The sequence below is a fragment of the Lissotriton vulgaris genome, chromosome 3_2 (genome assembly GCF_964263255.1).
Source record: "Lissotriton vulgaris chromosome 3_2, aLisVul1.2, whole genome shotgun sequence".
NCBI lineage: Eukaryota > Metazoa > Chordata > Amphibia > Caudata > Salamandridae > Lissotriton > Lissotriton vulgaris.
Genome location: NC_141690.1, coordinates 184,631,830 through 184,703,918, shown reverse-complemented (window position 1 = coordinate 184,703,918; position 72,089 = coordinate 184,631,830). Strand labels below are relative to the sequence as shown.

Here is a 72,089-nt window from a genome sequence, read left to right as displayed (position 1 = left end):
AGACGATAAAATTATCGCCATTTTAGCGGCAGAAAACTGCAGCTAAAACAGCAAAAATGGGCTTGATAATATGTGCTATGGAATTCCAATTTAAGCCCATGTTAGATGTCCTTCACATCTAACATGGGCTTCAATTGGAATTCCACAGAGCATATTATCAAGCCCATTATCACCGTTCTAGCGGTAGTTTTTTGCCACTAAAACGGCGATCATTTTATCGCCTGTCTTGATAATATGCTCCTATATTTTCTAAAAGTCGGAGAAGGTAACTCCACTGGTACAGTCGCGTTTGTTTCGACCAAGCTGTAGCACTAATGAGGTTTTTTTTTTCCCCCAAAGGCTCTTTCCCAGCAGGTGCGTTGGTCACCGGAGTTCGTAAATACAAGGCTCTCGGGGCCCAGGCAGGCGATTTGTACGTTATGGATAAATGTTAATACACATTGTATATTGTAAATAAACAAGCATATATTAGCCCATTGGCTGCGGCGGTAATTCTGCCGCAGCGCTAGGGGGGCGGGGACCAAGCGGCGCCGCCATGCTCGTGACGGAACCACTCCGTTACGAGCATCGGACGCACTGTGCTTGTGACGGAGTGGTTCCGTCACGGCCCCGCCCGCTCAATAGAACGCTCAGCGCAGGAGCAAAATCGCTGCCGTGCAGGCGTGGCGGCCGGGCCGCGACGGAACCACTCCGTCATTAGCACAGCCTGTCCGTGGCTGGTGACGGAGTGGTTCCGTCACCAGCACCCAAAGGGTTAAATAGTGCATAGCCAAAAGACACTCTCCCTTAATTGAGGGCAGGTATGTAAACCATCTCAAGGGGGCTAATTCTGGCTGTTATTCCTCGAAAACTTTGATAACAAAACGCTCGCCACTTTAACGTCTTGTTACCAATCGACTTTAGAAATGTCCCCACACAACCTTCCTTTTGCATTCAGAGGTTGAAGGAGGGTGCGCCTGCGCCAATGGGGGAGGGTACACACCCTCGAGGCTGTCCCTGGGGAGAGGGGATGTAAGGAAGGCTATGGACTGGTTTTAGCCCAGGGAGGGCCATTACAGGCTGGGCAGATGGGGCAAAGTAAAGCAATCTAGAAGTGTGTTGTTCTTAACAGAACTGAGAACTGTAACATGGGCATGGAATGCCAACCTTGGTAGTGCCAGGCTCATTCTTGCCTGGTGGCGCTGCGCCTACTTTTAAAAGAGAGTTTAGAAACGGGCTGAAGAAAGTACCTTGGCAGCAGCATGCACGTGAGATGTGCAAACAATGCAACTTTCACCCCAGTGCAAGACCCTTGCAGGCAGGAGACGCACCAGAGCACCTTCCATGGCCGAGAAACTAGATTCAGGAGACACAGACGTTCTTCATACCGAGTAACCTCCTGCGGGGTGGTAACCTTCCTCTTGCACCACAGCATTTAAGTGCACGTGAGGGCACTTGTGCAAGGCACATGGGAGCCTCCTGAGTTAATCTTTGGTGCGACATCTTGGTGCACGCCGAGGGGCCTCCTGTAGGGAGCCAGCCTTTCTACAGGAGAGAAGCCTCTTGCACCTGGGCACCTCAGTGCAAGGGAGGTCATTCATTCAAGGCACCTCGTGCACGCAGAGGACCCTCCTGCAGGGAGCTAGCCTTCCTACGGGATGAGCCTTTTGGGATGTGGACCCTCCAGGGAGCACCTTGTTGCCCCCCCCTTTTGCGGTGCTCATCCCCGCGCCAGGGAGCACTCTTGCCTGTATCAGTATCAGTATCAGTTCCGTTGCCTGTGCATACAGGCTGCGTGTAAAACCCCCTTATTTATTTATTTATTTTTTAGATTTGAAAAGCGCGAACGAATGCCCTTGGGCGTCTCGGCGCTAAAAACTCGACTCGTGACTCTTCTGATGTGATTCTTGAGGTGTTACTGGCTGAACAGCCAGGTCTTTAAACCTTTGCGGAAGGAATAGAGGGAGTGACTTAATCTAATTGGCAGCGGAAGTGAATTCCAGAGTCTGGCTGCCGTGACTGGGAAGCGTCTGTCATCCCAGGAGACTGTTTTTGTGCGGGGAACAGTTAATTGATGCAAGGTCACCGATCTCAGTTGCCTTGAAGGATGATATGGTAATAACTGGTTCCTAAGAAACTGCGGACCTAAATTGTGCAGTGCTTTGAATACCAAGCAGAATGTTTTGAATTTTATTCGATTTTTAATCGATAGCCAGTGAAAATTCCGAATTGTTTGGGCAATAGGTTTGAATTTGGGAGTTCTGTAAAGCAATCTTGCCGCAGCGTTTTGTACTGATTGCATTTTGTTAACAACCCGAACTTGAGCATTGGCGAACAGGCCGTTGCAGTAGTCGAGTGATGAGAGTACAAGTGTGCTGACCAGTGTTTTGCCTGCACTGTCAGGTAGGAACGGCATGATTTTTTTAATGAGTTTTAGCTTATGAAAAGCTGTTGCCGCAGTCTGATTAGCATGTGCGGAAAAGTTAAGATGTTCATCAAAAACAACTCCCAAATTCCTGACCTTCGGGACAGGGTTGGGCAGGGTTCCAAACGATGAAGGCCACCAGATGGATGACCAGCGTGGGGAGAGTTTCCCAAAGATGACAACCTCGGTCTTCTCGGAGTTAAGTTTGAGGCAGCTAGAGGACATCCAGTCTCCAATTGCCTGCATACCTTCCTGGAAGCGCTCCGCCACCTCTTCACCGTCGTTGTTAATAGCGAGGACTAACTGGGTGTCATCCGCGTAGGAGGTAAGGCCCATCCCATATTGTTTGATGACTCTTGCTAGGTCTGACACATAGATGTTAAACAGTGTCGGACTAAGGGATGAGCCTTGGGGAACCCCACATGGTAGAGACAGCTCGGCTGATTGAAATGGCCATAGTGTAATTGCCTGAGTCCTGACGGACAGAAAAGAGGCCAGTAAGTTCTTAGCGTCCAGTTGGATGCCCATCCTTCCGACACGGTCGATCAAGATGGAATGATCGACCGTGTCGAAGGCCGCAGAGAGGTCCAGCAGTACAAGTACTGCAGTTCCACCTTGATCTCTGATGACTCTGATGTTATCGGCGGCTTTAATGAGGGCAGTTTCCATGCCGTGACATTTACGGAACCCAAACTGGGTATTGTCTAGCAAGTGATGTTCCTCAGACAGCTGTTGGTTCATAGCTTTCTCTACCACCTTGGCCAAAAAAGGAAGACTAGCTATTGGTCTGAAGTTTTTTGGTTCGTCTTTGGCCAGATGCTGTTTTTTTAGGAGTGGCTTTAAGAGGGTATTTTTCAAGACATTGGGGTAGATCCCTGACTTAAAGATGACATTACATAATTGCGCGATTACCGGGGTTAATAGATCCATAACAGGAGGAAAGATTTTAGGTGGACATGGGTCTAGAGCCGATCCTGTTTTTATAGTTTTAATGATGTCCATAGTTTGTTGCTCTGTTATTTCTTTAAATTGAGAGAGAGAACCGGCAGAGGGGATGATACAAGTAGGGTGTGTGATAGGATTATCTTTGGAAGAAAAGGCTAAATAAATGTCATTGACCTTAGTATAAAAGAAATTGGCCAACGCATCGCAAAATGATTGAGAGGGGGGAGGGGCGAGGTCGGGAGTGTTCCCCACTAGTTGCTTCACTACCTCGTAGAGTTGTTTGTTTGAGTTCTTTGCGTTATCTATTTGGTCGCTAAAATACTTTCTTTTTGCCTCAATAATCATTTTTTTATAGTTGGCAAGTGTTTCCTTATAGCGGGATTTGCTTTCTACGTCGTAGGATCTACGCCAAATCCTCTCACGATTCCTGCATATTTGTTTTTTGTGTTCTAAGTTCTTCCGAGAACCATGGGGCGGAGGGGGCTGTCCTGTTTCTAGATATGGTTTTATGTGGTACCAGTGTTTTTATGGCATTACCTAACCACTCAGAGTATTGACTCATGGCTATATTAGGGTCCTCTGTAATAGTGGGGCAGGTGCTATCCAATAGTTCTCTAAAGTCTGCATTGTTTTGGTCGTTCCATGCTTTGAAAGGGATACGACAAGGACTGGTCGGTCTACCTAATGGGGCATCATTGATGGAAATCTCACAAAGAAAGGCATGATGGTCGGACCAAGGGAGCGGAAGGGTGTCTTGTAAGTGGATCCCCTTAAAGTTAGAAAAAATGCCATCCAGAGTGTGACCGGCCTCGTGTGTAGATGAGGTGACCAGTTGGGACAGTCCTAGGATTTCCATGTCGGACAATAATTTGTGTGTTTCATTATTGTCGTGTTTTTCTAGGTGGAAATTAAAATCACCTAAGACCGTGAAGCAGTCCTCAGTTGCTAGTAATTCGAGCAGTAGGTTCAAATTGGTGAGAAATTGTGTACGAACTCCTGGAGGTCTATACAAGAGAACTCCTTTGAAGTTATGCGAGGGTGTCAGCATAATGGAAAAATTGATTGCTTCACAAGATGGTGAGAGTATAGGAGATAGCGTCACCATGAAAGTGTTGCGGGCAATAATTTCCAAACCACCTCCCTTCTTTCTTTGTCTATCATATCGATAGATTTTATATCCAGGTGGAACAGCAACCACTAGATTGAGATCTGAAGCGTTGTCCATCCAGGTTTTTGTGACGAATAGTATGTCTATTTTCCTGTCCAGGATAAGGTCTGCTATGTCCTGTCTGTGTCTGCCTAGCAATCGAGCATTGATGAGTGCTGTGGATATATTTAAGTTTGTTTTGACACTCTGTTTACTGATGGTTGTGATATTCGTGAGAAAGGGTAGCAAGATTTTACAGTGAGGGCAGCTGCTATTATTTGTTAGAGGGATAGACTCCGGATCATGCTTAGGGCATTTGTTGGCTGGGTCTGGTCGGTATTGCAATAACATGGTTTTGGAATAAGGGGTCCGTGTCAGCGTTCGACCAGGGGGCATGGCCCTGGGCCAGGTCCCGGCGCGGATGGGCGCAGACGGGCTTGCCTTTGGCGCGCCCGCTGCACCTGCCCGCTGCGCGGACGGGAAGTCATGTCCTTATATCCGGTCGTGAGGAGGGTGGGAGGCGGCCAACAGCTGGACCGCAACCCTTTCCTCCGCTCAAGATGGCGGCTACAACCCTTTCTCCCTGAGCGTCACTACCTAATCGAGTGCGCCGGGATTCGGAGTTCGAATGAGGCTCAAGAGTGTGCAGGTGATTTAAAAACAAATAATATTCAGTGCGCAAAAAGACAACAAAAAAGTTAAGTTTTAAAGCAGTGATGGCAGACTAAGCCCCCGGCTTCCGCCTCAGGGGAGAGACACGAGTAGAGTCAGCGCGCTGCCCTGTCAGGCTGTTTAAGTATCCTGGGAGGGCGGGAGGCGGCCAACAGCTGGATCGCAACCCTTTCCCTTGCATCCCGCAGTCCTCCTTCCTGCAATATACGTCTCCTGTTGGCCACTTTGTGTGGTTTGTGCTGTTCCTAGGACGAGAAGCATCATAAGGAGGCACACTCCTACCTCCCAGAAGCCTCACTTACGGCACCTTCCCTCCAGTCATGTTCTAGGCTCATTGAAGGCACCTTCCTGGGGCCAAGAAGATAGATTCTAGGCACGTTGAAGGAGCTGGGGGGAGTTGGGGGGGCAGGGGGTTGGGGTGGTGTACCTAATGAAGGCACACTGAAGGTACCATCCCGAGTGAGAAGGCCTATTACTCTAGGCACATTCACTGTACCTTCCCGGCCGCAAGAAGACCTATTGGAGGCGCATCACAGCTGGCGACGAGGCACATTCACGGTACCTTCCTGGCGGCTAGAAGTCGAACAATTCACATGCTCGCCATGACATAGGCTTTTCTCTTTTTGTGCCGTCCCACTTAGACGGCCTCGGCCTGCTTTCCTTCTGAAGTAAAAGGTTTATTATCTTTATGGGGCCATGTGTTTGGCCCCATAAAGATAAGAAACCTTTTAATTCAGAAGGAAAGCAGTTCAGGCCGTCCAAGTGGGATGGCAGAAAAAGAGAAACGTGTACGTCAGCAAAAGCTCTTTCCCAATGGCTGGCCACCGTTTAGCATAAACGGTGACGCCGGCCAATGGGAAAGAGGGGCGGGGCTTAAAGCCCTTTACTGAAAGCTCCTCTAAATCATAAAATCTCGCCCGCAGGGGTCGTCCTCGCAGCACGTATTGTGAAATCAAGCAATAGGCCGCTGGAGGTCAAGGGTCAGGAGAAGAGGAAAGCTGGACTTGGGATATGACGAGCTGACCTCGGTGTAATGTAGATTACCAGTAAGCAATGAAGACATTATGAAACAGTGAAAGTACAGAATTGAAGGGAGAAGGGGACAGGAAGATAAACAACAATTCAGCCAATAAGAAAATCGTTGAAATGTGAAGGAAGCCTCCTGATCGGTAAGGGTCTCTGATGGGCTTGAGCCCCGTGCAGATTCTGAAATGCATCACTTGAGTTGGTTGCCCTTTGATCATTGCCCAAATTGTCCCCTCCAGGGCCTGGTGCCCTAGTCTCTGTACCTGTGCGGGCACCGTGAAGCAATTGGCGATCCTGAGCTAGCATGTACCCTGAGCAAGTATCTTTGGTGATCGCATTTCTATTAAGGGTTTCAGGAGAGTGGTCTCCCGAGCTGTACTTTGCTACTCTGCGCAAGTTCCATTTATCTCTATTCTCCAATACCACATAGAAGGGATGCACTTCTTTCACCTTGAATGGTCCTTGAAACTTACGCATGCCTCTGACCCAACGTCCAGACCGGACTTTTACGCAATCACCAACCAAAATTTTAGGCCAGGTTTTTCCTATTCCTTGAACCTTCCTGGGACCATGCACGGGAATTCTCACATCACACTCACCGCCATTCTTCCCTTCCACCAATTCTCGGATCCACGGAGGCACCAGTTTGGAGGTAGGTTTCCTGCCCCGCATGGCTACAAAAGGGACCACACCGGTGGTGGAATTTTCTGTCGTGCGATAAGCCCACACTAACTCGTTAAGAGTTTTTTCAATGTCTAGATTGTTAGCGAGTGCCAGACTTATGGCGCCCTTGATCATACGATTTGCTCTCTCTACAATCCCGTTGGATTGTGGGTTGTACAAAGTGGTGAACACATGTTTTATTCCACATTCACTCAGGAATCCCCTCATCTCATTTGAGGATAATTGAGTCCCATTGTCCGTGATAAGGATTGTGGGATACCCTTCCTTCTTAAAAATCGTGCGCAAAACTTTGATAATAACGCGAGTAGTTATTTCTGGAAGGAGATAAGCAATGAGCCATCGAGTATGAACATCCATAACTACTAGACCAAATCTCTTGCTGGGGTGAACACCAGGCACAGGTCCAATAAAGTCAAGCCATATACTATGCCACACCGCACCCGGATCCTGGATGGAACTAGGGGTGGATTGGGGTCCCACTTTAAGCCGTTTTTCAGATTCACAGCATTCACTGCACCTCTCCACCCACCTGACCACATCACCATCCATTCCAGGCCACCAGAACTCGTTTTGTAGCCTTTTCTTTGTTATGGTTTGTCCTAGATGCCCCTCATGAGCCAAGTCGAAGAGTTTTCTCCGAACATCAACAGGGGGAACTAACTTATCTTCACACATGATGATCTGATCACCAATAATAGATAGCTCATCAATGACTGTGTTATAGGACCGGACACTGACTGGCAAGGTACTTTCCCTGCGCCTGCCTTTATAGATGAGATTCCTGACATTCTTCAAAACCTCATCATGCGACATGGCCTCTGCCCACTCTTCCTTGCTTACTGCGCCACAACTCCACAGACCTATGTCATTCACACACGAGATAGATCCTTCGCACTCCTTCTTAGCCACTCCTGTTTTGTCCACCTCCTCCCATTTCAAAGACAAACGTGACATGCAATCAGCCTGGACATTGCGCCAGCCCGAAATGAATTACAGATCAAAGTTGTACTCCTGTAATCTTGAGGCTAACCTGGCTAGCCTGGCTGACCCCTTTCCTGTTCCACCTGGAGAGAGTATCTTCAACAAAGGCTTGTGGTCAGTGCGAAGTTTAAACCTGCGCCCCCACACATACATTCTGAAATACTCCACACCCCAAGCAGCTGCCAAGGTCTCTTTTTCTATTACGGAATAGCATCGTTCAGTAGTAGTCAAGGTGCGAGTTGCAAACGCTACTGTTTTCTCGCTATTTCCATCACTTTGTGACAATACAGCTCCTAAGCCAGTGTCACTCGCATCAACTGTGATGATGGTCTTCTCCTGTACAGCAAACGGAACTAGAATGCCAGCATTGCATATCTCGAATTTGATTTCTTTAAAACATTTCTCTTGTTCATCCCCCCAACTGAATTTGGCACCTTTCCTCAAGAGCACCTTGAGTGGTTCAGTTTTGCTTGCAAAGTTCTTCACGAACTTCGAGTAGTACTCAATTAGCCCAATAAATGAGCGTACCTGGTCCTTATTTATTGGGACAGGAGCCAACTTTATGGAAGCCAGCAGATCTCTCTTCGGTTTGACACCCTCTGACGAGATGGAATGCCCTAGATACTCCACCTCTGTTGCTAAAAATGAACATTTCTCCCTGCGCAATGTCAAACGAGATTCTAGAATTCTCGCAAGAGCATTCTTTAAGGCAGGATTGTGGTCACTCACACTCTCACCAAATACTAAAATGTCATCCTGAAAATAGATTACATTCTTTACGCCTTTGAAAACCTCTGTGACCATCCTCTGGAATACACTTGCAGCTGAACATAACCCGAAGGGCATCCTCGTGAATTGAAATATGCCTTCGTTGGTGATGAAAGCTGTAAAGCGTTTGGAAGATTCGTGTAAACGTGTTTGGTGGTAGGCGTGACGAAGATCAAGTTTACAAAAGTACTTCGCCCCTTTTAGTAAAACCATCATTTTGTTTATGTTTGGCAGGGGAAACGTGTCAGGAATCACATTCTGGTTCAAGCTTCTGAGGTCCACACAGAATGTTTGTTTCTTTTGCAAACCTCAGTTCTAACCTTTTCCTCACCTCCTCATAAACATCTGTAATAGGTTGACCTCTCTGATCGTTAGCTACGGGCAAATATTTAAAGATGTGTTGGCCTTCTTTCCCAAGATTAGTAAGCAAAATTACTTTCTTTCTACTACTAGCGTAATCCTGGCATCTAGGGCCTCTAGGTAATTGTCGAACATTTCTATCCACTCATCCCATTCTATACTTGGATTCCCTGGCTGGTTTAGGAAATGAGGGGGTGTGGACACAGCAGAGAGATCAAGCGCATTGACATCCATATTTTACTGTGACGTTTACCCCAAATTGCCAGTCTATAATGTCTTAGTGCTCCACTCTCACTTTACTACTATGTAGTGTGAAACCACAACAAAGTGCTGAAATAGGACGCAGCTGTCACAAAAATCAAAACAGCCCTACTTTGTACATATGCTTCTATGGCACCTCCAGAGATAAGCATGTGCTACTCTGCCCCATTAATTGACGACATCACTACACGAATGAGAGTACCATTCCTACGTCAGGGTTTCTGCTAGGGATAATGCGTTGACTCTGCTCCTCAAATAACAGATCTAAATGTTCCACATGTGTTTTTGCATTACATCAGAATGCCCGTATGTACCACTTTTTTGCCCTTAGGTGGCAGCGTAACATCAAGAACCTCATCACTTCCCTTAATAGTTCAAGTTTACACTAATCTCTAATGATAACAATTACAGTCTGAAGGTGACTGGTTCATTCTCGAATACTGATGGTTCTTCGTTTCAAGTTCATGACACAATGATGCTCTTCACAGTCAGCTATATTCTGCAGAGAGTCTCTCACAGAGGCACAAATTGCTCCTCACATTCGCCTGCTAACCCACGTTCCTTGCTCAAATTCTGACAGGATCGCGCCTTTGCTGACAGGGTTGGTAGCCGCAGTAAATACACTTTTAACCAAACAGGGTTTACGCATTGCCTCTTGCCGCTAGTATCCTTGTCACCACGTCGAGCCTCTTAACAACTCTGTTTCACTCTTGAACATTACCCAGCTGGCATTCTTCTCCTCAGCTGTTATCCGGCTTCTCACAGTGCCGCTCAAGCGTCTTAATGGCTCCGTAACCACGCTTTATCCCGCTTGCATTCTTCCCATCAGCTATCACTCAGCTCTCTTTTATTGCGCTGCTCAATCACTTCAGAAGCAGCTGTCACCCGGCTTTCCTCTTCAGCGCCGCTCGCATGCTTCAGAAGCACTGCAAATGGATTACTTCATTCAGTCTGCTGTCATCAGCTGTGATCGAGCATCTCTCCTCTGCGCTGTTTTTCTTTTCTCTTTTAGTGAATGCGCGCGTCCTCCTCAAACATCAACAAGCAGAGTCACTCATTCTTACTTGTACACAATATAGTGTGTGGGAGGTTTTTACCGCTGCGCTTCCTCAACGTTTCCAAATCTTCGTTTCGCTTAGCTTCTTACTTCTTCAATTCCATCGCTGTGTGTTGTGCTCCCCGCTGTCCGAAGACCGTCCTCGTCGCCAATTTATGTTGTAGGCTTCAAATACCAGTCAGAGACACTGTGGGGTTCATACAAGTTTATTCGTTTACAGCATAACACCAGCGCGCCCGTTCTCTTCCGCCAGCGAAGCCTCACTGACAGAGAACCGGCGGCTCTCACATTAGAATGTTCGGTATCGGGAGATTCCACTGTGGCGCGGAGGTGCGACCACAGTGAAGTCACAACACATAGCTGCCAAGTTTTCAGATTGCTTGTGTGTGACATTTCAGTTTTTTTGGTATAGTGTGTGTATGAGTGACATTCTACCGCCAAATGTGTGACACTTTGAGTGACACCTCCTTGCAAGTAAATCAAATCAGTAACTAGGAACTGAGTGCCTCTCCGCTAGTTTTCTACTGTTGTCTTTAGACAAGAACATTTTCAGTCGAAGCAAAGGCACAGAAAGTTATAAAACCCCTGACCTTTCTGCAGATACCAGCAGAACAATATATGGGTGCTCATGAAAATTAGAATACACCAGGGAAACGAAAAAGGAGGCTAGGGCACAGAATCACTCTATTCATCTTCAGAAATGTCTAAAGGATCAATGGCCAATGATTCATAGGGAGGCTCCAGAAGATGCTAAAGCACTAGAGACTAAACCCCAGGAGGCACTGGGGAATGAAATACTGAGTAAAATAAAGTAAACATGTGAAGTTGTCAGAAGCCCAATTCCTCTACTTAGGAGAGACACTACCAGAGTTCAGAACACACCCAATAGTCCCAAAAAACATTAGAAGATCTGGGGACCATGGTTGCAACATTTTGGCTTTTAAAAGGCCTAATCCTGCTAGGGTGGAGGGAAGAGGCCATTACCTACATTGAAATGCAATAAAGAAGTGTTTTTAAAAAAACAGAAAATGGCTGAATGGCATCCCAGTGGGCTCATAAAGATGATTTAGGTATGCCCAGGAAGAAACGACCCCTTAAATAAACAGAGGACTGTAAGTGATTCTCACTGGAGTGGTGTGGGCCTTCTAAATGGGTTATAACTCTCAGGATAGTTATTTCAAGTACACAAGGCATAGTCTTGGAGGTTGATGTAGGTTTAAAAGCTCAGGTACAATATTACACAATAAATGTGATGTATAAATCCTACAATACAATAAATGAAATGTAAGTAAGTATATGCTTTTAGAAAATGAAAATTGGTTGACAAAATATGATAGATCATAGTTGTGTTAGGCTGGCAAAGAAAAGGCCTCTGTGCATGCCAGCTACATACAGCTATGAGTCACTGAAAGGACAATGAAAAGTGATGATTTTCCAATACTCTGTAGTGTTCACAGTGAGAACTGGGTGATATGGACCGTATGGCCTCTCCCACTTGGCAATGATTGCATTGCTTATGTTTCATAAAGACTTCCACATTTTCTCAACGTATTTTTCCTTTTCTAAACGTATATGCATCCTGGATATTGTACCTGAGCTTCTAAACCTATATCAACCTCCAAGACTATGCCTTGTCTACTTGATATAACTATCCTGAATGTTTTTCAGTCTCACTTTTTCCGACTGTTTAGCGCCCCCGGAGAGTTTTAAGTATGACCATGGGGGCAGTCCCACTGTTAGGCACCGGAAGCTCCCTGTCTGTGCATGGGACATATGTGGACACAAGCAGATCAGTTGTGTCAGTTCTCCATGATGTGACAGAGGGGCATGTCTGCTCTGCTGGGACAACCCGAGGAACTCACAGCCGGAGCAACACCCAAACCCGAAGAATCCACTACTGAAAGAACAGCACTAGCTCGTCGATAGTGCCTCTTAGTGCTGTAGATTCTTGCTGGAGAAACGAGTGTCGATTTAGTCTCTGGGCCGTGAATGTTGGCCGTATGAATTTTGCAGTTTGGCTTCTCACCTGGGAAGGTGTGGGGCAACCTTCATAGACCCAAAATTAAAGTGACAAAAGCCCAGCATGGGTGACATTTGCAAATCCTATGCTTAAAAGGTTTGCTGTAAAAATGGCAAATCTCTTTGCCAGTTTCTAGCTTGGCGTGGATGGCATTGTGCTGATCCTATGCTAGCAAAAGAAACATTTGAGGTGAGCAGATCTGGAGTGTCTGTTGTGTTGCAGAATATTCCATATAAATGTGTGGCTTTCCACCAGAGACTTGGGAACTAAAGAGGGTTCCCTGCACTTTTCTGCATAATGTATGCAGCACTCTAAACCAGAAAGGGAATTGTTTTGACTTATAGTGGTTGCTCTTTAGTGTCTGGCCAAAGCTATACCACTCTGACGAGTTCTATTAAGAGTGAAGCACGTGGGGGGGAGGAGCCAAGCTCGCGACCGTGATGGCCCCACTGTAGCTCGGCTCCGTCAACCTTCCTGCCTGAAACGCATATCCTGTACCTCATCCTGCCCCGAGGAGACACATTCGACAAAATATGGGAAGGTGAAACACTGCTCGCACTCACCGTTTGTCCCGGGGGCTCCTGGGTGCCGCGGATCTTGAGCTGTGCCCTTGTTTGTTCCGGAGCCTCCGTGGCGTGCAGGCCGGGGACTCGCCTGCGATGGTCGGCGGAGCAGGGTGTCGACGCCGGCCCCCGGCGGAGGAGAGGAGTCGGCTGAAGAGGCCATTGTGCGGTTGTACCGGTGGCGACTGACCGGGCCCGGTCTGGTGGCCCGGGGGCTCTGTTGCGGGGCGCGGCCCGCCTCGGACGGGGGTAGACCGTACAGGAGGCTTGTCCCCCCTTTGTTGTCCTGTCCGGCCATCTTGAAGCCCTTTGCCCGGAATCGGCGGGCGGCGCCCGTGAGACGGTGGCGCCAGCGACCCCTTATTTTTTGGCGGCCCATCTTTCTGCACCAAGATTGCCATTAGCGGGGCTCGACGGGACTCCGCTGGGCCTTGTTCGACGGCCCGGTCCGGGGTTGAGGAACGGAGCGTCCTTGTTGCATTGACAAAATGGCGGCCGGCGCCCTGGGTCTCGGACCTGTTTGGGGCGGCGAATCTGGTCTGTCGAAATGCACGATGGCTGAAGATTGTGGGAGTGAGCCCACGATTGGCGATGTCTTCGCTGCCCTATGTTCTTGGCGCGTGACCATGGCCTTTGACGCAGTTGTGCAAGATAGCGGTTCTGCCGCCAGGCCTGTTGGGCCGTCCCCCATGAATGCGGCCCGACTGAGGGAGTGTGCTGACTTGCCTCTCCCGGCTGTTGCAGGGAGTGCTGCCGCCGTTCATCTGGGAGACCATATGTCTGCTGCTTTGAGTCTCCAGGAGGTTTTGATTGTGGCGGACGTGGGTGAGGGCCCCATGCCGGGGCCCGTCCAGGTCAGTCTGGCTGGGGAGCTCGGCGGCTGTTTGACTCGAACTGCTTTGGTGGGGTCCCACGGCTGTCCCGTGGGGGATACCTCGCCCCTTTGGTCGGCGGGAACGCACCCACACTGTTTGCTGCTCCTGATGTTGCTCTTTGACAGTTTGGTCTGCTGCCGCCATTGTTTGCATTGCTGCTCGAGAATGGGATCCCCTGTTTTGCACCCTTGGCCTGCCTTGTTCCGATCCTATGTACACTCCATGCCGAACTGCTTGCTGTATTCTACTTTATTATGTACTAAAGTTATGATTATTATTATTATTAAATCGGTTTTGTACAGCGCCCGGTTACCCTAGAGCATCCCAGCCCTTTGCCACCAGAGAGTGTCAGAAATAGCGAGGACAGAAAAGATTAGCAGAAGAGGAGAGTTTTAAGTTGTTTCCGAAAGCGCAGAAGACATGGTTCCGCGCGTAAATATAGGGGGAGGGCATTCCAGAGGGTGGCAACGTTGACTGAGAATCTCCTTCCTCCTGATCGGGCCTTTTTTACCCTAGGGACAACAGTCAGGTGTTGCTGGTTTGAGCGTAAAGTTCTGCTGGCTTTATACAGGATCACCTTCTTCTGAAGGACGGGGGGGCCTTTGCCTTGCAAGATTTTGTGTGCAAGGCATAGGGATTTAAATTTCACTCTTTCCCGTATTGGCAGCCAGTGTAGTGCCCTCAGTGCTGGTTTAGCGGAACGAGACATGGGGATGTTGTAAAGCATTCGTGCTGCCGCATTCTGAACTTGTTGGAGTCTGTTCAGAGTGCTCTCAGGGACACCGAGGTAGATCGCATTGCTGAAGTCTAACCTAGACATAATCAGACCCTGGATTAGGAGCTTTCTAGATAGAAAAGGGATGAGTGGTAGTACCTTACGTACCAATCCGAGGAGACCAAAACAGACACCTGCTAGTTTGGAGGCCTGGGTTCTGAGGGAGAGATCACGTTCCATCCAAATGATCAGGAGAGGACAGGGGTGAGACAGAATTGCCTCGGTGGACTGCTAATTAATGTATGGAGATGAGGACTGCTCGCAGCTGTAGCAATATGACCGATTCCTCTTCAAGGTCATGATATTTGAGTTTGTGTCGACCTCGTTTCGATGTGGGTTTTAGCTGTGTTAAGGCGGGGGTGGGAGCTGAATGTTCGATTGCAGATCTCTTCTCCTTTTTGTCTGTAGTGTTCTTTTCTTACTTTCTGATTCTTCTATATTTCGGGTTCTACTTAGGGCGACAGGCACGCTGCTGGGGGGGTAGGCCGTAGCCTTCTGCAAGGGTGCAGGGTGGTGTGGGTGGGATGGGGTCTGTATATTGTTCGTTTTTTTCTTAGTTCTATGGCTCTTTTGTATCCCTTTACCGGGACGCTGTGTCTGCGCGCTTTCTCCATGGGATGTTAGCCGGCTGGGTAGGATATGATTTCCTCACGTCAATGATAATGATAGCACATTTACCATGTCTTACTTGCCTCGACCCCGATTGTGGGTCTCTAGTACTATGTGCTTTACTCGCCATGGGGCGCGTACTGCGGCGCTGCGTTCTTTCTTTCCTGTTTTTAATATTCCTTTCTCTATCCTTCCCCTCTTTTTCTCTTTATTTGGGTTAGTATAGTGGATGGCTATCTTTGCGTTGCTGTTCTGACTCCTTTGATTTGTACCAGCACACATTCAGGTGGTGGGGGGTGGATGGTGGGCAGCGGTGGGAACTGATTTGAAACGGGGCGACTATACGTTGACTTTGCCAATTGCTGCTATTACTTCCGCTTCTCACTGCTCCTTTGTATTGATGCTTTACCAACTGCCCGCCATAGGAATTCAGATATCAATAGTTGCAACTGATCCTGCTATACTTCCTATTATATCATAAAATTAACCTTCTTTTATCCTGCTCCTAGCGGTTATACCGGGCCTTTTAATGTTGACTGATTGTTTATATACTGCTGAGAAACTGCTGGAGAATTTCAATGCTGATTTCGTGCGCTCATAATGTGTCGTGGCAGGCCCGTATTTGTACGCTTCTGCTTGCACAATAAAGGTTTAAAAAAAAAAAAGAGTGAAGCACGTGTATGGGGTTGTTTTATCCATTCTAGGTTAGCTTGAATGGTATTGTACCAATCCAAAGCTGTAATACTGGTACAGGAATAGTAAAATGCTTTTGTCAATTTTCAGCTCGGCGTGGAAGGCACTTGTATTGTATTGTATTGTAATTGCATGTATATAGAGCTTACTACCCCTGACGAGGCTTCAAAGCGCGTTTTCGGCAAGTAGCATGCTACACCGGGACCCATAGAGGATTAGTGTTGAATTAGTATAGTGAAACATGCAAGTACATTTTAAGTGGTGGATAGGTTAGTCAGTTATTTGGATTTGGAATGATAGCAGAAGGATAGAGGAGGACAAAGGTTTGTACTTATATAGCGCTTGATGACACACACTATTCAGGAAGCCTACAAAGGATTAGCGGTGAATTAATATGGTGAAATATGAAGTAATTTCAGTGGTGGATATTAGTCAGTTACTTGGAGTGAGAAGGATAGCGGAGGGATAAAAGGGGAAGAACGATTTGCATTCATATAGCACCTGTTACCCCTGATGGGTGTTGAATCGCTTTTCTGGCGAGTAGCACGCCACTCCGGAACCCATAAAGGACTGCTGTTGAAAATTAGTGCCGCTCGTGAAGCGTGTTCTAGAGCTTCACTGTGCCGTTTCTGGTGTGCCTGCTGTTGGGGGGTCAGCGGAGCCTGCAGCACAGCCACAACATTCGGGGCAAACGCGAGGACTCCAGGGACCAGGAGCCTCGCGGTGAGAGCCAGCTGACACGGACCTAGTGGACACGCCTCCTCTACCTTAAAACGCCTCACGGCCCCCGCTCCGTGGGTGCCGCTCGTGAAGCGTGTTCTGGAGCTTCCCTGTGCCGTTTCTGGTGTGCCTGCTGTTGGGGGGTCAGCGGAGCCTGTAGCACAGCCACAACAACACTCGGGGCAAACGTGAGGACTCCAGGGACCAGGAGCCTCGCAGTGAGAGCCAGCTGACACGGACCTAGTGGACACGCCTCCTCCACTATTTCAACATTCAACGTTCCCAATACGCGGGATGCGAGCGGGCGCCGGGCGAAGCCCGGGCAATGGGCCGGCCCTCTGTGGCCCTCAGGGGCCGGAAGAGGCTGGGCTGGGCCACGGACTTTGGCCCTGCATCAAAGGACCTATATACCCAAGTGAGACCTCTAAATCTGTTATCAGGGTAAAGTGCTTTTGAAGTTTGTTTTGTTTTCCCATCCAGTACCTAAGTGCAAAAGCAAGTTTGGACGATGTCTAAATCCAAAACTGATACTGCATCTGGGTTGGGCACCATGGACAATTATTTGGTAAAAATGGTGAATCAAATTAATAACGATCGAAGGGCCTCGCTAGGTCGAGGGACTAATCCTGTTTTACACGAAGACATGCCTACCCCACTGCCTACCCTACTGGTGGATTCAGCTGTGGTTGATATTCTTGATGTGAGTAATAGGGCTGTCATAACGGCTGAAGCGCAGGTTCATGCCGAGTTGAATGAAGATTTACCTGATATACCTATTGAGCCAATAGAGCAGCCACCGCCTGCCCCTAGACCAGTGAGAACTTGCAGAAAATTACAAATCAAACGCGGGGGGAAGTACCGTAAAAAAAGAATAGAAACAGTCCAATTAGTTCCAAATGGCTCTGCTATTGGAACTGATTTACATGAAGGTAAAAGTGTAGCTGGTACAAACATAAATCCGGAGCAATTTGCCCTATTGATTCGCACTATAGAAGCTAAGATAGAGGCAAAGATAGAAGAGCTGATGAAACCCTTGACATCTAAATTAGATACTGTGGCCCTAGAAGTTAACAGATTAGGTGGATTGATAGCAACACACTTGGCCTCAGCCGTGGCCGAAAGATCTAAGGCTGTGGACAAGGGTCCTGCTGGAGAGGGGCAGGGAACTGGTAGAGTGAACTCACAGCATACTAGCCAGCAAATAACTGTAATCAAAACTGCCTCACCTGATCTCACACTACCAATCGGCCAGAATAAACAGGCTACAGTAGATCCAGAGGGTAACTCGTATACTAGACAAGTAAAGAAATGTCGCTAATTCAACCTTCCTCCTGAATGTGCACCTTATGTGGCTGCTCTAACAAATGTCCCGCCTATTGATTGTAACTCTGCTCAGTCCTATGAGGAATCCCATGATTCATTAAAAAATAAAACAGTATCATGGTTGAATAAAAGATGTGGCTTTCCAACCACATACTCTGATCAAATATTGTCAACAAGAAGGGTGAACTGGATTGGCCCGTCCAGAAAGACAACTAGTTGGGATTGTATTATTGTTAATTTCAAGCATCCCCAACACGTTGCGACAGTTTTATTGAGAGGGCATCCTTAGTTTACAATGTGAACAGTGTATGTGTACGCCCACTTGGTTATTTTTACACCCATCTAATTAAAGCCCCTCCTAATCCTAGGAAAATTAGGCCATTTATTCCTATTCAGCCTCCGGCCCCTCAAGTGACATATCTGTATAATGTTTATAACCATTGTATGAATGGGTTCAATGTTGCAACTCAGAATAGATTTGATTTACTCTCGGGTCTGGAAGCGTGCGATTGACGTGAGGAATCCGAGAGACAGGGGAAGGAGAGATTGGCTGAAGTGGGATGTACAGAGATCACACGCGTAAAAATGAGTCAAAAGAATGTAATTTCCTGGAACATTGCGGGATTGGGTGCTAAAATGGAAGACTGCAATTGGATTAGGTATATTAAGCAGTATCAGATTATCTGTTTGCAGGAGACTTGGTCAGTTGAATGTGACCATTTCCTTGAAGGGTATAAGGCATTCTATGTCCCTGCAATAGCAACAATCAGGGGAAGACCTAAGGGGGTATTGGTCACGTTCATTTCTGTTGCACTATCTTGTAAAGTACGCAGAGTCTTAACAAGCAATTCTGGAATCATTGGTTTAATTCTAACTGGAGAGAACTGTATAGCCGGTTTGGTCAATTTTTATAATGCTGTCAATCCATGCTCAGTTTCTAGTCAGATATTAGCACTGAATGTCTTTATTAGTATTTCAATGAAGGTTTGCCTCCACAATCTCATGATCATGGGTGATTTTAATGTTCACCCTTGTGGTGACCCCCTTTTGAAAAGTATTTTGGATTTGCATTGTGCACGATCCGAGGGTTTGCATTTGGAATACACGACTGAGAGGGAACTCTTTAATGATCTATTGAATGATCTGGATTTGACGCTGACCATGGCACTGATGGATCCTATCAAGTGTTTTGAGACCCCGACTTTTAAGGGGCATGGGAGGGGAACTTAAATTGATTATGTATTACTTACATCTCCAATGCAGTCCTTTGTGGATTCTTTTACTATCGAAGACAGTGAATTTAGTGATCATAACCCGCTCACTGTTCACCTGAGGGGTCCATGGATAGCTAAAGAAGGACCGAATCCTATCACTGGTAGGGTGAGCACAACTGATGGGAGACGCCGACTAAGATGGTCTAAGATCACCCCATATCTGCTGTACAAAGACATTAAAGCCATTTGTGCAGATGAAATCATGGCTTGTACTCAAGAAGGGTCACAGCCGAGTAAGGTCCTTAGTGCCTTCCAAAGTCTATCGGACAAGGTTTGCCAGCTGCTGTCGGCCCCAGCAAAGAATTTAGAGAATGCGGGACCACAATGGTTTAACCATGATTGCTCTGAAGCGGCAAGAAATCTAAGGTTGGCACTGGTAGCTAAACCAAGAATAAAGGTGACAGTTCAACTGTGCCAGAAAGAATACAAATCTACCATTGCCAAACATAAGGAATCCCTAAGAGAAGAGGCATGGAGTGAGATTCTTGATCCCACTACTTTGCGGTGTAGCTCCAGGTTCTAGGCGGTAATGAAGAAACCTTTCCTGGTCCAGGAGCCGGGTGACGGTTTGGAATGCTACATACCAAAGGAGGAGTGGGAAGCACACTTCAAGCAACTATATTGCTGCTCGATGGATGAAATTTCCAACCCTGCCCCTTGTAATAATGGTGAAGTAATTAGTTTTGATAGAAGTGAGGTTACTGGGGGTATTGTGGGACTAACTGCAGGGAAAGCTCCCGGTCCCGATGGGATTCCTCCAGACTTATTTAAGTCTGAGCCAAAATTTTGGGCACCCATATTAGAGTCTGTCTTTAATGCTGCTGTGAAAAATGGTTGTCCACAATCATGGGGGGTTTCTACGATTGTCCCGGTTTTCAAGAAGGGGGACAAAGGTAGCCCACATTGTTACAGACCTATTTCATTAATAGACTCTATGGTTAAGATAGTAGGAAGAATCCTACTGCAGAGACTTTCATACTGGGCGATGGAAAACAACATCATGTCCATCTCCCAGTATGGTTTCTGCAGTGGCCGCTTAACAGTAACTCAGTGCCTTAACCTCTTTTTAATATTAAGTAAGTACACTGTTGCTCAAAGGGGTACCATCCACCTCGCCTTCATGGACTTGTCTTCAGCTTCGACTGTGTAAACAGAGGAAAGTTATGGCAGTCTATGAGGGTGAAGGGTGTAGATAGTGGAATTGTTGATTTCCTTGTTAATCTACATAGCAATACTAGAGCAAATGTGAGATATTCTCAAGATCTGAGTACAACAAATAATTTTGACATCAGAAAGGGTGTCCGCCAATGATGTATCTTGGCCCCCTTCCTTTTTAATTTTTATATTAATGAGCTAGAGAGCGTGTTGCAGAACGTACTGGCTGACTGCCCCAGAGTCGGCAGGCGGGGAATTCCTGTACTTTTATACGCAGATGATGCGGTTTTAATTTCCAGAAGTGAGAGGGGTCTTCAAGCTCTATTAAATGCTTTTAAACTGTTCATGACGGAAAGAGACCTTTTGGTCAACAATTCGAAATCATTTGTCATGCAAGTAAGCCAACAACCAAGAAGGAACTTTTCATTTAAAATTGATGAAGTAGTAATCCCCATATCAAATACGTTCTCGTACCTTGGGGTTCTTTTTGATACTAAACTTAACTGGGGTCCTCATCTTGCAAAAAAGAAAGGGGAATTGGTGAGGGTTAATGCTTCCATTTTTAATTTTGCATCGAAACTGGGGAAAAAACCTACCAGTGCCATGTTGAAACTTTATAATGCAAAATCAGTGGCAACTGCTATATATGGTAGTGAAATTTGGGGGTATGTTGCCGGTGAGCAGCTGCAGATTGCTGAAAACTTCTTCATGAAGCGTCTCCTGTGTGTCCCTGCAGGTACGTCAAATCTTGCAGTACACGAAGAGCTAGGGACGCAATATCTAAGTGACACTTTTTCCTTACGCCCGTTGACCTGTTGGTTAAAACTCTGGTTGAATCAGGATATACCACCAACACATTTGTGAGGGATTATTTGATCCAGGACAAGGCGATGGGCACCCCATGGATAAAATACCTGAAATCCAGCTTTGCTAGGCTTGGCCATCTGGATCTGTTTGAACACCCAAGTCAGATTGTAAAGGGGGATCTGGAGTTAACTAAACGGGCCTTCCTTATCGACAGGAAGACCCAGAGGGAAGGAGTGGAGCTCCAGAAACAAAGTGTGAGAAAATTTGTCATGCTGAAAACGTGTGAAACTACAGAGCCGTATTTGTTGGGCTCACTGACCTTTCATGAAAAGTTCCTGCTAACAAGGTTTAGGTTAAATCTTTTTCATCATCTGCTGATTAGGCCAAAAACTGACATTTTTAATAAATTTGCAGCACCCTGCGGCTGCGACGGAAAGTCTCCGCAGGATATGCTGCATTTTATATTTTTATGGAGGTTTTATGAATACCCACGCAAGCGCTATCTGGTAACCCTTTTAAAAAAACGTAAATTTACCCAGATCAGACCGGCATTAATGTATTTACAACTTTTGCATAGTGACAGTATTCTCCAAATTACTGAATTTTTAAAATTGACTGTGAAGCTGAGAAATTGTATGGACCGGTAATGGACCTCTGTGATGAATTATTTTTTTCCTGATTCCATTGTACGGAAGATAGTACATTCCTGCACCTTTGGCACTTTATCTGATATGTGTTTACAATTAATGTGTTTTAAATTGTTTTATTACTGTATGTGTACTTTTACTATTACTGTATAAAGTCTTTTATTGATTGATTGATTGATTACTGTTGAAAATTAGTATAGTAAAAAAATATGACGTAATTTGAGTAGTGGATATGTTATTCCATTATTTGGGTAGTATATTATTATTATTATTATTATTATATGAAACTTGTAACGCGCTCAGCTTACCCGGGGGCATCCCGGCGCGACAGACCAAAGAAGGAGAAACTCGATTACTCACTACTGTGGAAACAAGTAGGTTTTAAGGAGTTTCCTGAATAATAGGATCTTGGGCTCTGAGCGAATCTTAAGGGGCAGAGAGTTCCACAGAGATGCCACCTGTACCGAGAAACGCCTGCCCCCAGTCCGAGCTCTCCTAACTCTCGCAGATTGCAAAAGATGTTGCTGGTCCGAGCGCAGAAGGCGTGGAGGTTTATAAGGACGGGCCATATTAAAAAGGATGGGGGGGCCCTTGCCATGTAGAATTTTATGGGCCGTACACAGCGCCTTGAATTTCACCCGCTCCTTAACAGGGAGCCAGTGAAGCGCATTCAGGGCCGGGGCAGCGGACTGCCTTCTAGGGATCTCCATCAAAACTCTGGCAGCTGCGTTTTGTACCTGTTGGAGGGTTTTAAAGGTCGCTTCAGAGGCACCAAGAAACAGGGCATTACCAAAGTCGAGCCTTGAAAGGATTAAACCACGCATCAAAAGCTTCTTAGCTGGATCCGGAAGCAGTGGTAGCACCTTTCGGGCTGACTTCAGTAGACCGAAGCAAACCCCCGCGGTCTTTCTGGCGTGGGTCCTAAAGGACAGATTTTCCTCCAACCATACTCCCAAGGACTTGATCTCCTTCTTGGGAGATGGTGGATCGCCAAGAGACCGGGGCCAACAGCTGGCAATAATGGAGGGACTGGAGTTGCCCAAGAGCATCAACTCAGTTTTTCCTCCATTGAGCTTTAGAGCCGAGTTGGACATCCATTGGTAGACATTGGCCAGGCAGTCATGTAACAAGTTGGGTTGTTCCGCCAGCTGAGTGAGGCCCACCACCAGCTGAGTATCATCAGCATAGCTGATGATCTTCAACCCCGAAGGGGCTACCACTCTTTCAAGTGGAGTCATGTATGCATTGAACAAAGTAGGGCTCAACGATGAGCCCTGTGGGACTCCACATTGAAGAGGGAATAGGGAAGACTGCTCTGCCCCTTCCCAGACTTGGTAGAAACGGTTGGAGAGGAAGGATCCCAACCATTTCAGGGCCGTCCCTGAGACACCTACCTCTGACAGGCGTTGGAGGAGCACCTGATGACTCACGGTGTCAAAGGCAGCACTCAAGTCCAGGAGGATCACTGCCACTGATCCTCCAGTATCAAGAGTGCTCCTTGCTTCCTCCACTACCGCCAGCAGGGCTGTGTCCGTTCCCTGGCCGGGACGGAAACCAGTCTGGGAGTCTCCCAACAGGTGGTTGGACTCAAGATAGTAAGAAAGCTGACGGTTAACCAGCTTCTCGGTGATTTTAGAAAACCCCGGCAGAAGCGAGATTGGCCTGAAGTTGGTCAAATTGGCGGGATCCAAGCCTGGTTTTTTCAGTAAGGCTTTTACTACTGCCCTTTTCCATCTCTGAGGGACTATGCCATGAGAGAGAGAGAGGTTGATAAGGTCGGTCAGCGGAGCTGACAGAGTGTTAGCCACAAGTTTAAGATGTTTCATAGGCACTGGATCACTCGGAGATCCACTCTTCATCTCCAACAAGACCTTTGTAACCTCCTCTTCCGAGAAGGGGCCAAAGGAGACAAGTTCGGTCGGACAGCTTATTGGACCAGCAGCCGGCTCAGAGATTTGAGGCATAGCGGGCAGAGAGGATAGGATTGTATCTATTTTTGAATGGAAGAAACTAGCCAGTTCTTCACATTTATCTTTAGGATTAACATGCACGACTGGCGGGACCGGGGCTTTCAAGAGTTCTTTAAAAATTTTAAACGATTCTCTTGGAGAATTACTTGCCCTCTCAATCCTATCACTAAAGAAATTCTTTTTGACATCCTTCAGTGCACTTTTGTATTTTCTCATCTCTCTTTTATAATTAGCCCGGCTTTCTTCCGTCTGCTCTCTCCTCCAGGCACGTTCAAGCCTTTTGCAAGAAGTTCTGCAACTCCTAAGTTCCAGAGTGTACCAGGGGGCAGAGGCAATTCTTCTCTCCCTGATAAGCCTCCTTTTTTTAGGAATCAAAAGATCAAGAGAGTTAGTGAGCCAATTAGCCAGGTGTTGATCAGCAATATTGGGGTCATCTACAGGGTCAGGGCGAGTTATAGCTAGCTCTTCAACCCAACTGTCAACCGGCAGCTTCGACCAGAGTCGTTCCACAGTATATTGTCTAGGCACGGGATCTCCCCGGTTCTTCAACAACCAGCTGAAAGGAATAAGGTGGTGATCCGTCCAGGGAAGGGCCAACATCTGGAGGGCTTGCAGGTTGGCAGTATTAGCAAAAACAGCATCAAGCTGATGACCTCTGTTGTGAGTAGCTCCCAGATGAGCGAGGTGAAGATCGAGAGCACCAAATGAGCTCAATAAATCTCTTGCTACTACATCATTGGGGTCATCAAAGTGAAGATTAAAATCCCCAAGAAGTACAAAGTTGCATGAGGCAGCGGCTAATGGAATGATGGCCTCAATGAGAGAGTCCACAAAATTCCCCAGCGTAGCAGGAGGCCGATACAAAAGGAGGCCGGAGATGGAAACGGAAGAAGATATGCCAAGGGAGAAATGACAGCTTTCAGTGTTGGTAATACCGCAGTCTACAGCTTTGCACACGAGTGCATCTCTATACACGATGGCCACTCCACCCCCTCTCCCATCCGGCCTATCAAGATGGAAAATGAGGTATCCTGGCGGGAGAGCATTGACAATATCGGGACCAGAACACGCGGTCAACCACGTTTCCGTCAGGAATAACACATCCAGACAGTGGTCCAAAAGGAGGGAGTGTATTTCCATCGCGTGACAAGGCAGTGATCTGCAATTAAGCAGAGCCATAGTGAGTGAATTTAAAGTCACACAGCTATTAGACAAACGACACCCAAGACAGTGTTTAAAGGCAGTACCCTCAACCCAGTAGTAACGGCAACTAGGCAGTTTAGGCGCGCGAAGCGAGAGCAGTGAGTCCCGTGAATACCTGTGGGGGGGGGGGGCAGAAGTCTAGGTGGATTGAGCAGAGTGGTATGCCCTGAGCCCGTCTGGGCCCGGACGGGCACAGACGGGCTTGACTCTGGCGAAACTCCGGCGATATTAGTATAGTTTAGTATAGAATTTGAGAAGTGAACATCTTAGTCTGTTAATTTCGATTGAAAAGGATAGTGGAGGGATAAAAGAGTTTTGTTTTAGGGGATCGGTATAGTAAAAGAGGTGTCAGATGATGCAAGGAGGGGTAGAGTAGGAGAGAGTCTAGAAAGGGTTATTTTGGCAATCATAGTAGTGGTATGGGGTTTGGGATAAATGAGAGAGTGGATGTAGAGGATATATTGATAGATGTATAGGAGGAGAGATAGGGTAGTGCATTGGAAGGAGTGGTAGAAGAAGTTTGAGCTTAGTCAGAAGGTTGAGCTAGAAGATATATTGAGTGAAGTATAGGCTGAGAAATAGGGTAATGCATTGGAAATGCTAAATTAGAAGAAAGTGATAAATATATAGATCCATAAGTACATTGAAAGTATATAGTGTTGCAGGGTGTTCCATATAAATGAACTGCTCTCCACATGAAACTTGGGAAGCATCCAGGGTTCCCTGCTTTTTTTGCATAATTTATTTGTCACTTTAAGCCTGAAAGCGCATTGTTTTGACATATATTGGTTGCTACCTTGTGTCTTAACAAAGCTGTACCTTTAAAGCGAGCTCCAATAAGAGCAAAACACGTCCCAGAGGCTGCTTTTATTCATTCCAGGTTGATGTGGATGGTATTTTACCAATACTGTGTCTGATGTGGTAATGGTTTTTGTCCTATTTCAGCACGACGTGGATGACACTTTCTAATCCTGTGCATAAAGATGTGTAAACATGCATGAAGGCTTTGCCACTTACTAGCTCAGCATGGATCGTACTGTGCTAATTCTATGCTTAAAAACTGTGCTAGAAAAACAAACATTTGAGGTGTGCCGATTTGGAGTGTCATTGGTGTTGTAGAGTATTCCATATAAAGGTGCTGCTCTCCACCTGAAACTTGGGAACTACCCAGGTTTCCCTGAGCTTTTTTTGCATAATTCATGCAGCACTCTTAGACTGAAAGAGTGGTGTTTTGACTTATACTGGTCGTTTCCTTGTGTCTGGACAAAGCTAAACCTTCTGAAGAGCTCTAATAAGAGTGAAACACATGTGTCAGGTATTATTCATTCCTGGTTGACTTGGATGGTATTTTACCAATCCAAAGCTGTAATACTGTTCCTGGAGTGATAAAAGGCTTTTGTCATTTTTCAGCTCATGTGAATGGCACTTGCTAATCCTATGCTTAAAGACTTTGCTGTAAAAATGTCAAAAAGCGTTGTCACTTTCTAGTTTGGCATGGATGACTCTGTGCTAATCCTAGGCTTAAAAACTCTGCTAGCGAGACATTTGAGGTGAGCAGATTTAGAGTGTCAGTGGTGTTGTAGAGTGTTCCATATAAAGAAGCAGTTCTCCACCTGAAACTTGGGAACTATCCAGAAAAGCTCTTATAAAAGCAAAACACGTGTCAAGGGTTGTTTTTATTAATTCCAGGTTGGCTTGGATGGTATTTTACTGTCATACATCCAAAGGGTATTTCAAGTCACGCTAGAATTCCATGACCTTGGTGACTTGCAATATCCTTATAATGTACTGCGGGGTACTTTATCTCATATATATTGTTAAAATACATATAGCGGGAATCAAGAATAGTAAACTATACTTACCTATATATACTTGCCTTGTTGAAATTTTGACCATCTATATTTCTGCTGTATTATTTTTCATATTCGTTTAGTACAATATTTAAAACTTGATTTAAAACTCGATTGTCCAGTACCCTACCCCTGGAAATTGGCAATCATTGCCCTGCTATCGGTTGACATGTACCCAATGGAGTGTTTACATCTTTTGTTGTGCTGCAACAGCTAAACAGTCTTTGGAGTACTTTGTAAACGGTTGCATTATATACCTACTCTAATAGTGATTTATAAACAATTCAGAGTCACCTTCAAAGACGTATATGTTAATTGGAGAAAGTGCTGATTTATTTTGTTTTCCAATGCTTGCTTTTCTCAGAATTCTCTTGGATATGCAAGCTGAAGTCTGGTGAGTTGTGTTGTTTCATTTGAATACAATCTGTTAGTGTCACAGGAGCTGCAAGGGCTTGCAAGAAATTGGCAGCAACATTTTCCACATTTACACTCCATATTAAAAAAGATGGCTGTTATCATGCATATCATGTAGCCCTTGGTGGACTGAGGTGCCTAGTCTACTCCTGTATGATGCAGCCACAGACTAGTTTATATACTAGTAGCGAGTTCTCTTTCCTATGTGTGCCCGCCATGAATGCCACTGAACCTGCTGGTCCAGTGTAGAAAGAAATTTCTTTTGGTTTCTTTGATTACGTGGTTGACTAAAGGAGAGAGGTGTTGCAACCAGTGCTTAATTTGTAGAAAACGTTAGTGCTGGGCCCTCGTCAGGAGGCCACTGCAGTTTGCACCACACATTGCCCCTGCCATGCTGCCAAGATAGTAGCAACACAAATACTAACCATCACACTCCTACAAGTGTGACATTTGGCCCCCAAAATGTTTTTTGCGGCAGGTAATAGTCATTTTAATGTAAATTGGACTAATAGTTAGCTGTTGTTGTGGTCATCTCTAAATTAGTCAGACAGCGCCACCTTGTGGCAGACTGTCACAAGCGCCGGTACTGTTAATTAAGTGTCTGTGCCTAGCACCAGAAACCACCGGCACAAAATGAGCACTGGCTACAACGAAGAAAGTGCGTGTAAAATGGGTAAGGTGTGGTGATCACATGTAGTGAAGCAGCCATAACCAGAGCCTCAAGGCTCTTAATAGCTTCTGGGGAAACGATACTGTATGGAGATGCCCTCCCAACACCTCCTTCAATATCCCACTGCTTACTGCAATAAAACTCTGCACAGGTCTCAGCTCACAAGAGCAAATCTACTTCTGTTACACTGATTGGGCCCAACTTTTCTGAGGCCTTGCACCAGAGCAAATTAGCACAAAGTGGCATATCCTTGAAGCAGGTGCAAACAAGGAGAAATGTTTTCATTTCGCAATTTTTTTTTTACATTTTCCATGTGTGCTAAAGTGCCTTGTGTGTCGTATTCTTCTATGTTTGTCTAGAATTAGGAATTTGTGCATCACACAAGCCAGTTTTTTAGAGAACCAGATCAAGAAATGACAGCAGCAGCAGACCACTCTTAGTAAATATGACTCTGCATGGTGTTTCTCAACACTCGCTGGTTGAGTGAAACATCTGATCTGGTTTAACATTATACTCAAACCTTGTCTTTCAGCCCTTAAACTCCTGAATAAAGCATCCAAGTATGTTATTTAAAATAGTGCCAAAGCTTGACCATACCTTTACCTAACTCTTGATTCGTTTTTAATGTTCATGTCATTACACCCACCATGAGATATTGGAATCTAATCATTTAAACCTAATGAGATAAACCAGAAAGATTTATTTTTTCACAAAAGACCTCTAATAGTACATAGAGTTAAACAACGCATTCCTGCGAGATAGCATCAACTACTGTACTTAACTCTCAAAATCTGTCATCACAATCATCTCACTGTGCTATTAAACTAAAACAGTGCTAGTGACTTTGAAACACCAAGTACGACACAGCCGTTATCAGTAATTTTGGGGTTTATTTCCCAAGTTTTTTTGTCTCTGTTGTGCCACGCAAGGGGGCTCAAGGGTGAAGTAAAACCTATATGAGATTTATCAAGCCATGCAAGGCCACCTTGTGTAGCTCTGTGGGACTAAATAAACCTAGAGTAATTTAAGGCAGTGCAAATCTCTGTATTGTGTTATTCTGCGGCGGTGAGCCGTTCCGTGTGTGGAGCGTGAGTGTTCCCACGCATCCACCATGGATTCTGACATTGCTAGATTTACCAACACTGGTAGACCTGGGAATGCATCAGAATCTTACACCCTCCCCCCCAGAGGTGCTACGAGGAAAAATATCTTCATTTCTCCCCATAGTTTCCTCTTTCTAAGTGTGCTGCATTCTGCAGCACTCACTGAAAGAGTAAAATGTGCCTAAGGATTGTTTTTGTGCAGGAAGGTACAATTCTCCCTTCAACGTAGGCACCCACTGCAAAATGAGGCAAGGGTGTCTGCGTTAGGTGCTAGGCAGCCAAAAGTGCAACCAGTGCTAGGAAAGGACAGGAATGTGCCATATATTAGTAAATAAGGCACACTCCTGCCCCTTCTCTTTCACGCAGCGCAGCAAGGTGGCTTACTGAGTTGCGTGAATATTTGATAAACTTGGGCTTAATTAATACAATAGTTGTCTTGGGTCATGTCACTGATCCTTTGAGCATTATGACTGACCCAGGCCTTGACTCTTTCTCCATGGGACTCAGTACTCACACTTAATTTGATGGCTATACCAGGATGTGGGGTTGCTATGATACACAAATCCACCTTGGGCTCCATCATCATAAACATTTCAACATTTACTGCATTGCATACACGGAGCCCCGAGTTAGTATTGAACACTATCTAACCATACCTTACCATTCCTAGCTTCAGAATATCCCACCTGAATTTGGATTGCCTTGAGTTGTTGCCCATCTTCAATGTAGCCGTTAATAACCTTATATAGAACAGCATTAACACTGAGTTAAGAATACCTATCAGGCTTCAGCATATAGTGCTGAACTAAACATCCCTTTCCTGTCCTTGAATTCAAATACCCAAATTAACTTAAACGGTCAAACAATTAATTGTTTTTCAAACCTGTATACAATAACCATCCCGAATCAAGAGTTTACCAGTGAGACGGGCCGGATAGCATTCTTAGAGTTCGAAATCCACGATGAGAAACGCAACATGGATGCATCTGATCAGGACAGAACCAAGGAAAAATTCATCTCCCTGCCGAAAAATTCCCAATCACCACTCTTATCTAACAGTGCCAACAGTACAGGCTTTTCGCTACCTAAGTAACATCTATAAAAGCAGAGGTGAACATGCATGATTCACTAACAAAATGAATAAAAATGCAAAAGCAATACCTAACATAGGTATGACATTATGGGCCAGATGTAGGTGGCCCAATACTGGTCGGTAACGGCCGAAATTACTGAATTTCAGCCGTTACCGACCGGTATTGGGCATTTGGGATGGAGGTGGCCTAAATTGCAAATTCAGTAATTTACCGATTCGGTATTTTAAGGAATCGGTAAATTACCGATTCCTTAAAATACCGAATCGGTAAATTACCGAATTTGCAATGTAGGGAGCACTCAAATGAGTGCTTTTCCCATTTTAGGATTCGTTATTTACCACCAACTATAAGTTGGTGGTAAATAAGGAATACCTTTGAAAATGCAAATCTGTGCATTTTCAACTGTGCCATGTGGCAGACTGTGCCACATCTGCACACAAGCACAATTCAGGGGTGCAACAGGGTGTCAAAGTAACACCCTGGCACCCTTGAATGTTTCCCCCATTTTACCGAATCAGTATTTACCAATTCGGTAATTGCCATTCATTCCTATAGGCCTCCAGGCCCATAGGAAAGAATAGCAATTACAGAATCGGTAAATACTGATTCGGTAAATACCGAATCTTACCGAATCGGTAATTTTTACCGAAAATGTATCTACATCCCTTTTACCTATTCTTAAATACCGAATCTATAAAATCAACAAAGGGCCAGCATCACCTGCTTTTTTGTATACAGTAATAAACTCAAACATAAGTCCTTTAAAACAATATCTTTATAAACCCATGCCAAAAGTAATACACTTCAGCTTGAGATCCTCTTCCTCTCTCATTGATGACCATGTCCTGTAAAAGAACAAACAACAATGACCAACAATGGTAGGGCGAAAGGGAGGGATAATATTAGCCTCTGTGTCTTCAAAAAAATCCAGATTTTCTGTCCATCAAAGCTGATGAAACGCTAAATTTTATGACAAGACCAGAGGCTGAGATTATTGCAGGATCAAAGCTACTCTAACAAACAAGAAGCTGCATTAATCACAGTTTTCAAATAAAACTTACGAAAAACAGAGTCATTAGACCAATCTGCACATTTTAAAATATCAGACAAAACACCACCCAGCATAAATGCTTTCGAAGCAGAGGCACCTCTCACTGATGAATGTGCACCAAACCTGCTCACATCAACACCAGCATTCTTCATCACTTCTTTCACCCATCTTGCTAGGGTAGGACTAGACACAGCCTTGTGTGGTTTTCTATAAGATATTAAAAGCTGCTTCTCATTTGCAGAACAAATACTTGAAGTTCTCCTTTCATACTCTTTCAGACAACGCACAACATGTAAACATTCATGATCATCACAATAAGGATAGAAAATGGTGTCTGAATTTGTCTTTTTTCTTCTACTCAGGTAGAAACATACACCATCTGGATTAAAAATCCTAGTACTGACATCCAAAGCTCTCACATCAGAGACCCTTCTAAAAGAGAGCAAACATAACAACATAGTCCATTTTCCACCTAAAATTCTCAAATCCAAACCACAGTTGCTTCCTAAATTCTCCAAGTACAATAATACTTTACACATATCCCAAACAGAAGAATATCTGTCCACAGGAGGCTTAGAAACTCTTACACTTCTCATCAGTCTTTCACCAAGACATTCTGTCCCACCAAAACTCCATTAACCAATTCATGACCAGCAGCAATGACTGGTCTACGTAGATCGTTAGTACGGTACGCCAAGCCAGAATTAAACAAGCCTGCTAAATAATTGACTACATTGACTACATCCACTGAAACAGCATCAAAATCCCTCTCCACACACCAGTGTAACCATTTCTCCCATGCCAATCTATACAGCTTCCTTGTTCCTGGAGCCCAGGATTATTTAATAAGATTAGAAGCCTCTTCTGAAAGTACAGGCACTTCTGATACTGTCCTGAAATTCTCCATGCCATCAGTCTCAACTTATCTGATAACACCAAATCGTGACGTTCTCCCAGTGGACCTTCAAAATGTTTTGAAACGATGGGAGCAAGATTGGAAAATCTATTGACAATTCTAGAAGAATTGGATACCAGACCTGGGACTTCCCAAGTGGAGTTACCAAGATAACCATTTCCCTCCATTTCCGAACCATCAATGAAATTCTCGTTATCATTACAAAAGGAGGGAGTGCATAGGGACAAAGGCCCCCTTCAATAATGCCTGAAAGCATCTATCCCCGCTGACTCTGGGTCCAGACACAAGCTGAAGAATTTTTTCAACTGTGTATTCCTCCTGTTTGCAAACAGATTCACATAACAGGGACCCCATATTTCCATCAATCTCAAAAACACCGACCTGTGGAGACTACAATCGCTGGAATCTTTGTAATTCCTTGACCACTAATCTGCCTCCACATTCGTCAAACCTGGAATGTGTTCCCCCTGAACCAGAATTACCTGACTCAAACAATAATCCCCAAAAACTCTTGCTAGATCTGCCAAATCCTTCGATCTCAGTTCCCTAATTTGTTCACATATCTCACAGCAGATATATTGTCCATTCTCAAGAGGACTGAACACCTTGCCCTGTCCTTCGTGATGCTCTTTATCGCAAAAGACCCTGCAAGCAATTCCAGACAATTTATGTGCATTTTCCTTTCTTCCATAGTCCATATTCCCCCTGTCGATGTTACACCACAGCGAGCTCCCCAGCCAGTTCTCGCATCTGATTCTATAATCAATTCCAGATTTACTCCAAAAATAGCTTTCCTATTCCATGCCTCCATATTTCCTAGCCACTAATGCAGTTCTAACTTTGCTTCCTCTGAATACTTCAAACTGCGCCTTAAATGACTGCTCTTCAACCTCTGAACAGCACGATATTTCAAAGGTCCTGGAAAAATATCCTGAATAGTCAAAGACAACAAACCTATAACCCTTGCTAGCATTCTCAATGAAATCACATCCAACAACAACATTCTCCTTATTTCCTTCCTTATTGTATTTATTTTCACCAGAATGACGCTTAAGCACACGTTCACGTGAAATTGATGTGTGCACAAGCGCTAGTGTCAGTTTCTTCATTCTCCCTCTATCCTTATACACATATATTCCCCTTTATCTCTTTCTTGAGGACATGGGTAACAGGCAGGTCTTTACATCTTGATGAAGTAAAAGCAAACATCACCACGCTTAGGAAAGACGATCAAATCTTAGCAGAAAGGATGGAGACGCTGGAGAATAATGCCCGAAGGAATAACCTTTGTATCTTGAATATCCCTGAGGATAAAGAAGGTTCGGACATTAAGCAGTTTGTCATCTCGCTGTTAAAAGAAGCGTTGCGATTAGACCAGTCAGAGGAAGAGGTAGCCTTAGACATCCAACGCATTCATAGAGAGCCTTTCAGAAAGAATCCCCAAAGATCCAAGCCCAGAAAAGTCTTGCTTAACTTTCATACATATTCCCTTAAGGAAACTATCTTAAATCTGGCCTTAAAACAGAAATCTGTTAGTGCGAAGGTATTCAACTTTCAAATTCGATCTGACTTGTCCAGGGCTACTCTGAATAAGCAATGGGAGTTTGGGAAAAGGCTCGAGGCTTTTAGAAGTTACGGTGCAGTGGCTCAACTAGTCTTTCCGGCAGCATTGAGAGTTATTTTAATAATACCATGCATAACATTAGATCAGTGCAGGCAGCGGACGAGCTACTGCTGACCATGGGCAAAGAAAAAGGCTAAGAAAAAGGAGTGTTCATCTAGGCTAAGCTTCCCTGAGTGGTTATCTAATAATATTTGGAAAACTTAGCCTCTGGTCTTGTCATAAAATAAAAAGTTAGAAAAATAGTTACAGAACAAATGACAGTCAATTCAGTAGGGCCTTCAACCTTCCACTCCTTGTGAGTGAAAGTGCGTTGTAGCAAGCGTTCTCTGGGTTCTTAGAACTACAGATACTAAAAAGTTCTGGGGACGTTAACTGCTGTACCTTTCTTGCAGATGTACTGAAATAAATTATGGAATGATTACTCCAATTTATGGTCTGGTTTAATGTGGCAGTGTATTTAAACACAGGCCTTTACAAATGCTATTGATCATGTGAATATCTGCTTTATTGCCATGACCAATTCTTTACCTCCTATAAGTATCCGTCACAAAACGGATTTCGTTTTGTATAAAATACATGTAAGAGATAAAGAATTGGTCATGGCAAACAGCGTGACAATTGACTGTAGTTTTCGGATGTAAAATCGTTCCTTGTGCATTACAGTAGAACGATACACCAACAGCAAGAGTTGAGAACGTAGGTCTCCTCTGGGTGGAGCCAAAGGCCACTCTATATATACTTTAAAGAATTGATAACAGTACATTGCAGACAGCTGTGCTGCCAAGTGCGACCTGACGCTAAAGAGGATCATTTAGCCGAGCCTGCAGTGCCATCTAGTGGCAAATTTAGATATGTATAAAAGAAGGAAACTTAAAAACCTAGCTAAACTTAAAGGAACTATTTGCTAAACGGTGTTCAAATCTAATATAAGAAAAATAGAAAAAGGAGAACGTAACAAGTGTAAAGTTATCAATTAATCTTAGCATAACACAATTACAGTTTATGATGGAAGGAATGTGTGTACAATTTCCTACTGCATCTATTAAGGATTCGGAACAATGGAAAGAAGGCTTTGAGGCAAAGGTAGAGGCAATAAGACAAGAAAGCAGAAAATAGCTGGGCTAAGACACTGTTTAGGTTCTGAAGGATAAAGAGTCTTAAAAGTTTACTACCATTTCTACTGGATAAAGGTGAAGATATAAGACAATATTATGGAAAAAGAAGAATGAAGGAGTTGCTAGGTATATGTTTTTAGGAAGGGTGCAATTACATGAAGAAACTGTAAACAGTTTTGTCGGAGCTCCATGGGCACCAAAGTTACGGATAGTGCTACTAAGTGTTAATTTGTGCAAGTTTCTAATGCAAATCTGGATTTGCATTGGAATGTAAATCCAACACATTTTGCACTGAATTTATTTCACTTCTGCTACGCAAACCCAGCACATAGTGTTGATACATTCACCGATGAAGTTCTCTGGAAATGAAAATACCATCACTTGCTTGAAAGAAAATTGCCTTGAACTTTTCAGGTCCATTAGGCACGCTAGGTTCTTCTTCAAAGTATGCTCTGGTAGCGGTTGATTATGTTTTATGTTGGCCAGTGATAACATTTGTAGGGTATGTTGAAAATAAAGTTAAGATAGAATTTTTGATCTAAGTATGCTATCTGAAATAGTGACTGATAATGGGTTGCAGCTGGTTAGCGATGAGATGAGTCAGATTCTATCAAATTTAACGTAGCGCCATACCAAGTGCTCAGAGCATTACCATAAGCGCAATGGATTTGTAAAAAGATGGAATAGAGTGTTTAAGGAGGGTATTCAATTGGCATTGAGTAAATAAATGTACCTAGACCACTGCTTATCGTAAGTGTGTGGGATGCCTTTGTTACTTTCTCATCATTATTTTCCAAGTATACATGACAGTAGTTATGTCATAGCTATATTTGTACCTCAAACCCTATTTAAAGAACCCCTTAACAAACCTGAAACAGAAATGGAAAGAGAACTGAAACCCAAAGATCATAGAAGATGTATGGCTAGAAATGTTAATGGGCCCAAGAGATTCTAACAACAAAATTGTTATGCCAAAGACCCCTGCACAAAAAACAACAGAAAAGCAACATTCAAGCACTGAATGCATGTTAGAAAGTTTTACATTGTGGGGTTCTTTTTTTTTAATTTTTTTTTTAATTTTTGAAAACCTTTATTGTGCATGAAGTAAATAACAAATACGGGCCCACAACCATCCGGCCGGCCACGAACTCTCCTTTAGCACTATAGCTTGCAGTATGGCGACACAGTAATGCAGCAGAACAGCGGTTATGAAGCAGAAATCAAACTGGAAAACGCCGCAATACCGTGACACAGGAGGAATGAAGGTTAAATTTTAAGTTTTTTTGTGCAACTATTGAGTTCAGGTCGTGGTGTTCCGTACTAGTAAAATAGGAAAATAAGAGCAAGGTCCATGCAGGTGGGACACGAAATTGGCTACAGTGTCAAGTCAATTCACATATCGATAATCAAGTCCCGGCCAGGCAGGATGGCCTCACATTATCCACGCTACAGGGTAGCACTCTACATCCCATTCGTATCTCCGCAGCCACCCATCACCCAGTATGCCTGAACATGGGCCAAGAGAAGGTAAAATAATAGAAGAAGCAAAAACAGGTCCCATAGAAACTAACAAAAATGAAATATAACCCCCCACCCTACACACATGCAGAGGCTATGGCCTACCCCCCCCTAGCAGCGTGCCTGTCGCCCTATAAACCCGAAATACAGCAAGAAAGAGAAGTCGGAAGAAAAGGGAAGAGACAGCAGGAGAAACGTAGAAAGAAGGAAAGAGAAGACGATAAGAAATAAAATTATCACTCTTGAATATAGGGAGGAAGAAAAGAACAAGCTGATCTACCACTCCCAAAAGAAGGAGGCGGGGAGGAGCCCACACAGTAACCGATCTCCCGGACTCCCAGCCACTTGCAACCCCTACGCCTTGTGAGACAAATGGTCAGCGCCATGCGGAAGGGGAGGAACAATTCTAATGGAACAGGCAAAGGAAGCCAGGAGCAGTCCCAACCCAATCCCCGCCCGCCCATGCATCCATCACACTAAGTAAGGCCTAGCCCTGGCCCGATCTGGGACGTCCCCCTGCGCCCGCCCACCCTGAGAAGCCTGAAGCTGCGAGAAGAAGGGGAGAGCCCACCCCCACAAGAACAAAGGGACAAAATGGCCACACTCGGCAATAGAGAAAAGTCCGAGGACTGAGTAAAATTCGCCAGTCCCAACCAAAGTCAACACTTAAATAAAGCAGCATGATAAAAGCCACAATACCACACATCGCGGAAGATAATGATGTCCCCAAAAAATAAGCACAGTCAGGCAGGATAGGCAAACACTGTAGCAGCGGCCCCTGGAACTCCTTGGGCGAGGTTGCGCTCCGTGGTAGGGAGAGAGACATTGTAGCAGTACACAGGCGGGAATATTGTAGCTCGTCCACCTTGACACCGCGAAGCTGCTGATGAGTTCCACACGTCCCCGGCAACATTGTTTCACTGACCGGGATCAGCGGAGGCTGTTTAGCAGAGCAGGGAGAGAGGATGGGCAGGGTGTATTCCGAACCAGACAGGCAGCAATCAAACTTCTCCTCCAGCTGTAGCAAGTACGTGCGCCATTCACCCCGCAGTCTAGTTAGAGCCAGGAAAACAGAGGCGAGGGTAACTTGAGAGTGCCCCTCCATTACCTCCGTGGTATGAGACGCTTCAGTCAAGTCAGCTCCCCAACTAGATGCAAGCCGGAGATGTCAAACAGGAGCCAGGGCGCCATCCGCCATTATCACAGAGGAGCCGGCCATCATGGTCCCACCATCGAGCAAACAGTGATCCCAGGCAGAGCCGGCGCCAGGAGGAAGTGATCCGCTCCCTCGAAACAGGACAGGTCCGCAGTCGCAGGCTGCATACAGTGGGGGGGGCTCTTCGCCGATCGGCACAGGAGAGGCGAGGCAGTGAGGGAGTTATGGCTGCTGAGGCGCCCTCGGCATACGATAAACAATGAGTGGGTATCCTGCCGCTTTTCACCGTGGGAAGGAGCAAGTCAGGCTTACAAACGGCCAGCGGTCCCAGTCACCCGAGCGCCTAACGTAGAAGCCAATTCTCCAGTCGGCCAGCCCAGGATGACGGCGCCGCTCCAAGGTAATCGGCCCCTGTAGCCACGGCAGTCACAGGCGGCGCTGTGTGGAGCAGGTCCCGGGTCCAGGGCTAGGGTCGTCCCCTGCGTGGCTCTCGACGTTTCTCAGGCTGCCAGGCGGGTAGAAACACCGGAGGGACACCTCCGGAATCAGGAAACTTCCCCAGTCACTCCGCCGGTACACAGGTACAGGATAGAAAACAGGATTATTGTGCGGGGAACAAGGGCTCGGGGAGCCGGGAGATCACACGTCCGTCTCCGCGGCCATCTTGGCTCCTCCCCCCCATTGTGGGGTTCTTATACTGTGTAACACTGTGGAGTGTGGTGTGATGCAGATTCTGGCCTTCATGGTACCTGCAGCCGTTGAGTAATGGACCAAAAAAAAGGCTGTGGTCCCAGCATGGACAACAGGGCAAGATGTGTTGTGCATACCTCTTGGCCATTTTGTAAGAGAAGCCCCCATTTTCTCTACCCTTGGCAAATAGAAATGGGGAGCAGAAAAGGGGTACAGTCTTTCTGTTACCTATGAGGACATCTAATGGTTGGAGGTCTGTATTACAAGGACAATCTTGTTCCAGGAATTATAATTTAGTCATATGGAGGCAGACATGTACAAGATTGCTCCAACGTGCCTCCAACTCATGATTGAGGTTGTCCGAACTAGTTACTTCACAAAGAGATGTTTTGCCTTCTTAGTCCTTCGCAACACTTCATGGATTCCATCTTCATCATGTCCAATACCTCTAGCCCTCCAGTCCCTTGTTACTTTTTCAGAGTTATATTGGGCTTGTTTTTGTGCTTGCTTTTTCCTTTTTTTGAACTGCCGAATTTGCCTCTTTCTTAAGGCTGCTTTGTTGAGAGGTTTTAATGCCTTGTTCTGTCCCTCTCATATGTACCATCTTTAGTTGTTAGTTCCTGTTCTTATGAGCTTCTTTTCATTAGACACTGTAGAGGACAGTGGTGAGGTTACTGGGGAAGGTCACCCCATCACCCCATCACCCCAGCTCCAGATCAGGGCCTTTTTAACAGCATTATAGGCCCCTGGGCAAAGGAATAAAAATGTTTATCCGAAAATTAGTGGTAAATTATAGTTTGCACGGGGCCCCTATGCTTGTTGGGCCCCTAAGCATGTGGGGCCCATGCATTAAGACAGCACTGCTCCAAATGCCAGGGTAAAGTGAGAGTGTGTGACCTGTCATTAACAGGTTACGATACCAAAGACTGATAGCATCCAGCAGTACTAGTACTAACATGGGGCAAATGAAGGATTTACTTGCTGCTGTACCAGCAATACATCTACAAGTGTACAAGTGCAAGCTTTGTCTGTGAAGAATACTGCCTTGTGACACGCAGTGTCTTCTTGGTCTCCTATTACCTTTGAACCTCGTTTAGTATGTTAGGAAGAGTTGAATATGATGGGGGCCCTTGGAGTTTGAAGGGATTCCTGAATGTTTGTGCATCTTTCCAACAACATCAGTTTAGCACAGATACCTCTATGGTGGGATTTAAAATAGGCAACCTTGCTGAGAATGCATTGGGCTACTCTGTAACAGGAAGTGAGCCTATTTTGGATAACTATGCAGCCTTTATACAGAGCTTTAATACTATATTTGATCATTCAGACAGTCTATACCAGCAGTTCTTAACCCAGAGGTCTTCAATCTGTGGGGCGCGACCCCCAAAGGGGGCGTGGAGTTCTGAGAAGGGAGTTGCGCATTCCCCAGCTTCGCTTGTCCCTGCAAACCAAAAGTTTGCTTTTATTTGAAAAAAGACAGTGTGATGGCTGATTTAGTTAGTTATCAGCTGCTTGCCTGAATGAAATGCAAATGTGCCCATCAGGTGATCTGCAAGTGTAAAGGATGATTGGGAGCGAATCTGGCTTTTATTCATCAAATTACTCCAAGCTTTGTGATGACCCTTTTGATTTTTTGAGTGATAGTTCAAAGATTTAACTGGGCTGGGAAATGCTTGCTTTTGATTTTAACTGCATCTTACACAGCCCTTAGTACCCCTAAAGAGGTGTTAAAGGGACAGTTATGTAATAAAAAAATTGCATTACATACCCTCTGGTATTACTAAAATCTACATTTTATGAAAAACACAAATTTATCGTAAAACTGACATACATATTCAGTGCTTTCTGTCACATGCTGTGACCTCGTAGCACTAAAAATACACCACTATTCTCCACTGCACCAATGAAGATTTAATTCTGTGGGTCTGTGGTTACACACAGACCTGCAGTGCATTAACTAATGGGTTTCATAATGTATTACAGTGCATTTCCCACTGAGTAAAAACCTTTTAATTATGTTTTTTATTTACGCTGCCCATTATTTTATATGTAGCTACCTGATGGTGAAAGACCTAAACATAAAGAATATTTTGGGGCTTATTTATGAGGCTTGCATCGCCTCAGCATCACTTTTTTGACACTCCAGTGACGCTAGCGTCTCAACCATACCTATGAGGCGGTACAAAGTCACCCTGCATGACTTTGCATGGCCTCAGATAGAGTAAGACAAAGCAGCGCAAGTCACTCCGTTGCGTTACTTTGCATCAAAGAGGTTGTCCATGGGATTTGCATGGGTTTCCCATGCAACCCCCATGGATTTTGATCCTGCCCCAAATTTACAAAAAACTTGGGGCATCGCCAAAGACGCCCCCCCAGCGGAGGCGTAACAAGGAGAAATGTTTTCATTTCTCCTCGTTATTTCCTCTTTCCATGTGTGCTGCATTATGCAGCTCGCATAGAAAGAGGAAAACGCCTCCCTGGATTGTTTTTGTGGAGGGAGGTGCCCCTTTCTGTACAAAAATCCTGCCTATTTTGATGCTAGGCAGCAATTTGTGCGCCTACCCATGGAGAAGGACAGGAATGCACCATATTTCATAAACATTTCCTGCCTGTTTCACAGAGGCATAGGGCAGCGCAGTAAGAAGACTTGCGGCGCTGCCTTTCGCCAATTCCTCGTAAATGAGTCCCTTTGCTTTTAGGTACACCTTTGACTACGCCCGCATGCTCACTGACCTTTAGTTTCCTACACACTGTTTAATATTTTCCCACTGTAAATATTATTTGCTGTGGGAATTAGGGGAGTTTATGATTGTTGATAGTTGTCGAGGAGGAGTACCAAGTGCTAGACATTTGTCAGAAGGGGGTCCTTAAGTCCAAAAAAGTTTGACAAGGGGTCCCAGCATCAAAAAGTTTGAAGACCTCTGTCTTAACCTGTGGTACAACTGAAAATGTTAAAACATTCTCTAAATGTGAATACATTTGAAATTGGAGGCTAAAAATGAAGTTGGTATCTCAGACACAGTGCCAGTGAATCAAACAGAATATAGCATGGACGATGGGTTGCCTTAAATTAATTTCGTAAAGCTTCAACCTTCCCATTAAAATTAAAAATATCTTCCAGTGGTAAGGTCTCCTAAGAATTATGAAGCTGTTCCTGAATCTACAGTAGAGCCAATGCAACCCAATCTTCTTTCAGAAGAAGAACGCAAATGAAGACAAGATCAGGGAATTTCTATTTATTGTGGTCAGAGGGTCGTATGGTTCTCTCCTGTCCAATTTTCGCTAAAGAGACAGCGAAATTCCAACACTTGCCTCTAATAAGAGAAGGGAGTGCATGTACTTCTTATTTATTTCAATGGCCAAACATACATCATATTTATATCTATCTACTACCCTTCTGTTGTTTCATGCATGCCTTTCTTGGCAGGAACGTAGCGTGAGCAATAAAAGGGGGTGAGGAGGGCAGGGGGTGAGCTTCAAATTTTCCAACAATCACACTGACATTTCATGAAAAAAACATTATTTGAGAAGAGGAGCATGAGGGGGCTTAAGCTGCAGTGGGACGGGTACCCAATTATTTACTAGTAAATACATTTATTAGGGCAGTGTAACACCCTAAACAACCCCCCAAAGCTAAGCCTCTGTTACTTGGTCTTTGGATAGTAATATCACTATCCTGATTATGGGGCTACTGGGTTGTTTATGGACCTAAAGAAAAACATACCTACAGTATCAAAACACATGCTGATATTGTTAATTTGGGTAACCAATCTGTTTTAACCCCTCCCATGCTCATGACGAGCTCTGCTCGTCGTGAGCCACGGTGACCTTGTGCTCATGACAAGCCGAGCTCGTCATAACGGCCACAACGCTCGCACGCGGGGCTAATTCCCCCGTTGTGCTGAACGTTCTACAGAAACGAGTGTGGCCGTGACGAGCTGAGCTCATCATGGGCACACGGCCACCGTGGCTCATGACAAGCTGAGCTTGTCATGAGCACCGGAGCGCTGTGCACGCCCCTCCGCCCCCAGCACAGCGGGGGAATTAGTCCTGCAGGCAAGGGGTTAAGTTCAGGGCTTGTTACTAAAAGAACAGTTTCACTACAAGTATCCCTTAAAGTGCATGTTGAAATGTGTACTTTTGGCCCTAATTGCTTCTCCTAATTATCCAGTAATTGTTGGTGATCCATGATTGTGTAGACACAGTCCATGTATCAACAGGACCACTAAGAGGGTAATTTACTTTTTGCCCAACAAGTTACTCTTTTGCAAGCACGACTAACTACCCTATCCATCAAAATGAGGGTCTGCTTGCCCTAATTTGGGTAAGGAGGACTGTCAGTTTTCTGTCAGCACAGTCCTGTTGGCTCAGTTGATGGAAAGTTGCTTCAAATGGACGAAGTAGAGCCGTTGGTGGATGGGCATTACACCATCTGCCCTATTTAGACAGAAAAACCTTAAAGAAAAACACCCTGAGTGTGTGGGTCCCTAGATTTTTGTTTCTCAATAATAAACTCCCACTTTGTTTTGTGGCTGGCCATCAAAACTAACTTCGCCCATCCACAAAACATTTTATACCTGGGCCAGTGGTGATCCCTAATGTGGCGGATGGTAGTTTATCAGGGTGACAGGTGTAAAGTCCACCACCCCCTGACAGATGGAGAACTGTCAGCAAAACTCTAAATCTGGCCCTCTCTTCAGAGTTCTTTGCTTCACAATGCATGCAATCCGTTCAGCATTAGGGTTCTGCTGTATTTTCATCTATAGATAGTATAATTCACACCACATCTAAGCTTATTCCCTCATTGGCACACATTCCTTCCAGGTATCATGAATTTTATGATGTTTTAAAATAACTTATGGCACATTCTTTACCCCCCCCATCTTGCAAGTATAATTATCATATTGACATTATTCCTTCAAAGAAAGTACCGTTTAGTAGAATGTACGAATTGTCTGAACATGAAAAGAACATTTTGAAGAATTTGCAAACTGGTCTCATCACTAGGTCTCCCCTACCAGCTGGGGTGGCACTGTTTTTGGGAGCCACTAAAGAGACGTCTGAACTAAGACTATGCATTGATTCCAGTGGATTGAGTGATTTCGGCTATTAAGGACGGTTATCCTTCACACCTAATATAACCTTATAGCCCGCCGTGGCGGGCTATACCAGCTATTAAAGGCCCGTTCCCTCGTGAAAGGCCCGTGCCGAAAGCGTGGGACTTTAACAAGGGTCGGGACTTTAATAGCCGGTATAGCCCTGCTACAAAGGGCTTTAAGGCTAGTAGAACATTCTGCCACTAGAGGGCAGAATGTTCGAAAAAAGAAAACAAAGGCTTCTCGAAGCACGAGGGGATTTCAATCCCCTTGAGCTCCGAGAGGCCTTTGAAAAACATTGGAATGTTGCTCTGCAGGCCTTTACCGGCCCGTAGAAGCATGGAGCACTCCATTTTCTACAAAGGAGCTCCCAACATTCCAATGTTCTAATTAGGGATATTTTACAGTCAGTACAAGGGACTAAGATCTTTACAACGGTGGATCTTCGCGGTGCCTCTCACCTGTTAGGAATAAGAAAAGGGTACAAATGTAAAACTGATTTCTGTACACATTTGGACATTATTTGCAGAGGGTAATGCCCTTAGAGCTTTGTAATGCACTATTTATTTTTCAAAGGTTTATAGATGCAGTTCTTTTTCCGATACACTTAATCAGACGGTGTGTTTGGATGACATTTTAATTTTCTCAGTCAACTTAGATCACCTTATCCATAATGTCAATGAGGTCTTACAATGATTATATACCCATAGCTTGCATGTAAGACAGAAACATGTGTCTTTGAGCTAACTAAGGTTAAATGTCTTGGTTATGTTCTTTCTGAGGAAGTTGTTTCCATTAATCAACGTAAGATTTGAGCTGTCATAAACTGTATGTTCCACAGTACCATTAAGGAAAGTAAATCCAATGTTTTCTTGGCTTTGCCACTTTTTATAGATATTTCATTAAGGCGTTTTCCCTGTGGAATGTGCCTATTAATAGACTGTTAAATAAGGAGAATGTATTTTCATGGGATTCAAGTGCTGATCAAGGTTTCTGAAGACTATCCAAAACTTTTGCTGTGGCCTCAGTTTAGCGTTATCCTGATGTCCTCCTTCTTTTTATGATTCAGAAAAGGGGGTGGTGATGAACAGAGTGTCTGAATTAAGCAGACCACTCTTACCCAGTCCAAAGATCAGGGCTTGATCCATCACCGTTATTTATCTCACTGCACCATCCCAGTTCAGAACCTGGCTATATGCAAATCAGTCTGTTCCTGGCCCAGTGCATCATGGGAACAGGGCAGACTAAACTACCAAGCCAATTCTTCACCAGAAAGGAGACAAGCTACCGGGGACCGGTTTCTGGCATTTCAGCCGTCGTCGGCCCGGCTTGCTTGAATCCTGATGGTGCAGTGAGAAAGGGACTCATGTCTGAGTATACCCTGCCACACCTATAGTGGCCAAAAACGATTCAGAAAAGGGGGTGGTGATGAACAGAGTGTCTGAATTAAGCAGACCACTCTTACCCAGTCCAAAGATCAGGGCTTGATCCATCACCGTTATTTATCTCACTGCACCATCCCAGTTCAGAACCTGGCTATATGCAAATCAGTCTGTCCCTGGCCCAGTGCATCATGGGAGCAGGGCAGACTAAACTACCAAGCCAATTCTTCACCAGAAAGGAGACAAGCTACCGGGGACTGGTTTCTGGCATTTCAGCCGTCCTCGGCCCGGCTTGCTTGAATCCTGATGGTGCAGTGAGAAAGGGACTCATGTCTGAGTATACCCTGCCACACCTATAGTGGCCAAAAACGATTCAGAAAAGGGGGTGGTGATGAACAGAGTGTCTGAATTAAGCAGACCACTCTTACCCTGTCCAAAGATCAGGGCTTGATCCATCACCGTTATTTATCTCACTGCACCATCCCAGTTCAGAACCTGGCTATATGCAAATCAGTCTGTCCCTGGCCCAGTGCATCATGGGAACAGGGCAGACTAAACTACCAAGCCAATTCTTCACCAGAAAGGAGACAAGCTACCGGGGACCGGTTTCTGGCATTTCAGCCGTCGTCGGCCCGGCTTGCTTGAATCCAGATGGTGCAGTGAGAAAGGGACTCATGTCTGAGTATACCCTGCCACACCTATAGTGGACAAAAACGATTCAGAAAAGGGGGTGGTGATGAACAGAGTGTCTGAATTAAGCAGACCACTCTTACCCAGTCCAAAGATCAGGGCTTGATCCATCACCGTTATTTATCTCACTGCACCATCCCAGTTCAGAACCTGGCTATATGCAAATCAGTCTGTCCCTGGCCCAGTGCATCATGGGAACAGGGCAGACTAAACTACCAAGCCAATTCTTCACCAGAAAGGAGACAAGCTACCGGGGACCGGTTTCTGGCATTTCAGCCGTCGGCGGCCCGGCTTGCTTGAATCCTGATGGTGCAGTGAGAAAGGGACTCATGTCTGAGTATACCCTGCCACACCTATAGTGGCCAAAAACGATTCAGAAAAGGGGGTGGTGATGAACAGAGTGTCTGAATTAAGCAGACCACTCTTACCCAGTCCAAAGATCAGGGCTTGATCCATCACCGTTATTTACCTCACTGCACCATCCCAGTTCAGAACCTGGCTATATGCAAATCAGTCTGTCCCTGGCCCAGTGCATCATGGGAACAGGGCAGACTAAACTACCAAGCCAATTCTTCACCAGAAAGGAGACAAGCTACCGGGGACCGTAAGATTTAAGCTGTCATAAACTGTATGTTTCACAGTACCATTAAGGAAAGTAAATCCAATGTTTTCTTGGCTTTGCCACTTTTATAGATATTTCATTAAGGCGGTTTCCCTGTGGAATGTGCCTATTAATAGACTGTTAAATAAGGAGAATGTATTTTCGTGGGATTCAAGTGCTGATCAAGGTTTCTGAAGACTATCCAAAACTTTTGCTATGGCCTCAGTTTAGCGTCATCCTGATGTCCTCCTTCTTTTTATAGCGGAAACAAATACTTCCAATAGAGCTATTGAGGCATGTCTTTTACAGAAACAGGCTGATGATCAATTAGGACATCTACTCCTTTCCTACTGTTGTTCTTTGACTAGCTGTGAGATCAATTATTCTGTTTTAGAGAAATAATTAGTTGCTGTGAAGTAATCCTTTACAAAATTGCATCATTTGTTACTGGGGCAAGACAGAGCAGAAGTACATATAGACTATAGAGATCTGCAAGACCTCCAGAATATGCAATGTTGGAATAGCAGGCAGAGTATATGGTCTTATTTCTCTTCTCAATTTGACATTAATGTATCTTACATTCCTGGGTCTCAAAATATTCTGTATAATGTGTCATCCTGGGATTACTCATCAAGAGGAAGCCCCAGTACCCATTTTCACCCCATTATTTTGTTGAATCATGTCTTGATAGAGAAACATTTCTTAAATTGCAGAGTCCACCAACAACTGTACATCAAAACCCAGACATTTTAGGTAAGGATGGGCTAACTTTTGTAGCCATGAAATTTTTGTTATCTAATCCTGATTTACAATTTTAGATCATGAGTATGTATCATGGCCTATTTCAGAACATTGCGTTGTGAAAACTACAACATAATGGGTATGTTGTTTTAGTGGCCTTTTAGGAAGAGTGATATAAGGCATTTTGTAGGTTCCTGTTCTATCTGTGCACAAACAAAGAGTTTAAGACGATCACCAGCAGGTTTTCTAAACCCTTTAGAAATATTTTCAAAGCCCTGGTCTGTTCTCTCAACTGATTTTAGGGTGGATCCTGCAGGTTTCGCAGGGTGTTCAGTTATTATGATAACCATTGACACTTATTGTAAGATCTTGTACTATCACAATTGCAGATGGTGGACTTTAACACTTCTGCTGTCAGGTATGTTTGTTGCCATGAATCTTTCCTGAAGCTGGGGACTGCCCACACATTTAAATTGTATATTAACTGCAGTATCTCTACACAAATTCAACACTATGAAATTAGATTTACAGATATAAATCACGTTGCTTTAGACTTGTAGGTATTGTCTACATGGAAGTCCCTGTCCGCTAGGTTATCCTTCTTAATAAATATAGTCCTGAAGATGGTTTCATAAATGTTCATCATTTAGAGATCTAAACGCCTCCAATTTGCATACATCCGCCTATATAAATTAGAACTGCTTGCATTGCAATCCTATGCAGTTTTCACTCTTAAGATTTTGGATGTTAGACTGAGTTGTATTGTTAACTGCATATCACCATTTGTGAATTCAAGCATATCAGACACTTATTAGTCTTATCTAGTGGAGTTTTACATATATATTGACCTTTCATTTATTTGTTTCTACTTCCTTGTCTTGTATTGAATGAATGTATGCATGTTTACTGTTATTAAAACTATTGATTATTCATATGGTAGTATACAATACTTACCTAACTTTTTCTATGCTGTCAAAATATTCTTTTAACATAGATTGTATTCATCAGTTGAGGTGGCTTGATTGGAGCATGAATGACCAATCTCAAAGTATAACAAAAGTTAATGTAAAATAATTCCTTCAGGAGTTTCTTGGAGCTCACACATATTGTAGATGGCTCATTTCAGTCCATCATCAAAGTTGCTTTCTGCCCCTCAAAATGTCTCAAGAATTTCTACGAGATATGTTCTGTCTTCATGGGTTACCACGGAACCTCATTTCGGATCAGAGACCCTAGTATTTATCTTTGCTCTGAAAAAACCTTATGTAGATGGTTAGGAATGCAACAAACGATGTCATCAGGGTACTACCTACAGACTAACAGACACACAGAGCGCATAAAAAACATTTTAGAGCAGTATCCGCGATGTTCTTCCAACGGCAATCAATATAGGAGGATGAAGATTACTATCATCTGCGGAGTTTGCCTACATTAATGCTTTATATTTGGCACATGCAAGAGATGGCTAATAGAACAGATGGCAAATCCTGAATATAGGGTGGGGACAAGGTTTGGCCGTCATCTGAAATGTTGCCTTTGAGATGGATGTTGAATAAATTTAGCCTGGTTCTATGATCCCTTTATGCTCTTAAATATTATCTTTCTGCTGCTGTTCAATTGCGCTTTACACCTTCTTGGAAAATACATCCAGTATTTCATGTTTCACAGATTAAACGTGTTAACAGTCCTTTTGCTGGCTGATCATCCCCCCACTTCTTGGTAATGGTCAGGAAGTATGTAAAGTAAAGGATAAAAGGACCCAGTATTTCATGTTTCACAGATTAAACATGTTACCAGTCCTTTTGCTTGCTGATCATCCCCCCACTTCTTGGTAATGGTCAGGAAGTATATAAAGTAAAGGATAAACATGTTTTCCGAGTAATTATGGGTGTCCCTATTTTTGATACATTGTAAAGGATACAATGCTTGCGATCGATCCAGGAAATCTGCTCACAATATTCATGCTCCTTGCACTCTTAGTCATTTGTGATATTCTGACCATCTGTCCTTTCAGAACCAAGGCTTTGTATATTTTTATGTTGCATTGGTGGCTTTTTGACCTTTTGCTGGGAAGTGAGTAAACTGGGATTGTTTATTTGCATGTATGTGTGGTTGAACCTAGTGCCTGCGACAGAAACAAATCAAACTGGAGTCAATAGGAGTCCCCTCGCAAAGGCTTCCCTTGACCTTAGTTTTATCCTTTCCTGGCACGGGCACTAGGCCCAGTCACACAAGTTGTAAAAGGTTTGTGGATTCCTGAAGATTCCAGAAGTTCCATCTCAAAAGTGTTAGGAAAATGCATGATTTCAGGCAAAGTTTGAGGTTTGCAGAGCACTGTGGGTAAGAAAACCTCATGAAATCCACACAAGACACACTACCCTGAAATACCATGGTTGTCTAGTCTAGTTTGCTAGATTTCCCTAGGTGCCAGCTGATCTAGAGCCCAAAATTCACAGCTACCGGAGGAATGGATGTATGCCTTGGGCTCACCGCGTGAGGTAGCGATATCGGCCCGCCTGCGACTAATCCAACTGAAGGTACTCCATAGAGTGTATGTCTCCTGTACAAGGTTAGACCTCATGGGGAGGGCTGATACTGTACTCTGCAGGAGGGGATGTGGTGGCACGGGTACCTTTTTCCACGTGTTGTGGGGTTGCCCCAAGATTCAACGGTATTGGAGAAGGGTGGTGCAGTGTATGCAGGAGGTATGGGAGGTGGAAATTCGCCCAGAGGCAAAGAGGTGTCTTCTTAATATCTGGGAGCCAACGGACCTGTCACCGAAAGGGAGGCTCTGGGTTATGCTCGGACAAATGGTAGCAAAAAGGAACATTGCCAGACTCTGGGGCAGTCCGGATCCACCTAAACTAACAGATTGGCATAGCGATATGGACTGGTGTATGCTACAGGAAAAGACTGTGTATGTGGCGAGGGGGTGTCCCCGAAAATGGGTGGAAGTATGGTCCAACTGGAACGATTACAGGGGGGGTATCTGCGAGCCTCCGTCTACCACGCAGGCGCGCGCAGAAGATCTGTAAGAATCCTAACGACCTTGTGGTTCCAGGTGCTTAGAGCTGGGAAGTACAATTGCATCGCCTGTGCAGAGGTGAACTTACCGTGCTCGACGAGATGACCGTGTGGGGGGGGTGGGGGGTTTGTTCGATTGTTGGGGTTCATTTTACGATATTCTTGAAACGTATGCTCATGTTTATGGCTATAAAAAATGGAAAATCAGACCTACACTATCCTTCTCTGAACAGTGTGACACCTGCACTTTACCACGCCGCCGTGCCCCCGGGATGACGGCTTTGGGCTGTGTAATATCTGAAGCAATGCACGTGTTACGTACTGCGTGGCCAGTCCGAGGGGTTGTAGGCTGGAATCTGTGTACCATGGACGATCAAAATAAAGGTCTAAAAAAAAAAGAAAAAAAAAAAATTCACAGCTACCCATTTTGCAAAAAAGGGACAGTTTTGAGTGGAAAAATGTGATGTGTCCAGGTTGGTATTTGGTTTTGTTTCCTGTCTTGGGCACTAGGCCGACCCACACAAATGAGGTCCTATATTTATTGGAAGACATGTGGGAACTTAAATAGTAGAACATTATTTTATTACCAATTAAATTTAGTTGCATTTGTGCCTTTCAAATGTAAGCCAGTGTGTAAGAAAGAAGACATTTAAAAAAACACCTTTGAATCATATGCTAGCATGGAAACCCACAAATTCAGAGTTGTACAAATAACCACTGCTCGTTAACTCCATATCTGGTACCAATTTCAGAAATACATAGGTTTCCCTGATACCCATATTTCACTCAGCATATTTTGCTATATGAATTGCTCTATACTCGGTACACAATGAAAAAACATTGTACAGTGCACCTCAGTTGCTTGCTCTAGGTACAGTGGGTTCTTGGAGAACTTACAAAGCCTATGTACCTCCACAACTGGAAGAGTCCAGCGGACATATTAGTATATTGCGTTTGTTATTTGGCCATTGTGACAAAAAGTTACAGATGGAAACATAGTCACAAATGGTCGTTTTTGCTTCTCCTTTGTCGACAGTTAGTTTCTTTGGGAAAACCTTGAGGAATCTACACATATGACCCATTGCTACATTTGGAATATTATCTACCTTTTAGAAATCTATATCTTTCCTGGATCATCCATGGATTTCACACTGGTTTTCACCACAAACTGGACGCAGGCTGAAACCCACAAAAATAGGAAAGAAGGGCTACCTCTTTGAAAAACGTCAATGCTATTGTTGCCAGCAAGGGTATTTCTGGCCCCCACAGATTCTAGCAACCACAAGGGACTCCATACTCCATTACTCTCCATGCCAGGTAGTGCCATTGCAAAGACGCTACAAGGAAAGGGGTGGGGCCACCTGCAACGCGCTAAAAAGCACCCTTAGCAGTTCCACAGCATGGGACTATATTGTTGCCAGCAAGAGTGTTTCTGGTCACCACAGATTCCAGCGACCACAGGGAACTCCATACCCCATTACTCTTAGCACCAGGAGGTGCTGTGCATAGACGCTGCAAAGAAGGTGGTGGGGTCTTCTGCAAATGCACTATAAAGCACTCTCAGCAGTCCCGCACCCTGGGCAAAGCCTGGGCAAATAACGGGCTTGTCCGCGCCTGTCCATTGTCAGATGAAGGTGGACTGGGCCACCCCTCTTGGTCCTTGGACAATTAAGGTATTGATTTGACCTATACGATCATAGGGACAACCCTGATTACTCAATTGCGTTGTTTCCTTCAGGCAACCCTTGGTTACTCCTGTGTGTCCATAAGACCAAGGCCCTGCTCCTCAAGGATTGCTGGGCTGCTCTCTGCTCTATCTGTTTTTGTGTTGCCAAGGCCCTTCTTCTCTCCTGGATTGGCTAGCACCATCGCCATGCTACTAGGACACCTTAATTGGAACAGTTAATTCAGTGTTGGCTAATGTATACCGCATAACCATATTTTAATTGTGTTGTTGCTTTTCCTCTTTTAAATTGCACTTATTGTTCCTAGTTTTTCAATTTAGGTAGGCACTATGGGTAAGCGCAAAGCGACCCAGCCTGCCACAGGAGCTCAGACTCAACTCAAGACAGCCAAGAAGTCCAGCAACTGACATTAAGCAAGATTGACCTCTTGATAGAAGAGGATGAATCCATCTTTGGCAGCAATAATGCACAAAAAGGCCTAGGGGAGAACGGAAAAAAATCCAAGCATGCTACACACACCCTCCCTGATATATTAAAAAATAAACCACAGCAACCAACAGATAGAGAAACCCCTGTGCTAAAGGCCACACCCTCGACCTCTTATAAAGTAGCTCCCAACCAACTCGCTCCATCACACACTCCCTCTCTAGAGCCAGCCATAATTTGCAGCAATTGCTTTCAGCCCCTGCAAGCTCCCTCACCGACCCCAGAAAATGTTGATGTCCCTGGGACCCTTATAACGTGGGAGGTTGAGGTGTCTGCTGCCGACCATCTAACCGCGTACCCCTGTCTGTTTGGTCTGACCATTTTAAGGCCCTATATTCTGATAGTCCACAGGACCCTACTTGTAGCTCAGACCCAATATAACATGACGCCTCCCAAGAAGTTCTCACATTTGACCTAAGTGATGTTAGATCTGCCCTTGTTGCCATCATACATGGTAAAGCCCCCGGACCAGATGGCAGACATTTACATCAGCAATAGGGTTAACTGGTCTGAAAATATACTAGCGCTATCCACCGCAATTGCAAGGGGTCCACCAATTCCAAACTCTTGGAAGGGAGCTGAGATCGTCCCCAAATAGAAAGAGGAAACCATAACAGACTTCCACATTCATGTTGCACCCTGTCCAGCGCCTCACCACCTTCATAGACAATGGCATGAAATCACTCCGGATCTTTTCCAGGCTGCCTTCTCTGCGTCATGGAATGTGGAGTCAAACAACATTGAGGATGGTCAAGCCCGCTATAATTACTCAGTAAAATCAGCCATTGATCAGATTGCACCTCTGAAATTGCTCCACCACAGCACGGCCAGACACCCCCAGACAGCCTGGTGCACACCGAACCTCAAAATGAAAAACAGCATTGTGAAAATCTGGAGAGGCGCTTGCGCAAACCCACAATGGAAATGATAAAGAAAGATATAAGATCACTCTCTCCCACTATCACAAAAACATAAAAGCTCCACAGAAAGCCTTTATCGCACAACAGCTGAACCAGGCAGGGAACACCCCTAAAGCGTGATTTCAGATCCTCAAATACTTCACCAACCGTAAGGCTTGTGATAATAAGGTGGCCCCCTGCCAAGATCTCTGTGATAAAATAGTTCTGCACTTTGCACATAAAATTGAGTTAAGCTACGTGAAGATTACTTCAGCAGAGAGCCTCCAGCAGGCTGTCACGTCTTACTGTCCACCTTCACTCACGAAGGCGCAGTTGTTGGAGAACTTTCCCCCTCTGACTTGTGAGGACTTGGAAGCATTACTACTTATAGTAAAATCAGGCTCTCCCCTTCCCATCATCCCAGCCAAAATCTCTTCTTCACTCTCCAAACAACCTTTGGCGTCCATCTGTTCACTTTTCAATCTCTCTATAAGAGAGGGACATCTCCCCACTGAATGGACGGCGGCACAGGTCATCCCTATTCGCAAGAACACTAAGGTCCCTATGGATGACCTCTCCAACTGTCGGACAATTTACTTACCACCCCTCCTGAGCAAGCTACTGGAAAAGTACATCGATAAACAACTATCTGACCATGTCAAATCCACTGGTAGCCTTGATCCATCCCAATCTGGATTCAGGCCCAAGCACAGCACTGAGTCAGCCCTGGTGGCTGTCACGTACAACATCAGACTGCCCCTGGACAGAGGTCAATCCACTTTACTGGTGCTGCTCCCACCAGATCTTGCTCAGGAGACTGGAGGAAATTGGACTCAGAGGACTAGCCCTTCAGTGGATGGCGAGCTTCCTTTCCACCCATTCCCAGACCGTTAACCTAGGTCCATTTCGATCAAAGACTATGTAGCTGACGAAGGGAGTGCCTCAGGGCTCTTGTCTGAGCCCTACTTTGTTCAACATTTACTTCGCTCCCCTAGCCGACCTTCATAGGACATTAGGTTTCACTCCCATTTCATATGCTGACGACTCTCAGCTTCTTTTCTCATTTAACAAATCCACTCTTGCCGCTCAGTCCACTTTCTCCACAGGTATGATAGCCATTTCCAATTGGATGAGGAGCAATTTCCTTCAACTTAACGCAGGGAAGACAGTGTTCATGCTCTTTGGAGATGCACCACTGTTGTGGCCACCGGACTGGTGGCCACTGATTCTTGGTGATCCCCCTGCACCCAATGAACGTTGTCACGAATCTGGGCATACGCCTAGATCAGGCACTGACCATTAAAGAACATGTGGCCTGCATTGCCGACTCCTGTTTTCATGTTGTTGGACCTGGCCCTTTTGGCAGGTTCACCCCGAGACTTTTTGCTTTTTCCTAGCCTGTTTCTGTGACCTGGTGTTGGTGATTTTAGGCCACTGCGCTCTTTTTCACTGTGGTACAGTGTAAAGTGCGTGAGCTCTCTGTGTATGTGTGGTGAGTGACCTGCCCACCCATAGGAATGCATGGGGAATATGTATGACCATGGTAGTTCCTGATGTGTGGGGAGTGCAGGGTCGAGTTTGGTATGTGCGAACTCGTGAGATTGAATGCTGCGCAATGATATATACGGCATGATTGTGTCTAGTGCAGAAGTCCCACTTTTAGAAGTTGGCATATTTGTGTAATTTGTGTCTGGAGTGTGATTGGCTGGTGAGCCTGGCTCCAAGAGTCTGGGAGGGTCTGCCCTGGTGGTGAATGGAGTGTTTAGCATGCTGATGTGAGGGGAGGGGTGCACCCCGGCCTGAATAGGGCTGGGCTTTCGCCACACAATGCTGGCTCCACCCCCTGTGGTGTGTCTGATGTCCCTAGCCTGGCCTGTGAAAGGAGTTCCCTATAACCAGTTGTAGCTGGTTCTCACACTGCCTGCACCCTGCTAGACAAAGGATTTCTCTGTATAAAACGGGGCTGTGTCCCCTTACAAAATGTTCTTGTTTCTGACTTGAATCCTGCCAGGGGCGTGCTGCTGCTTGGGCCCAGGGGAAGGCTTGCCTCCCTGGGCCCTGCCCAGCCCCTGGATTGCTGGAGGACTTTGTTGGACTTATGGACCTATACTTGTGCTCTAGCGCCTGGGAGCGCTTGATTTTGGCCCCCAGAGCTTAATAGCACTTTACTTTGGTTCCTCTAGCGCTGGGAGCGCAGAATTCCCCTCTAAGCGCCTGGAAGCACTTTATTTGCTATTTTAGCGCAGGGAGCACTTTAAATTTCCTTTAGCGCTTGGGAGCGCTTTAATTGTGCTAGCGAGTGCCCACCTCGCGTTTTATTTAAATTCGAGGGAGTCCACCCCTCTTCAGCCCCGCATCACCGCCGCCGGCCCGATCCTTCATGAGGCGCTCTCCCGCCTCCCCACCCCAGGGCCGCGCTGCTATTGGCCGCAGCCGCGAACCTGGAAGTCAGGCAGGCTGCGGCGGGACATGGGCAGGCCCGCAACAAACAGGAAGCATACGGGAGCCCACCCCGCGCTCCTGGTCTAAGAGAAACTCCCGCAGCATCACCTGAGGCTGAGGCCGGCCCCGGACCCCGGAAGAAAGGACCGGGCGAAGCGAGAGCCATCCCAGGATCCGGTGAGTGGGGCATTTTTGGTGTTGGCAGCAGAGGGGGGCGTCGCGGCACATTGCCGGTGCCCGCCCCCCCCCAGTGTGCTCTCTCCGACGAGTGGGGCACTGTTAATCTAGGAGCCCGAGGCTCCCAGGGCATTTCCTGCCTCAGAGTCCCCCGAGGGGGACCCCAGCGTCCGGGGGCATGTTTGTGGATGAGCCCTGAGAGGCTCCCGGCAGTTCTTCAGTTGCGAGCCCGGAGAGGCTCGCAGGGACATTTCTTTCCTTAGAGCCACGGGAGGCTCCAGAAGGGGCCATTTGCAAACAAAGCCCACGAGGCTCTGGAGGACAGCATTTTTTGTCTCGAGTTCACGAGGGACTCCAATGAAGGCCACATGCTGTTCTCAGAGCCCCGAGAGGCTCACGCGGCACCAGGATATTCAGAGCCCTGAGAGGCTCCCTGCCCACATTTTTGTTTTGCGAGCCCAGAGAGGCTCTTGGGGGCACCTGTGATTGTGTAAGGGGCCAGTGGGCTCCAGGGGTGCAGTCGATTGCCCAGAGCCTGTGTGGCTCCTACATTTTGGTGCAGTTCTGTTCTAGGGTCAGTGAGGACCCTGTCGCCATTTTGATTCTCAGCTGCCAAGCAATTGGTGGGCAGCTGCACCGTTTAGGCTCTTGTGACTGTTCCCAGCTGCCCAGCAATTAGTAGGCAGCTACAACGTTTAGGTTTGTGCGCCGGTGGCGCACCCCTGACTGGCGCTGCATTTGGCAGCGCGCCCTTACATTCTGGACACAGGGCTCTTTAGTTCTTTTATTGTATGGACAGTTGGCCTGGGGGGCTGATAGGTGAATAGGGCGGAAGGCCCTAAGGTGATTTTGCGCAATGTAGTTATCTGCTATGTTTATGATGGTAATTGCCTAATGTGAGTTTTGCGCAATGTGATGTGGTGCTAGGAAATGTAATGCATTTAATATGATTACGCACCTTGATCCTGCACCTCTGAATATGTTTCTGATGCATCATGTGCCTTGTTCTTACACCGCTGAATGTATGTTTTATGCATCATGTGTTTTCCTTCCCTACACCTCTGAATGTTGTGATGCATCATGTTTAATGTGTTCTTGCTTATACCCCTAATTGTATTGTGATACTTAGGTGGTTGTTCTTTCTAGTACAGGTGGTCCTAGTGAGGTCCTGGTTCCTTCGTGACATTCTCCTAAGGTGGTTAGGGTTGCGTGGGTGGTACTTACCTGTTACCAGTGGTTACTGGTTGTGTGCTATATTTGCTTTGTGGAGTGGTGTGGCTCACTGGTTAGAGGCGGCAGACCCGTAAGCAGAGAAGGGCCCGGGACCAGGGTTCAATTCCCGAAGCGGCAGGGTCCTGGACAAGGGTCAAAACGGACTCGATAATTCTTGCCTTGGTGCCTACTCTAACCAGGGAACACACTCAGCAACTCTGGGCATTAAGCTTGCCTCATCTCTACAACGGCCCCCCCCAGATGCCGGGAATGCCTGGTTTCACCTTGGAGATACCCAGAAAGGGACCATCTCACAGGGAAAACCAGGACGGGTTCCCCAGCGGTCTTCAGCGCCAGGATACTCCATGGAGTCGCAGTGCACTTTACAACTACACCTACATTTACATTTACATTTTGCTAATTTGTGCTACAGTGATTTTGTATCCTATATTCTATGTTCTACTAAGTGCTGATTCTGACAGGCGCCCACGTGGCCCTGTTCTGTGTAAATAATCCCTTGTGAATATTGCCCGTGCCAGTTGGCACCATGTATATTGTGTGATTACTATCTGATGTGTTTTGACAATACAAAAGTTATTTTTATGTAACCTTGTGTGGAGTTCCTTTTGTGGTGTGCCTAGGATATTGTTGTTGTGTGCGTGCACAAATGCTTCACACATTGCCTCCGGGATAAGCCTGTCTGCTCGTGCCAAGCTACCAAGGGGGTGAGCAGGGGTTATCTTGGCGTGTGACTCCCTTGCCCTGACTAGAATGGTGGTTTCTGCCTGGCTTTGGCGTCAGCCTTAGCCAGCCAGAAATAGCCAGTTCTAACATTGTGGTAGTTGTAGCTACACTGTGAGGGAGAGTGGAGAATGGCTATTGTGTGCCAGGGGTTACTGCCCCCACTCTGTTGATTGGACAGGACCTGTGACATTTAGAGGGCCTAGGGCCTGGTCCTGGCCGTGGATTACTAGAGAGTACCAGTGGGGTATCCTAGTTGTGCCAGAGAGCTCTTGTTGAGAGAAATCCATGTGGGTTCAGAGTCTCGAAAAACCGGAAGGTGTCCCTGCTGTGCGGGCCCGTGTCCGTGTTTTGTCGCCCAAAGCAGGGAAGCCCATCAGTGGAGTGATTGGTCTACCCTGAATTTTGGCTGGAAGGGGGTTGTGTTGGACCCGGCCCTTTTGGCAGGTTCACCCCGAGACTTTTTGCTTTTTCCTAACCTGTTTCTGTGACCTGGTGTTGGTGATTTTAGGCCTCTGTGCACTTTTTCACTGTGGTACAGTGTAAAGTGTGTGAGCTCTCTGTGTATGTGTGGTGAGTGACCTGCCCTCCCATAGGAATGCATGGGGAATATGTATGACCATGGTAGTTCCTGATGTGTGGGGAGTGCAGGGTCAAATTTGGTATGTGCGAACTTGTGAGATTGAATGCTGCGCAATGATATATGCGGCATGATTGTGTCTAGTGCAGAAGTGCCACTTTTAGAAGTTGGCATATTTGTGTAATTTGTGTCTGGTGTGTGAGTGGCTGGTGAGCCTGGCTCCAGGAGTCTGGGAGGGTCTGCCCCGGTGGTGAATGGAGTGTTTAGCATGCTGATGTGAGGGGAGGGGTGCACCTGGGCCTGAATAGGGCTGGGCTTCCCCCACACAATGCTGGCTCCACCCCCTGTGGTGTGTCTGATGTCCCTAGCCTGGCCTGTGAAAGGAGTTCCCAATAACCAGTTGTACCTAGTTCTCAAACTGCCTGCACCCTGCTAGACAAAGGATTTCTCTGTATAAAAAGGGGCTGTGTCCCCTTACAAAATGTTCTTGTTTCTGACTTGAATCCTGCCAGGGGCGTGCTGCTGCTTGGGCACAGGGGAAGGCTTGCCTCCCTGGGCCCTGCCCAGCCCCTGGATTGCTGGAGGACTTTGCTGGACTTATGGACCTTTACTTGTGCTCTAGCGCCTGGGAGCGCTTGATTTTGGCCCCCAGCGCTTAATAGTGCTTTACTTTGGTTCCTCTAGCGCTGGGAGTGCTGAATTCCCCTCTAAGCGCTGGAAGCGCTTTATTTGCTATTTTAGCGCAGGGAGCGCTTTAAATTTCCTTTAGCGCTTCGGAGCGCTTCAATTGTGCTAGCGAGTGCCCACCTCGTGTTATATTTAAATTCGAGGGAGCCCACCCCTCTTCAGCCCCGCATCACCGCCGCCGGCCCGATCCTTCGTGAGGCGCTCTCCACCCTCCCCACCCAAAGGCCGCGCTACTATTGGCCGCAGCCGCGACCCCGGAAGTCAGGCAGGCTGCGGCGGGACATGGCCAGGCCGGCAACAAACAGGAAGCGGACGGGAGCCCACCCCGCGCTCCTGGTCTAAGAGAAACTCCTGCAGCGTCACTTGAGGCTGAGGCCGGCCCCGGACCCCGGAAGAAAGGATCGGGCGAAGCGAGAGCCATCCCAGGATCCGGTGAGTGGGGCATTTTTGGTGTTGGCAGCAGAGGGTCGCGTCGGGGCACATTGCCGGTGCCCGCCCCCCCAGTGTGCTCTCTCCGACGAGTGGGGCACTGTTAATCTAGGAGCCCCGAGGCTCCCAGGGCATTTCCTGCCTCGGAGTCCCCCGAGGGGGACTCCAGCGTCCAGGGGCATGTTTGTGGATGAGCCCTGAGAAGCTCCAGGTAGTTCTTCAGTTGCGAGCCCGGAGAGGCTCGCGGGGACATTTCTTTCCTTAGAGCCACGGGAGGCTCCAGGAGAGGCCATTTGCAAACAGAGCCCACGAGGCTCTGGAGGACAGCATTTTTTGTCTCGAGTCTACGAGGGACTCGAACGAAGACCGCATGCTGTTCTCAGAGCCCAGAGAGGCTCACGCGGCACCAAGATATTCAGAGCCCTGAGAGGCTCTCTGCCCACATTTTTGTTTTGCGAGCCCAGAGAGGCTCTTGGGGGCACCTGTGATTGTTTAAGGGGCCAGTGGGCTCCGGGGGTGCAGTCGATTGCCCAGAGCCTGTGTGGCTCCTACATTTTGGCGCAGTTCTGTTCTAGGGTCAGTGAGGACCCTGTCGCCATTTTGATTCTCAGCTGCCCAGCAATTGGTGGGCAGCTGCACCGTTTAGGCCCTTGTGATTGTTCCCAGCTGCCCAGCAATTAGTGGGCAGCTACAACATTTAGGTTTGTGCGCCGGTGGCACACCCCTGACTGGCGCTGCATTTGGCAGCGCGCCCTGACATTCTGGACACAGTGCTCTTTAATCCCTTTATTGTTTGGACAGTTGGCCTGGGGGGCTGATAGGTGAATAGGGCGCAAGGCCCTAAGGTGATTTTGCGCATTGTGGTTATCTGATATGTTTATGATGGTAATTGCTTAATGTGAGTTTTGCGCAATATGATGTGGTGCTAGGAAATGTAATGCATTTAATATGATTACGCACCTTGATCCTGCACCTCTGAATGTATTTTTGATGCATCATGTGCCTTGTTCTTACACCGCTGAATGTATGTTTTATGCATCATGTGTTTTCCTTCCCTACACCTCTGAATGTTGTGATGCATCATGTGTAATGTGTTCTTGCTTATACCCCTAATTGTATTGTGATACTTAGGTGGTTGTTCTTTCTAGTACAGGTGGTCTTAGTGAGGCCCTGAGTCCCGGCGTGACATTCTCCTAAGGTGGTTTGGGTTGCGTAGGTGGTACTTGCCTGTTACCAGTGGTTACTGGTTGTGTGCTATATTTGCTAATTTGTGCTACAGTGATTTTATATCCTATATTCTATGTTCTACTAAGTGCTGATTCTGATAGGCGCCCACGTGGCCTTGTTCTGTGTAAATGTTCCCTTGTGAATATTGCCCGTGCCAGTTGGCACCATGTATATTGTGTGATTACTATCTGATGTGTTTTGACAATACAAAAGTTATTTTTATATAACCATGTGTGGAGTTTCTTTTGTGGTGTGCCTAGAATGTGGTTGCTGTTGTGTGCGTGCGCAAATGCTTTACACATTGCCTCCGGGATAAGCCTGTCTGCTCGTGCCAAGCTACCAAGGGGGTGAGCAGGGGTTATCTTGGCGTGTGACTCCATTGCCCTGACTAGAATGGTGGTTTCTGCCTGGCTTTGGCGTCAGCCTTAGCCAGCCAGAAATAGCCAGTTCTAACACATGTGCTCGGTCTGTTACGATAGTCTTTCCTTTTCTCCCAGACTCCACTTGAAAAACCCACATTCAGACACTGGTACTCAGCCGACTTGACTACTGCAATGCTTTCCTGATCTCAGCTAATAAGTCTTCGCTGAGCAGGTTGCAGATAGACCAGAAAACCGGGGGCGCCTTGTCTCGAATGCTGCACCCAGAACAGCAACCCTTCACCTTCTTCAACAGCTTCACTGGCTCCCGGTACGCAAACAAATTAGGTTTAAAATCTGCTGCACGGTGCGTAAGGCCGTGTATGGCAAGGGTTCTATTTACCTCACCAAGAAGCGCAATCATTATATCCCTGCAAGGGCCCTATGCTCAGGAACCAAATCCCTTCTCTTGGTCCACTAGTTTAAGAAATCAAGGATGGGTGGGGAAACCTCTCTCACCTTGGCCCTCTCTATTGGAACCAGCTCCCCACCCATCTGAGACAGTGCCCTGACCATCTCCAGTTTAGAAGACTCCTTAAAACTGTTCTGTTCTAACCCCTTCCCTCCATCAGTCTTCTGCTGCATGTCCGCAGCGCGGAGATGCCCCTATGAGGGTGATTCAGGCTCTCTACAAAACATGTAAAATTAAAAAAATAAAAGTCTGCCTTCAAATTATAGGCATATAAGCTTGATAGACACCATCCAAAAGGTGTTTTGCTGGGTTATTCTGGGGATCAATCCACGACTAGATCAACAACAATAACATCCTAGCCACGTTACAGGCTAGCTTGAGAAAAAGCGAAAACCTTAGACCAGGTCTTCCATTTTCTGACCATGTGCTGGATGACAGTTCAAATCAGCTGGGGCCACTAAAACGTGGCCATTAACGATTTGTCCCCTGAAACAAGCTGTGGCTGGTGCTGAAGGACATGGACATGCCAATGAACATCCTTACCATCGATGTCCGATTACACAAGAGCAATCATGCCCGCATACGGTGGGGCGACCAGGGCCCGCTCACAGACCCAAGCGCTATCAGAAAGGGTGTCGGACACAGTGCGTCCTGGCCCTCACCTTGTTCTCATTATATCTAAACGACTTTGTTCAGTTTCCATCAACATGCCCACATGACGCTCCTAGCATTGCGGATCTGAGAACACCCACGCTACTCTTTGCTGATGATACCTTGTTAGTCTCTCAGACCCCTAGTGGCCTTCATTGTCTATTAAACCAATGAATTCTGTTCAGTGCGAGGTCTGGTAGTATAGACCACCAACACACCGACTATTGACCAACACAAGTCCTATAGAGGGAAGATGTCTCTGGGAGGCTGTGAAATCGAGGGAATAGAGGCTTTTGACTTCTTTGGGATCAGGTTATCACCTAAATTGTCGCAGAAACCACATATAGATAGAGCCTCACTTAAACATGAACACATTGCGGGCGCTATCCTGAAAGAACATCATTTACAGAGCCAGTAACCCCAGTGCTACAACTCAATGACGCCAGAGCAGTGGAAACAACCGAAATGGGGCTGAGCTCTGAGACTTTCAAAACACAGTTTACCTAACCAAAACCGAAAGTAAGTTCCAGAGGAATTTAGACAAGCTACCAGTCAGTTCCCCATTGAACTGAATCCTGATATGTGGAGGAGGTCAATGGCAGACAAAGCAATTGCTAGATCTGTCCTCTTCTGAAGGAGACTGAGAGCCACCCCGAGATTAGCTCCTTCTGCCAAAGCCCTCCAAGAACTTACGGAGCTGGACAGATTCCAGCAAATTGTATGTATAGGCATTTATATAGCGCACTACTTACCCGGAGGGTCCCAAGGCGCTTCGACCGCTGCAAAACCCTTCCTGGCTTCCCTGAGAGATGGTCCCTTAATGGGTATCTCCAGGGTGAGACCAGGCATCCCCGGCGGTCTGGTGGGGCCGTTAGTGAAGATGAGGCAAGCTAATGCCCAGAGTTGCCGAGTGTGATCGCTGATCAGAGTGGGCACCGAGGCGAGAGAATTATCGAGTCCGCTGACCATGGTCCAGAAACCTGCCGCGCCGGGAATCGAACCCTGGTCCCTGGCCGTCCTCTGCTCTCGGGTCTGCCGCCTCTAACCAGTGAGCCACACTACCTAACAAATTGAGTGGCTCAACAAAATCAAGAAACTCCATGTTCTCTGGGGCTACCTGATTTGTGGGATTTCTCCATAGTCACCCATCTCCTCCCCAAAGAAAAAATCAAAGACTTATATTTTTTTCTGGGTTGGCTAGAATGCAGCTAATAACATAAATAGGTGCTCACTGACCACTGAATTTACAACTTTTAAGTCCTGCAGTGCTTTCAAATCCTATTTACATTTTATCAAAGATCCTACTGTCAGGAAGCTCTATATTCAGTTTAGGCTCAGAGCCTCAACCCTTAACCCCTTCGAGGCTAATGACGAGCTGGGCTCGTCATGGCGCTTACCTGCCGTGCGCGGATGACAAGGCCAGCTCGTCATGAAATAAAGTAAAACAACAATTTGCAGCACAGGACGGGAAAACGCCTAGCAGCCATGTGGTTAATACATTCACAGCTAAATGGTCAGCTTCTGCTGTCCCACTTCTCACATGCCCAGCTTTTAACGAAACAATTCCACATGCCCTATGTGCTTGCTCTTTGCACGTTCATCCAAGGCGGTCCTGGCTTTTAGCAGTCTACTCTCAGATGGGCACGATGAGACGCGTCGAAACCTTAAAAATGTTGAGAGCAGATCCCAAACCATTGTTTGCCTGCACCTGGGAGAGGTGTGGCTACTGAGACGCAAAGCCATAGCATCACCTCCCCAACATTCAGTGCATATGTAGCTGTTTTGAGCTTTCAAGGTAAGAATTGCCACCGCCCACTGTGCTCCATACACCAATCTACACAAAGAGGGAACGCCTTCAGTATACACAACCGACTCTAACAAAGTTTTTGTAAAAGACAGTGAATCTCGATCCTGGTCTGTTCCCTACTTGCTCTGCGGTCTTATCTTTGATTGTAGACTAGCAGGTCATTAGCATATTAAAAGTAGCTCCCCCACGCAACTTCCTTTGCTTCTTTGGTCTGCAAAACGGAAGTAAGTGTCGCCACAATGGTGCCTGGCCCCAACGTATCTTTAATTACACAGACATTGGCTCGAACCAGGGACCCAGTTACAGTTAGCAATCTTGCATTCATAAGTTTTCTTTTTCTTTTTATTGCTTCCAATTGTACATTGTATCCCTGATCCAATGTACCTTACAGAATCTGCTTGCAGTGGTTTGTAATCGCTAAATGATATTATTTCTTGCTAATTATCATTTCAAGCCCTACAAACCTTTACATTTTTTATCCTTTTGTGACCTCTAATTTGGAAAACATTTACAACTGTACAGCATGTTACTAATGCATGCTTAATCACCTTGCCCAAGATCGGGGTGCAGTACACTAATTTTGCACTTGATACTTTGCACTTTACATTTTGCACTTGATACTTTGCACTTTACATTTTGCACTTGATACTTTGCCCTTTACATTTTGCACTGGATACTTTGCACTTTACATTGCCACCTGTAGCACCCCCCAAGATGTTTGGCAACCAATAGCAGATACTTTTTTGAGGTGTTGCATTTGCCTGGCTGTAAAAACTGTCTGTAAATCCATTCCTTTGAATGAATTTTAATGTACCCAACGTATTTTGAGATGTTTTATATGTATAGTTTTGTCATACATTTCTGGCTTTATTGCAGAAATAAAGTTTGGAATTGGAAAAATGCCAAAACTTTGGTAAAATAAAAAGTTTTTTTTTATTCAGCTCTGCATGTTCCTGAAAGCTGGGAAGATGGTGAGTTTGTTTACCACAATGAAGCCGCTCCCCAGTGGGGTTGCTAGTGCTAGTGCCGATTAATCTGTGAGTGCAGGCATCTCACAAAAAGTGAAGGACTGGTCTCACACACCACCTGGTGTCATGCTTCATCATTGACCAGTCCTCGCCCTCTAAAAACTTGGGGCCATATTATCAAGAAAGGGCGATACATTATTGACGCTTTTATCGGCAGAAAACTGCCGCTAAAGCGGCGATAATGGGCTTGATAATATGCCCTTGTGAATTCCCATAGAAGCCCAGGTTAACACCAGAACCTGGGCTTCTATTGGAATTCACAAGGGCATATTATCAAGCCCATTATCGCCACTTTAGCGGCAGTTTCCTGCCGATAAAAGCGGCAATAATGTATCGCCCTTTCTTGATAATATGGCCCCAGGTTTGATAGAGGGCGGGCATACACCTGACAACAGGGATGCACTACTAAACTTCACCGATCATTTTCTTTTAACCAGCATAAAGATGCCAGCAATATTACCTTTTAATTTGACATCTATAATGACTTTTTAACTTCACTATTTCCTTCCATGTGCCCCCACTTAGTTTAGAAGTGCCTGCACTCACAGATTAATCGTCACTAGCACTAGCAACCCCACTGGGAGCGGCTTCAATGTGGTAAACAGTTTCTGTTGGAGGCTGCCGGCTCCCAACTCCCCGTGCCTCTGGTTCCCTCATCCCAGATTCAGTCTGGATTTTGTGGTTACACAAGATGGTGAGTTTACCACAGCAAACCATTTGGTTTTTTTTATTTCCGTAATTTTTTATTGTAGACAAATATATATATTACATGGAGCATAACATACACATGGGTGGAGGAAGAGGAAAAAGAGAAAAGGGGTGAAAGAGAAAAGATAAGAAAAACGCCCCATAAGGTGGGGGGGGGAGGATTCGCTTCCAGCTTCCAGTCTTATTGGAGTTAGTCCGATTGCCAGTCTTTCGAGTTCTACTTGTCGTTGGGGTACTCCGTCCCTTTGTCTTACTTGGTTGACGTCCTTGGTCCCACGCCCCGGAAGATAGAGAGAGAGAGAAGAAGAAGAAAAAGGAGCGTTGCCGGTTTCATCCCTGGTGTGAGCACAGAAACAGGCGAGGTGCACTGCCTCTATAGGCATTGTGTCTAGCTGCATTGCCTATGGGGGTTTGTGCGACGATAGGTAATTGTCTAGGGACTCCCACATATTCGACTGCCTGTGTGTTTTGGGTGAGTGTGTCGCTGTGATATTGTCAGCCCCTCGTAGGAAAGTGTCCCAATTAAGCCATGCTTTTGGCGTGGCTTTCCCTGTGTCCTTCCAGTTGTTCAGAACTGTTTTGACTGCCGCTGTCAGTAGTAGGTCGACGAGATCGCGGTCCTCTGCAGTAGCAATCGAGGGGGATGTGAAACCCAGTGCCAGGCTGTGGAAGTCTAGCTTCATGGTGACTCCTGTGATATCGTTTATTAGTGTTTCAATTGTGTTCCAGAATTTCCTAACCTTGGAGCAGCGGAAGAGTAGGTGTGCGAGGTCTCCCTTCCCCTTGTTGCAATTCCAGCAGGAGTCGCTGTCGCGGATTCCCATGGATGCTAGGCGGGCGGGTGTCCAGTATGCCTTATGTATGAGCCCGAATTTGGTCTGGTTTAGAGCTGCCGTAACCTTTTTCCTGGACGTGGATCTCCATAGCACGGATCTCTCGTCCTCACTTAGCACCCTACCCGCTAGTGTGCCCCAAAATGACGTGACTTTGTCGTTTAGTTTGGTGGTTTTGGGGCTTAGGGCCTTGTAGAGGTGTGCTACTTGGTGTCCTAGTATGTTGAGGTTGGTGGCGTATTGTATGAGTGATGGTGTTAGACCGTTGAGGTTTGCCTTCCTTATAGCTACCTTGATCTTCAGAAAGTTATACAGCTCTATGTTCTCTAGGTTGTGTTCTTCCTTAAGGGTGTCAAATGTTAAGTTCGTGCCTTGTTTCTGTAGGTTGCTGGCAGTGGAGATGTCGTGTCTGTACCATGAATGCATGTTCAGAGTCTTATCCCTGTATTTTATTATGGGGTTGTGCCAAATGGACTCAAGTTGTTTTTTTTTAATGCTTGTTCCCATTAGTTTATCAACACTTAGGAGCGCTGTTTTTGTGTTCCTTAGGACGGGGTTGTCTTTGATAGCTGGATGTCGGGTAGCGGTAAGAAGGACGATGGGATTCATCCCTTTTAGTAGTCCCCGCTCAAGTGTCAGCCACGCCAGGGTATATTCCAGTCTCGGGGTGAGCCAGTGGATCCCCTGTCTGGCTATGCATGCTTTTTGGAATGTGTTGAAGTTGGTTATATTAAGACTGCCTAGGTCTTTTGACAGTCTGAGCTTGTGTAGGCTTATTCTGGGCTTTTCCCCCCTCCACAGGAAGTTATTCAGCATTTTGTCTAGTCTTTTATGGAAGTCCTCTGTGTTTATCAGTGGCAGCATGTTCAGCATGTAATTTACCATTGGTGTGAGCATCATTTTGATCGCTTCTACTCTCCCCCACCACGTGGTGAACTTGGGGGACCATCCTTCTACTCTTTCCTTTATTTTCTGTAGAATGGCTTGCTCATTGTGTTCTAGTGTGGATCTTAGGTCTCTCTCGAAGAGGAGGCCTAAGTATTTGATAGGTTTCTGTTGCCATGTGAGGCCGGAGGAGCCTAGCACCGTTTTTGTGGTATGAACGTTCAACGGTTTGCACTCGGATTTGTCCCTGTTTAATTTGTATCCCGAGACCTGGGCATATTGTTCTATCGTTTCCATCAGCACTTTGATTGATCTCTCTGGGTCTTCGGTGATTATTAGCACGTCGTCTGCGTATGCCGCTAACTTAAAAGTTTCTCCCTCTACTGGTATCCCTGCTATGTCTGTGTTGGTTCTGATCATGTTTAGGAGTGGTTTTATCGCTAGCAGGAACAGGGCTGGCGAGAGCGGGCACCCTTGTCTGGTTCCCCGTCCTAGGTGTAGTAGTTCTGATGTCCCTCCATTTACTACCACCCGTGCTTTGGGGTCATTGTAGAGGGCCAGTACCATCTTCCTATAGTTGGGTCCTAGCCCAAATTTTACCATGCACTGGTCTAGAAATGGCCAGGACACCCTGTCAAACGCCTTCTCAGCGTCCAAGGCTTTGCTGTTTTTGGAGGAGTGGTTTATTATGTGGCATAGCAGCCTTGTGTTGTCATGGGACATATGGTTTTTAAGGTAGCCTACTTGGGAGCAGTGTATAAGCTTAGGCAGGTGTGCGTTGAGTCTGGTTGCTAGTATTTTGGCGTAGATTTTACAGTCTACGTTTATGAGTGAGATTGGTCTAAAGTTCTTTGCCTGGTTTGTGTCCTTGCCTTCCTTTGGTATTACTATTATGTTTGCTTCCCCCATTGTCGGTGTCTTGCGTCCATTCTGGACACACTTCGTGAATACTTCTTTCATTGTGGGTCTGAGAATGTGCAGATACTGCTTGTAAAAGCTGGCCGTGAAGCCGTCTGGCCCTGGTGCCTTGTTGTCTTTGAGGCTCGCTATTTCGTCCTCCGTTATGTTTAGGTCGAGGATGTCTCGTACCTTATCTGATAGTGTCGGTGTGGATATGCGTTCTAGTAGTTCTTTGCCCCCATCCTCTTTTAGTGTTTCGTCCCTCGTATAGAGTTTCTCGTAGAAGTCTCTGAAGACCTCCAGAATCTCTTTGTTTGCAGTCTGGGATTTGTTATGTCTGTCTTTGATGGCTTCTATAGAGTGCTGTTTCTGTTTCCCCTTAAGGTAGGATGCCAGGTTTTTCCCTGCTTTGTTTGCGGTGCATAGGTTGATAGCTTTGTATTTATTTATCCAGGTCCCTGCTCTTTCACTCAGTATTCTGTTAAGTTCATACTTCCGTTTAGTCAGGCTGGTGAGGGTGTTCCTATCTTCTAAGTTGGCTATGTGGCCCTTCTCTGGGTTTTTGATTTCTTTTTCTAGGTCAGCAATCTTTTTGTTTCTTTCTTTGTTCAGCCTGCCCTTGATTGTCCCTGATGGTGGCTTTTAAAGCGTCCCATAGCAGCTCTCTGTCTATCTCGGGGGTGTCGTTAATTGCCATGTACTCTTTTATTGCTGCTTCGATCTCTGCTTTCCCTGAGTTGTTGGTGAGTAGATTGTCGTCAAAGCGCCATCTGCGAGTTGGCTTCTCATTGTGCTTCCCTGATAGGGTTAGGCTTATGTGCGAATGATCTGAGATGGTCCGAGGCCCAATTTCCGTGTGGTCTATGAGGTGGGTGTGTGTTTCTGATATGAGGATGTAATCTATTCTGCTGTAGGAGTTGTGGGGGTTGGAGTAAAAGGTATACTCTCTGGCGTCTGGGTTTTGGAGGCGCCATGGGTCCTTGAGGCTAAGTTTGGAGCACAGGTTTTTCAGGATGTTCCCCTTGTGTGTTGCTTGGCTCGGTCTGTGTGGGTGCTTGTCAATGGCCAGGTCTAGAACCTGATTCATATCTCCAGCTACGACAAGTAGGTCGCCTAGTGGTAGAGTGTGCAGTTGTGCTCCTACCTTGTCCCAGAAGGGCCTGTCGTCAGTGTTTGGGCCGTATATGTTGGCCACATGTATGATTTCCCCGGCTCTCCTTAGGCTAGTCACTAGAGTTCTACCCTCGGTGTCTGCCTGCGAGTTCACCACTGTTAGCTCGGATTTCTTGCTAGTTAGTGTGACCACCCCATTTTTCTTGTTCTGTGCTGCTGACCCTCTCACTTCACCTATCTAGCTGGCTTTGAGGCGCTCTATGTCCTCAGCTTCTAATCTTGTTTCTTGCAGTACATAGATATCGCTCTTAAGTTTCCTCAGGTGTTCTAGTACTTTCCTTCTTTTCACCGGGCTGTTGAGACCTTTGACGTTAAGGGATACTATCTTAATATCGGTTGAGAGGTTGGTTTGGTTGTTGTGTGTCATTTGTGGTGGAGTGCATCTGGCGATCTATGTGGCCACACTCTGTGTGAATTGCTATGGCTGCCTCTCCCTGGCCCTTGGCTTGCTTGTGGGTGCCTGTGCTTACGCCTGCTCTTGCTGTTGCTGGAAGGAAGTGTGGAAGGTTTGAAGAAAGAGTAGTAGAGATAGTGAAAATTAGTGACCCCATATACGTGCTCCCCGCCCCCCCCTGCTTCCCCTGCCCCCCCTCCCCTCACTCCCCCCCTTACTTGCTGAGTGGGTGTGTGACGACAAAGTTCCTTTGCTCAGCATCGTCCCTGAGGTAGAGTTTGTGTACTTTCGATGGTAGAGCGTCGAAAATAGGGAAGGCACAGTGCGTCCCATTTGATTGTTCGTTTCCGTTCCAGTCTAGTCCTTCGCAGTGTTGAGGTAGGTTTGAACGAACATATACAAAAGGTGGCTTTTGATGATCCACAGCTCTGTTGGCGACATGGGGGAGAAGGAAAAACTCCGCCTTTCTGCTTGCTTGGTCTTCCTTGCCCATGTACGGTCTTGTCTGCGCTGAGGTAGATTGTTCCGGGCGTGTAGAGCTGGTCCATTCTCTTTGTGATCATATTTCCGTTTGTTGATGCCATTTTTAGGGGAAAACCCAGACACTTTTATCTGGAGCCCTTTTTTCCCATTGTTCCCCAAAACCTCAAACATTAGCTATATTTGTGACTATTTTCTCGGTCTCCTCTATGGGAATCGACGAATCCAGGGGACCTTTAGATTCCCCAAGATATTGGGAAAAAAAACTGAATTGTGGCGCAGATACCTTATGTGGAATAAAGTTATGGAGTCCTAAGTGCGAACTTCCCCAAATAGCTACAAAATGGCTCAGCACTGGTTGGTATGGGGAAGGCCCAACGGTAAAGTGGATAGGGGTTGTGGGAAGTTATTTCACTCATGGGCAACTTTGGGATAAACAAAAAAGGATTTGTTTCCATTGGTTAAGATTTCTGGATTTCTGGGTAATGCCATGCCAGAAACATGCCCATTAATAAAAAATATATATGGTGCCGATTGCTGTTTTTCATTTTATTTATTGTTTGGAGTGTTCAGTACTCTGTCTTTATAAGTTATTTGTTAGAAAAAAAAGTTGTGACAAGAACAATATCAGCCCTGTGTTAGAATCTATCTTCTTCATAAAATAATACGATTATATTGCAGTAACCTATATCCAGGCATGTCTGGAATATCCCTTTTAGGATGTGAGGAGACAGCTGTATCAAAGATTATTATGAAACATACCTTTGAATCGAGTGAGCATACTTACTGACACCAAGGTTGAGGCACAGGAAAGTAGAAGTTCTTGGATTGTAGATGAGAAGTGGATCTGCTATGTTGTCAATCTGTAAATATCTGGTAGTAAGGTGATATTTGTCAGAGTAGGTGTCTGTGCATGTCTGTATGCCAGGGTCAATGTTTGTAGTGCCTGTTTTCCTCTGTGACTTCCTGTACCTCTCTGTCAGTATCATTCTATGGGGGAACCTCCACATTTCAAGTTGGACTTTGGGGGTCCACTAACAAATGAGGAATCTTGAAATTGGGGCGTAGTTGCGGTTTTGATGTTTATTCACCATCGCTGCATTCATACGAAGAAGACCCTTTTGACCCTTCTTTTAGAAAGCTTTCTGGTGCTATTTTTGGACATCCGCACAAAAGCTCCTGTTAATCAGCAGCTGGATCATAATAGGCCGCGAAAAGTTCTTTTCCTGGTTTTACAGCAGAATAAACTTCGGTTTAATAGAAATGTTTTCCTTGGAGCACGCACTTCAACCGCTAGAGGGCTCTGTCGTCACATGGTCTGAATTCTAAAATGAAGACCTGCCTTACTTTGGGAAGCGAAATATCTGCATCGAGCACTGAGCTTCAGAAGTATCTACAGATGAATTTAGAACACAGTGCTCTGTGATCTGATTCCTTTTGTTGACTCTCATAGCACCTATCCCTCACTTGTTCGCTCATGCTTAAATGTAACTGGCAAGAATTTACTAACTGGAGGAGTTGCTGAACTTAACACCTTCGCACACTGCGCGCCTCTCCAGCCATCAGATCATCCGCTAATGCTTCAGACAGGAGTCACTCCTTGAAGCCCATTAGAAGTAGGCGGCGGCGAAATTCATGTAATGGTGCATTAACTACGTGCAATTTGGGAAAATTAAACAAAATTGAGATAAGTATGCGAATACCAATTCGTCAGACGTATATCATTCTCGTGTAAATTTTTGATGCAAATACACATTTAGTGGTAAAACAAAAATAGTGTGAAACACACAAGTGTCATTCGCGTTGTTCCTGAGTGCTTGCAGTAAAATTATACCTTGAAAGTCGCATAATTACGTGTCATGGAATAATGGCAGAATTTTGGGAAGTTCTTGAACCAAGTGTAACCCAAAATCCACTGTGCCAGCAGGCAAGGGGTTAAAGCAAATATTTTTAAGTGCATTGAAAAATTTGAAACTGCACAATAAAACACCCCATATCTTGTGTGTTGTGGAATAAGGGAATCATTCACATGGAAAGTTTTTGTCTCAGTGCAGGAGAAACGTCAGCCTATCCAGGCAGAGATCTACATTATTTGTGAATCTGACACAAGGTTTCTGACAGTTGTGTGTTGTCATCTTCCTGAACAGGGGGGATATTCAC

The 72,089-nt window shown here is 45.8% G+C and overlaps 1 pseudogene; it reads left to right on the top strand.

Moving 5' to 3' along the window:
* Positions 1 to 18,519: 18,519 nt before the first annotated feature.
* Positions 18,520 to 51,766, top strand: LOC147725492 (uncharacterized; annotated as a pseudogene).
* The last annotated feature ends 20,323 nt before the right edge of the window (positions 51,767 to 72,089 follow it).